At 44.2% G+C, this 72,089-nt stretch overlaps 2 protein-coding genes and 1 long non-coding RNA gene across 3 annotated transcripts; all 3 read right to left on the minus strand.

The window, feature by feature from the left end:
• Positions 1–7,180: 7,180 nt before the first annotated feature.
• Positions 7,181–27,151, minus strand: SHISAL2A (shisa like 2A; the record flags this gene model as incomplete). Its single annotated transcript, XM_082376274.1, is given in 5 exon segments — positions 7,181–9,511; positions 9,513–9,606; positions 19,575–19,714; positions 26,215–26,443; positions 27,109–27,151. Coding segments are annotated over 5 exon segments (771 nt in total). The 3' UTR covers positions 7,181–9,246.
• A 3,833-nt stretch (positions 27,152–30,984) lies between these two features.
• On the minus strand, positions 30,985–39,023 carry LOC309618473. Its single transcript, XR_014238505.1, has 2 exons — positions 34,384–39,023; positions 30,985–34,318 (listed from the first exon to the last, which is right to left on the minus strand). It is a non-coding gene; the product is annotated as an uncharacterized lncRNA (long non-coding RNA).
• Positions 39,024–41,600: 2,577 nt separating this feature from the next.
• Positions 41,601–48,721, minus strand: GPX7 (glutathione peroxidase 7). Its single transcript, XM_082371894.1, has 3 exons — positions 48,404–48,721; positions 43,842–44,103; positions 41,601–42,384 (listed from the first exon to the last, which is right to left on the minus strand). The coding sequence occupies exons 1-3, from the start codon at positions 48,704–48,706 to the stop codon at positions 42,221–42,223; spliced, it is 729 nt and encodes a 242-aa protein (XP_082228020.1). The 5' UTR covers positions 48,707–48,721; the 3' UTR covers positions 41,601–42,220.
• Between the last annotated feature and the right edge of the window lie 23,368 nt (positions 48,722–72,089).

Consider the following 72,089-nt stretch of genomic DNA (forward strand, 5'->3'; position numbering starts at 1 on the left):
TGCCAGAGATGGTTTCAACTGTTTGCAACTGAGAATCTTAACTGGTATGGAATAAATCATGTAACTTGCCAGACACAGTGCCTAGCATATAGTAAGCACTCTAAAAAACTACACACACACACACACACACACATGCACACAGAAACTAAGGTTCAGAAAAGTAAAATAAGAAAATTCCCTGGCGGTCCAGTGGTTAGGACTCCACGCTTCCACTGCAGAGGGGCACGGGTTCGATCCCTGGTTGGGGAACTAAGATCCCACAAGCCACATGGCGTGGCCAAAAAAAAAAAAACAGAAGTAAAGTAACCTGCCTGAGGTCACACAGCAAGGCTGCGGTGCTGGTATGGGACTGACCATGAACATCTTAGTAGTACAGTGTATTTATATATTACTTTCCATCACACATTATTGTTGAACAATTCATTGTTGATACGCTGGTTCAAAAGCCTCAAAACACCCCATGAGGCCCATAGGACCAGAATCCTTTCTTTAGATAGAGAGGAAGGTACTACCTCAAGGTAACCCTGTAAACAGTAGTGGCCTGGAACTCGGGTCTCAAGTGTGCAGCCCAGGACTGGTGCTCTGGTGATGTCCACGCATGTGGGGTCACATGTACATATGCTGCTGCATCCTGTGAAGCAGACCCATCTGAATACGTGGATCCCTGGTACATTAGAGACCTGGGGTGAGTCAGAAGCTGCCTGAGAGGCCAGCAGGGAGGGAACATCATGTACCAGACCTACAGAAAGGAATGCTCCTTAAGCCACTATGCTGATCTGGGGTGTGAGGGAATAAGGGTGTTTGGGGTACCGGATGGGGGTGGGGATGTGGGAGGTGGAGTCATCCTAAACTGGGGCCTCCTCTGCTGGGCCTCCTAATCAAGGGGTTTTGATTCCTGCAGTGTTGGCGAAATGGCTTAATTGGACCTAATGGGAGAAAATGTGTGATGGACATGGATAATACAGGAAATGAGGCCCCAACAAAAGCTGGCTGGAGGAAGGCTGATGAACTGAAGACAGGTCTGATGGGAATTAGGCTAAGGCTCCATGCGTGAACCCAGAAGGTGAACAGCAGGGACAGCTGCCCTGCCCCAGGGGCCTAGGACCATACTGCTCACCTGGGTCTCCATCCTGCCCTGGCCTTCAGACCTTGACTTCACACTTGTATGGAATCAGAACATGTCAGACTCACGGGGTTCTGGGATTAGAATCAGGCTCAGGATTCTAGAATCACAGACTTTAGCATCACATATGTTAGTCATAGAAAATTTTGGAACCTAATCGTTTGACAATTGGAGACCCTTGGGAAAAATTTAGGAGATCCTTCTCCAACCTTCTTTTAATAACAGTAAATAACATCTGTTGAACATATCCCAACTTCCAAAGTCCTTTCACATCACTGCATCACACTGGAGTGGGTGGTATTCTACCTTCAGATTAAGTAATGTGCAGAAGATCAAAATGAGCCAGTTGGGACTGGAACCCAGCTTTGCAGAATAAATTCTATTTTTCATATGCCAAAGTTTTGATACCCTTGTCTTCCAGAGTTGTGAAAACACTTTTAACTACTTGGTATAATGTGTCCAAATTTTTGGATGTTTGTTGTGTAAATTCTGCACGGTCATGTACCATTTTTCTTAATGCATTCTGGCATACTGCAGTGCTCTAAAATGTGATTATCCTTGTTGCATCAGCATAATCAGGGCTGGTACATTCTGCGATAGCTTTTTGGCAGCTTTTATCATCCAGCACTATTTTCAGTGAACAAAGGACTTAAACAACATATCCAAGAATAGATTTAAAGTCACTAATGTAAAGACTGAACTTCAAATCACTCTAGGTTTAGTCAGAACACGTTCTGATCTTCTTAGAATAAAAAGTTAAACTACGAAAAATGCAGAAAGAAGAAAAAAGGGAAAACAATCCTCCCTGATTAGGAGCACATACGGCCACACAGAGGGATGGTTGTGGTGAGGAAGGGGTGCCCCTCGTGGAGCAAAGCTGTGTTTATGATTCTGCCAGTAACAGGCTGCTGGTAACCTGCGGCAAATCCCTGCCCTTCTCTGGGTCTCAGTTTTCCTCGATTTCAAATGGGGATAATAATTCCTGTCTTGGGAAAGTTCGGGAGTTTATCAGCCCTGGGGGAGATGTGCAGCCACAGGAGAAACAGCTTAAAGAGAGGGTGAAGGGGGAGGGGTACGGAACAGCAGGGTGTTGCGCGGGGCTTACGGTCTCCATGGTAACGCACAGCAGCCAGGAGAGGAGGCGGGGCTTGAGAACCCGAAGCAGGAGGTTTTGAAAATGAAGGTTTGACAAAGAAAGCTCCCTCCTCCCTGGAGAAAGGCCTTCTCGGAGACAGAGCTCTGCACTCGAGCAGCCCTCTGTGCCGAGTGCACGTTGCTTCTTTGCTCATGTTACAGACAGGTCCAGAGAGAGGTCGAGTATCACCAGCAAGTCACTGGCAGGGCGGTCATTCGAACCCAGCTGTGCCGACCTCTGATCCTTGCTCTTCTCTGTACCAGAATGTTGTTTCTCTGAACCTTGGTCTCCCCGTCTATACAATGAGACAGTTGAAAGGGTAGGTTTCCAAGGGCCTTTTGAGCTCTGACAGTGTTTGATCAAACTATTAGTAAACACACCGGAGGTGGTGAATACTAAGAGGAGGATCATGCAGTCTGTGAGGCGTGGGCTGATTTGTCTTTGCGTCCTCCACCCCAATACATGCGGAGGCACAGAGGAGACATCTGGTATTTGTGGAATGAATGTTTATGCAAATGGACACATTCATTCTTTTGTTCCAGAAGGTTTAAAGAGCACCTACTATGTGCCAGGTACTGTGATAGTTCAGAGAAGGGCTCACTCACTGAGGGCTGAAGGCTTGCTGGAGAAGGAAGCCCTGGGTGAGGGAAAGGTGAGGAAAAGGGCGCCCAAGTGGGCGCAGGTGAGGGAGAGGACTCTGGTGCCTCGAGCTGCCCTACAAAATGCCCTGCATTCATGTCCTGGGGCTTCCCAGCCAAGCATGATTTCTCTCCATCTCCAGTCTCCAGAAGGATGATTTCATTCTCAAGGCTCCTGCTGGGCAGCGAGGCAGGCAGCGAGGCCAAGACCTTTTCTTGGAAAAGGTGAAAAAATTCTGTTGAAGAAGAGGGTGGGGCAGGTGGCCCCTGCTGGCTTCTCCCAGGAGGGCCCACTTTGTTTTTGTTTGCTTTCCCAGCTGGCTTATAGGACGGAAGGTGTGTTGAGGTCATGCCTCTTCCTCAGCTGGTATGGCAAAAACAGCACTGAACTGGGAGTCAGAGACCTGGATTCAAATTCTGACTCTACCTCCAGCTCAATGTGTGGCCTTGGGCAGGTTGTTTTTGGTTCCTTGGTCTTACTTTGCTAAAAAAAAATGGGGATAGTGATCTTCATAGTGGTGTAGTGAAAATCAAATGGGAAAATGGTTATGAAATCCTTCCTACCTCCTCACCAAAGTCATATTTATCATTTACTGTGATCCACAGATTTTACAAACATTATCAATACAATCTGAGCAACAATCCTGCAGTGTTGCTATTTGTTATTTAACATATGAGGAAACTGAGGCTCAGAGGAGTGAAGAAATTTGGCCGAGGCTACACAGCTAGGAAGCCACAGAGCCAAGATCCAGACCCAAGTCTTTCTGACCGAAGTATAACTCTAACAGCAGATCCCTTGGAATTTTTATTCCTTCACCAAATAACATTTATTGAGCATATACCATGAGAGAGCTGGCAGCTGGGATAGATTAATTAATACAACACTATCAATCAGGGTGTCAGGAGGAAATAGATGGCATTTCTCAAATTGGGTAATTTGAGAAGAGTTTAATAAAGGGATTATGTAATACAGGGACAAGGAATAGGGCAAGTAATGTTAGGGCACTAGTTACTACCCTTAGGCCTAAAGGAGCAAGGAGGTAGCAATTACAAGAATCTCTCTCAAAGAGAGCTGTGGTAAGGACAGTGTGACAGGAGCTATGTCCTTGGTATAGAGATGCAGCCAGCCCATGATGTAACTTCAGGGAGGAAGCTAGGGGAATTTATACTCTGCTGGGACTTTAGTTGACCAAACCCTAACAGAATCCAAAGGGCACAGTAGTGCCTTAATGTAAATCATGCAAATCATCCTTCTAAGATATGGAGAGTGGGTCTGGAGTGGCAAACAGAAGATGGCACAAAGACGTTTCTTTCCTCTAATGAGGGGCTTATCAAAAAATGGAGAAGACAGGTATATTCACAGTTGTAATGAAATATGAAAAAAGAATTATACCAGTAATCTGTTGCTGTGTAAAAAACTACCCCAAAACATATGGCTTAAAACAGTAACCACTTATTTGCTAATGAGTCTGTGGATTGGCACTTTGGGCTAGGCTTAGCTGGCGGTTCTTCTGCTGATCTCACCTGGGGTCACTCAGTAGTTGCAGTAATCTGGTAGCTCAGCTGGGAGCTGGTTGGCCTGGGGGCCTCAGTGGAGAGCTCACGTATATTCTACATGGTCTCATCTGCCAGCAGGCTAGCCCAGGCTTCCTTACATGGTGACACTGCATTCCAAGAGGGTGAGAGAGGAAGCTGCAAGGTCTTTTGAGGCCTAGACTCAAAATAGCACAGTGTCACTTCTGCCACTTGCTGTTTGTCAAAGCAAGTCACAAAGTCGGCACAGAAACAAAGGATGGAAAAATACATTCCACTACTGGATGGGAGGGGTGGCAAAGTTTCATTGCACTAATGCAACGCCATGTAGGCTTGTATAACCTATCTTAGTGGTAAGCCATCTTTCAAACGATGAATGAAGAAATCATAGCACTTTCCAAACTATTGTAATTGTGTATTAATCTATCAGTCTTTCCCCAATAGCCTGAGAACTCCCCAAGAGCAGGAATTATGACTGATTCATTTCTTTGTTCCTAGAGCTCAGGGCAAGGCACACAAAACATATTAAGTGTAGTTTATTGAATGACTATGGCTGGGGGTGGGGTGGTACATAGTCTACTCGTCCAAAGCCCTTGGAGCCACAAATGACCCTCTTTAAATATAAAGTTGACATTATAGAACACTTCCTCTACCTCACTGAGACCCTTCAAATATTGCCATGGTCCATCAAGGTCAAATTCAACCCCCTCTTCCTCCACAAAGGTGTCCAAACTACTTCTTTTCTCCTGTTTTAGAATCTCTGCAACTCTAATGGCCTTTTACCCCACAGCTTGGCATTTGCTTTTGAAATCTTATTACTCTCTAGGGATTTCATGGGTCAAACCTACTTTTCATCCCTAGTGAGTAATCCCCTAAGGGCAGGGCTGCATCCTCTATCCCTTAAGGCTTGTCACAGTGCTGGGCTCACAGTACATCCTCAATCAACACTCCCTGGGACTTCCCTGGTGGTCCAGTGGTTAAGACTCCATGCTTCCAATGCAGGGGGCTCAGGTTCGATCCCTGGTGGGGGAACTAAGATCCTACATGCTGCATGGTGCAGACAAAAAAACACAAAAATAACAACAACAAAAACCACTCCCTGAGTGGACCACCCACTCTGGATGGCCTTGATCCTGTGAGGTACGTAGAAGGTGTGCAGGGAGCCACTCACACCCTTGTGAGTGTTCCACACATGAAAGCATCCCAGGTCTCTGGGACAGAGCAAGGCATGTTGCTCCCCTGGGCTCTGGCCTGTGCCCTGGGCTTTGGTTGCCTACACTCTGGCCCCTGAGCTAACTGGACACAGACCAGGAGGAGCAGTGTCCCAAATGGCAGTGGCATGGCCTCCTCCTGACAAGAGGAGAGATGTCCAAGGCTTGAGCCATTTCTTGTGGGCACACGATCCATCACTGTCCATCAGACTTCTGACATTTCAGGAACCACAGGGGCAGCTGTTGAACAGGCCCTGAAAGCAGAGCTCCTGGTGGCAAATTTTACTTCAGTGTCATAAAGAACATAAAAAACTATCGCATAAAGTGCCAAGTTCCTTCCAATGCTTTAAACCCTTTCCTATGGCTCCTCCTTGCCAGGAGGATGAAGCCCAAGCCCCTTGATGTGGCAAAGACTTCAGGACTTGGCCCGTATATCCCTCCAGCTTTATATCTCACCATCCCTCACCTTGACTGTAGTGTTCACCAAACTCAACTACTTCTTGTTCCTTGAAATCATCATATGCTGTCTCTCAGCCCTGGGTCTTTGTGTATCAGTTCCCTCTGCCTTGAATGCTATTCTCCGTCTTGTACCACAAACTCCCGTTCCCCCATCAGTGGATCCTTCAAGCCTTAATTCGGGCATCACTTTCTCCAGGAAGCCTTCCCTGAAGCTTTTGGCTGGGATAGGGATCTCCCATAGATGCCATAGCCATGAACTCCTTGAGGATGGGGACTGGGATTTCATTTAGCCCAGATCCTGGCAGAGAATCACTGTCAATCAATGTTGAAGGAACAAACAAATGTGCATATTTGAGGAGAGGCTAGAAAACCACCTGACAGGAGTGCCATAAAGGTGAGTGGAAAGTTCTAATATTTCCAAGTTCTAAGATCCAAGAGTTCCCTAATTCTTGGCCGAAGATTGAGACTTGGGCTCCACTCCATCTAGAGCCCTCTCCGCAGTGAGCCACCTCCACCCCCTGCCCTCTGAGTGTTTGTTCTCAGGCAGGCACACGCACATGTTCTGAACATAACCAGGAAAGCAATTTACAAGAAATAATTGCCGGTCAATGTGTGCTTAGGAGCGGCAGTGAGCTCAGACTATTTCTGTCTGTGCGTCAGCCCACCCGGCTTCCTTCCTCCTTGGCTGCCTTGGGGGAGGGGGTTCCTGCACCACCGGTTGGGCAGTTTGTTTCCAACCTAGGACTGAGGCAAGCCAACCCCATTGTGACCCAGCTCTGGGGGCTGATTGAATTCAAACCAGAGAAGCTGAACAAGGGCAATGAGGAGGAGCACTGGAGGGGGGTGGGGGAGGAGTTTTACGGGGCCTGGGATGTGTAAGTCAGCAGAGGCAGCACAGAAATCTATTTTCCACCTATCCCCACCCCATCCACAGAGGCTCTGGCTGGGGAAAACCTACCAGGCCTTCAGCCCTGCTCAGTGTGAAGTCTCCTCCTAGCCTCTGCAGCTCCAATTCTCTTTATTCTTCCTGGCCGGTGGAGCTCAAAGGGTGGTCCCAGCCCAGCAGCAGCAGCACCTGGAACGAGTTAGAAATGCAAATTCTGAGGGCTTACTCCAGACCTACCCAATCAGACACTCCGAGGGCACGGTTGGGGCAGGGAGCAACAATCTGTGTTTTAAACAAGCCCTCCAGCTGATTCTGATGCAGGCTGAAGTTTGAGAACCATGGGCTTAGGCCACTGATGACCACTTGAGTTTTTAGAATTTACAGATCATCTCCCCCTAACAGACCATCAACAGCCTAAAAATAAGGTCTTTATAGGATTCTTCCTTGTAACCTGCCAGAAGGCCAGCACAGAAAGTGTTCTGAGAAAAACTGAATTTTCCTAATGGGGGTACCAAGGAGAGAGACAGGATCTGTGCTGTGAAAGGTCACGTAGAGCATCAGTGACTAAATCTCCCACCTATCACCCATTCCTGCCACACACACACACACACACACACACACACACACACACACACACACACACACACACACAGGTACCCTAAGCTCTCTCTACAACAAATAACTTGCAATTCCTGGGCTGTGCTAGGCTCTCTCTCACTGTTTTTGAACAGGCTGTACTCTGGCCATAATTTCTTCTGACTCTGTCTCACCTGGAAACTTTGACTCATCTTTGATGATTCAGCTCAGACATCACTTATTCCTCCCTCCAGCTGCATAAAGGGCCACCAGTGGGCCCACTGCCCTTTTGTGTGCCCACCTCACCCTCCATATGAACCCCTTGAGGGCAGGAGCTGTGGCTGATTCCCTGTTGTTTCTGGTAACCTGCACAGGTCCTGGCACAGGATAGACACCACGGAATGTACAATAAGGGGACAAAGGTGCTGGGTTTAGAGTGCTGAGAATAACACACACACACACACACACACACACACACACACACACACACACAAGACCACAAAAAAAGCAAGACCAGAACCAAAATCTCTTGATTTGTAGCCTAGGGCACTTCTGAGGTGACTCACCCTGCCTTGCTGCCCATCATATACCCTTGGCTGGTTCAGGCCCCATGCACAGATATCTAAGAGTGACCATTTCACTGTTGCCAAATCCAGTAGTGAGTCATATCACTGTCAGAAATGTCAAGAACTGCCTTCAGTGGCTACTGAGTCTCCCCATCTTTGCCTCGCGCCCCCAAGGCAAAGCCTAAAGCCATTGCCAAAATTAAAATAAGGAGAGCAGCTGGGAGAGAGGGGAGGCAGTCAGCATCCTGCCCTAAGATTCCTTTGCTATCAGACTAATAATATTTTAAAAACCCAATAATAATAGCTAACACAGTGCTTTCCGTTAGCCAACACTGTTCTAAGTGTGATGCTTTGCATGGACTAAGTAGTTTAATCCTCCCCCAAGCCTTACGAGGTAGATATTGCTGTTATCCCTGCTTGTACAGATGATTAGGCACAAATGTTATTTAGCAAGTAAGGGCAGGGACCAGATTTAAAGCAGGCATTTGGCCCCAGAGTCCCTGCTCTTAATTTCTAAGTTATATTGAAAAACACTCACCTGTAATTTTTGGAGTTTTTGTAGCACTTTCATGTTTAGGAAGAGAGTTCATATCCATCAACTCATTGAACACTCACCGTGACCCTGCAAGGGAACTGAGGCTCAGCTAGACTAAGGGACTTTATCTAGGCCACACTGTGGAGCCTATTAACCATTCGTTCCCTCCCTCACGTGATCATTCACTCTTTCATTCACCTGAGGAACTGAATGATATTAAATACGGCTGGGCCCTGTGTATGTACTCTACACTCCCTCTCCTTCTGTTCCTTGGCAAGGGACTCACTCCAGGAGCGACACAGAGCTGCTGGAGGGGCACGAGTCACCTGCCCCAGGGTCCTGGTCATCTTCCCTGGGCTTCCTAAGTACATCTGCTCTGTGGCAGGAAGACCAAGTCCGAATTCTCTGACTCCCCAGGTTAGGCGAGGGGCTCCTCTGAGTCTCCACAGGCCCCAGGCTTCTCCTTGATCGCCTGCAGCTGTTACGACCATTTTACCGGGGACCCATGTCTAAACTCCCTTCGGCCCACAGTGGGCCAGGCAGAGCACCATGGTTGGATCCACAGTGAGACCTGAGTGGGTTTGCTAGGAAAAGCCCTCATTTATGCCTCTAGGTTCCAAAGTCCCTTTGATTATCCCCAGCCCCACCTTTTTACCAAGAAGAGAGACTCCAGAAGAGGATGGTGCAGAGACATTTACTGGGTGTTTATGGAGCTGGTCTAGACTGGGGACAGGGTCCTCCTCTGGGCTGCCCGGAATGTCACCAGCCGTCACTGTAGCCATGAAGCAGTGCCGGAGGAGGCGTGTGGGGTCCATGGCCTGCTCTTCATTGCAGTGCGCCATGGGTTCAGGAAGGGTGACTCTGCCCGAGAGGGTTCACTCCTGGCACCTCCACTGAATTGCCCATGTTCCCACCTTGGCAGTCAGGCGGTACCTCGTCAGGGTCTGGAAAACAGCAAGCCGAGGGCGTGGGGCTTCCTCCTGCAGCCCTTCCTTTCCATCAGGATCATACACGCTGAACTTCCCTGAGTGCTTACCTTGGGCAGGACTGTGCTCAGAGTCTTAAATGCATCATTCATTTAACAAATATTCATTAACAATATACCACATCATGAACTAGGAACTGTCAATGTTTCTCATGAACTTAACGTTTGTTTAATGGGGGAGACAGACAATAAACAATTGTTAGGACATGTGAAGACTTCACCTTCACCATAAACCTGTGTGGTAGGTACTATTAAACTATTAAAAACCTGTGTGGTAGGTACTATTAAAAATTTTATAGGTGAAGATACAGGCTTACTACACAGCTAGCCTGCAGGGAAGTGCTGGAAATTTTAAAAACATACATTATTCTCTGCTTTAAGAACAGATTTCATGAGTCTCTTCACTGGCTGCTTAATCCTCTCCTCCTTTTATACCTGAGCTTGATAGGAAGCTCACTTGGCCTTATTATATCCCACTTCCCATTCATGACTTATTCTGCTGCAGCTTGCTTGGTTTCTGCCCTCAACAGAACTTGAAACTTTTTGTCACTAAATCCCATGGTTACTTATAAGTTATTGTCTCCCTTGGCTTATCGGGAGCATTTGACACAATTAAGCATTCCTGCCTTCTTGGATAAAAAAAAGTATATCAAGTGTTCAAGCCAGAAATGTGAGTCAACTCTCACACCTTCTCCCCCTACCCCTTTCCAAAGTCAAGCAATTCACCAGGTCCTGTTGATTCCACCAAATCACTATCTGCCATTTCCACCCATTCTCTCCATCCTCAAGGCCACCACACTAGGTCAGGCTTTCATTTTCTTCTGCCCAGGCAAAATAGCCTTCGGTTGGGTCCCCTCCAGTCCACCTTCCAGGCTATAGCCGGAGAGATCTTTTTATTTATTTTATTTTATTTTTTTGGCTGTGTTGGGTCTTTGTTGCTGCGCGTGGGCTTTCTCTAGTTGTGGCGAGCGGGGACTACTCTTTGTTGCAGTGCGTGGGCTTCTCATTGCGGTGGCTTCTCTTGTTGCCGAGCACGGACTCTAGGCACGTGGGCTTCAGTAGTTGTGGCACACGGGCTCAGTAGTTGTGGCACATGGGCTTTGCTGCTCCACGGCATGTGAGATCTTCCCGGACCAGGGCTCGAACCCATGTCCCCTGCATTGGCAGGCTGATTCTTAACCACTGCATCACTAGGGAAGTCCAAAGAGATCTTTCTAAGGTGAAGTGAGTTCATGTACTGCTCTTTCTCAAAAGCATTCAACATCTTCCCATTACCCGTGATCCTTGAGGTGCATTCAAGGTTCTTCATGTACTAGCCCCATCATCCCTTCTGTGGCTTTTTTACTACTACTCTTCCCTCAAGAACTCTATGCTTTATTATACCAAAATTTCATTGTTCCCTGAATGGGTCCATTCCTTCACATCTCTGGGTCTCTGCTTTTACTGTTTCTTCTGCCTGGAATGACATTTTATACCTTCTTTGTCTAGAAAACTCCTATGCTTTAAAACCCATTGATGGAAGAGACCAAGGATGAATGGTGCCTCTGAAACCAAGGGAAGAGTGAATTTCAAGAAGGAGGCTGTAGGGCTTCCCTGGTGGTGCAGTGGTTAAGAATCCGCCTGCCAATGCAGGGGACATGGGTTCGAGCCCTGGTTCGGGAAGATCCCACATGCCGCAGAGAAACTAAGCCCATGCGCCACAACTATTGAGCCTGTGCTCTAGAGCCCGTGAGCCACAACTACTGAGCCCACGTGCCACAACTACTGAAGCCCACGTGCCTAGAGCCTGTGCTCTGCAACAAGGCCACCGCAATGAGAAGCCTGTGCACTGCAATGAAGAGTAGCCCCCGCTCGCCACAACTAGAGAAAGGCCCTCATGCAGCAATGAAGACCCAGCACAGCCAAAAATAAATAAATAAACAAAATTTTAAAAAAAGAAAAAAAAGAAGGAGGCTGTATGGGACATTGGAGTTGGCTACACAACATCCATTCCACCTCTTCCCACCCAGTAATAGCAATTATGTTTGGGTAGGATTAGCCCCATCTCAGCTCCAGCAGGGGGGCCTGATTGATCCGAGCCCATCAAGTAATCCTGTTCCTTTGCTACAGGGATGAGAAATCAGTGCATAGCATTTCCCTGGGTTCAGTGATTGGTTTAGGGTGGGCACAGGACCTGAGGTAGTCCAATCAGGGTAGAGCTCAGGCCTTTTTTTTTCCCTCCTGGTTGAAGGAAGAGATAGCTCCCTCTTTCTCCTCCTGGCTAGACGGGAACAAAAAGCACACAGTCCCAGGGACTGCTGGCAGCCAACTTACTACCATGGGAAAAAATCAGTCTGAGGAGAAAGCCAACACAAGATAGAGGGCAGATCTGAGAGAATCTCAGAGGACAAAGCCACAAGCATGAGGACGTTGTGAACTTCTACTGAAACCATTCCTAAAGCTCATCCTACTTTTGGACTTCTCATCTACAGAGCCAAACAATTCCTTTTTTGTTTTGTTTTGTTTTGAACTTTCTATTTTTAATAATTTAAGGCTCACAAAAAGTTACAAAAATAGTGGAGAGTTCCATTGTACCCTTCACCTAGCTTTCCCCAATGATAACATCTTACATAACCATGGAGTAATTTCAAAACTAGGAGACTGCCATTGACATAGTACAATTGACTAAACTACAGATCCTATTCAATTTTACCCATTTTTATATGGACTTATTTTTTGGTGTATAGTACTATGGAAGCTTACCACATGTGTAGATTTATATAATCACTACCACAATCAGGATTAAGAACTGTTCCATCACCACCAAGAAACCTTCTCATGCTACCCCTTTATAGTCATACCTTCCTCCTAAACCTAACTCCGGTAACCACTAACCCCTTCTCCACACTATAATTTTGTCATTTAAGAAGTGTTATATAGATGAATTATGCAGTGTACAACTTTTGAGATTGGCTTTTTTCACTCTGTTTAATACCTTGCAATCCACTCAAGTTGTTATGTGTATTGACAGTTCATTCGTTATGAACAGTTGTATATAGGTTTTTGTGCAGACATACATTTTCATTTCTCTAGGACCACTTAGGAGTGTGATTGCTGTTTTGTATGGTATAGTGGATTGAATGGTGACCCCCAAAGATATCAGATCCCAACCTCTGGAATCTGTGAACGTTACCTTATATGGTTTTTGCAGATGTGATGAAATTAAGGCTTTTGAGATGAGATTATCCTCAATTATCTGGATGTACCCTAAATGCCACCACAAGTGCCCTTATAAGAGAAAGGCAGGGATTTCCCTGGTGGTGCAGTGGATAAGACTCCACACTCCCAATGCAGAGGGGCCTGGGTTTGATCCCTGGTCAGGGAACTAGATCCCACATGCATGCCGCAACTAAGGAGCCCACGAGCCACAACTAAGGAGCCTGTGAGCTGCATCTAAGACCCGGAGCAACCAAATAAATAAATAAATAAATAAATATTTTTTAAAAAGAGAGAGAAAGGCAGAGGGAGATAGACACTCACAGACAGTGATGTAAAGACAGAGGTAGAGATTGGAGTGATACAGCTACAAGCAAAGGAATGCTGGCAGTCACCAGAAACTGGAAGAGGTAAGGAACAGATTTGCCCATGGAGCCTTTGATTTCAGCCCAGCAAAACTGATTTTGAATTTCTGGCCCTCGGAACTGTGAGAGAATACATGTCTATTATGTTAAGCCACCAAGTTTGTGGTAATTTGTTACAGTGGCCATAGGAAACTAATACATATAGTAAGTATGTTTAACTTTATGAAAACACCAAACTGTCTTCTGAAGTGGCTATACCATTGTAATTCCCACTAGAAGTATATAAGAGATCCAGTTGTTCCATATCCTCACTTTGGATTGTCAATGTTTTTATTTTACGGTTCTGATAGATGAGAAGTGGTATCTCATTGTGGCTTTAATATGTGTTCTAGCTCCATTTATTTAAGTCTTCTTTGCTTTTCTTCATTAGCATTTTGTATTTTTTATCGTATAGCTCCTGTACATGTCTTGTTAGTTTTATACCAGAGTATTTCTTTTTTTTCGGAGTGACTAGAGATGATATTATATTTAAAATTTTGGTCTCCAGTTGTTTGTTGCTGGTATATATAAATACAATTGATGTTTGGGTCTGACCTTACATACTATGACCATGCTGAATGCACTTATTAGGTCTAGGAGGTTGTTTTGTGCATCTCTCTGTGTCTGTTTTGCAGATTCTTTGGGGTCCTTTGTTATTTAAGCTTGCATTTTAAGGCATTCCATTTGGTACAGGGATTTAGTTCAATCTTCTATTCAATGCAAAAATCTCTTTCACTGAATCCCACATTTAGCCTTTTCCTGGTTACCTTCCAGGCTTGGGGATGCTCTTTTTTTTTTAAACCAAGAGTTACAATTGATGAACTAAATATGACCCACGGTGATGAGGGTGCGCTTTACAAAAGTATTTCAGGTCTTATTCTAAGAAAGACCCAGCTTTATTGAATCAACATCTGCCTTCCTATGGCTTCCCCCACTGATCCCAACTCTGTTCTCTGGCTTCTCTCAAAATGTCTCTTCCTCGCGCCCCAGGGTAGCCTTGCAGAGACTGGAGGTCCTAGGCTGTGAACCCTGAGACTCCTTTGCTTGAGGCCAAATGGCCCCAGCTCTTCAACCGATACTCACATAATCTGGTTCTCAGACCAAGCTGGTCACCTGTCTCTGATCACCTTCTGATTGGTCAAAGTTCCTCTGAAATTGTGGGTCTCTGAGCAGCTGGCAGTCAGGGTTCAGGGGGAATCCTTGGGCTTCTAGGAGCTATAAAACCTTGGCTCAAATCCTCATTCTGATATTAAATCATTGTGCTACCTTGGGCTAACTTCTTCTCCTCTCTGGATCTCAGTTACTATTCTATAAAATGGGGTAGAAAGTAGGGCTGGTCTTGTTTTTCTCTTTCTTTTCCCTGGAATTCCAAATTGTAAAGGATTCTGTCTGTATAATAGACTGCCTTTATTAGGTACTAGCTGCCCCCCTCCCATTTTCTATTAAAGAGTTCTGATTAGCAGGAAAGAGTGCGTGCTAATTACCTTCCTTGGACTAATATAATTCTAGCTCAAAACAAAGAAACTTGGTCCCAGTAAAACCTTTGAAATATTGGAAATTGCTCAAGAATCCTCATTGCTATATTTGGGGACCCTTGGGTGATATATTTGGAACCCAAAGTTGGGAACCTGTGGAGTGGATGCTAAAATGTTACCTCTGAGCTGTGACTGCTGATGCATTCTATTCAACTGGGAGTAAAGAAGGACCATCATTCTCTTGCTTCCAGACTCTATAATTCTGTTAATGTAATCTGAGCTTCCACTCACACTTTTTTGGCAGATACATCACAATGCAGGTTCATACTGAACTTATGGACCCAGCATGTCTTTTTTATATGATTATCTTTCCCAGATCCCACGGATTCCCTCACATATGTGAGGGAATCCCAGGGTCTTCAGTTCCACAACACTTCAATTCCCTTCCAGGGAAACCAGAAGAATAGGCAATGGTCCAACTCTTGAGTACACATATATATTTCTGCCTCTTCCTCTGGCTAATATATAATGAAAGTTATTAAAGTCCCTCAGTGGTGCCTGAAGCCTGGGGGAGGGAGTTCTATCTTATAAAGGTGCTAGCCAAGAGGCACTTGGAGAGGAGGATGCCTAAAGGCAAATATAAAAAGTTCAATTTTCAAGTTACAATAAGATCCATGTTTGGCTAAAACACGCTGGTACAAAAATCTTATCTGATTCTCCTAACAACTCTCTGAGGTGGGTGTTTTTATTCCATGTTATAGATAAATAACTGAGGCCCAGACAGAGAAGGTTAGCACTGACACAGGTATTAAGTATTGGATCCAGGATACACTTTCCATTCTGCTTGATTCCAAAGCTTGGGCTCTTTGCACAGAGCAGGCATACCCTTAGTATAGGTTAGGAACTCTGTTAGGTGCTGGGGATACAAAGGCACTTAAGACATGGTTCCTATATTTGAGATATTAACAGACAGGTTGAGGAGACTAACATGTAAAAATCTAGTGCCTAATAATAACAAAAATGAGGGTTACTCATTGTTAAAAGTCTACCATGTATCGGAGACTAAGTAGCTCCTATGTAAGCATCACCTCTAGGTTTACAGCTTTCTTAGTGGGTATTATTGTACACATTTTACAGAGTAAGCTGAGGCCCAGAGAGAAGTGACTTGCCTAAGGCCACACAATGAGAGTGACAAAGCCAGGATTAGAGCCAGGTTCTCTGACACCCCAGCCCAGGGTTGTGCTTTCCCACCTTTCTCCAGGGACCTTTCAGCCAGTCCCCCCATTACCTGGGGTATTAGCCTGTAGTGACCAGCCAGGAAAGGAGTTCTCAGATTCTCTCCCTGCTTGGAGATGAGTCAAGACTGACCCATCACTGAGGCTTGTTTGGGTCATAGGTACTACCTCCCCAAGTGTGGTTAATTAAAAAGCAGTGGGCTCTGAGGAAGTGGAACCCTTCCTGGAAGGTAAGAGGGCCTGCTACGGGAAAAGATCTTTGGCCCAGGAGGCAAAGGCTTGGCCAGTTGCTTGGGTGACCTTGGGCACATGAATGTCCCTTTCTGGGCCTCAGCAACCCATTGATACAGTGAGAACATCAGACTTGATTTCTAGGAGCCCTATGAGCTAGTGAGAATGGCTGATGAATGATATCCCCACCAACACTTTTCAGAGGAGGATGAGAACTGAACTCTTGTCTTTCTTTTTTTTTCCCCCCACGTTTTGTCTCTTATTAAAGGTACCTAGGTTGGAATATCAATTCCACACTTACCTCACTCACCTCATCTGTAAAATAGGATTGATGATAACCACTTGGTAGAGTAGTTGAACGGGTTAAATGGGATGATATGTTTAAAGTCCTTGGGGCATAGTGCCTAGCACAAACGTAGAAGCTCGGTCAGCCTTCTGATCAAGCTAGTTCCTCACAAAGTACAAGAAGAAAGAAGTTTACAGTCTTTGTTGCATCCCAAGTTTGAGGGATGGAGTAGGGTGGGGGTAATGGGACAGTACAGAACATCTGGGCAGCAGAAGGAGCCTATTTTCAGAAGCTCTGTTCTATTTCCACTCTGCTCTTGCCAATGAACTCCCCATCCCGTCCTTGCCCCCAGACTCAGAGATCAGGACCCCAGGTACCATGTGCAATGAGTGTGGGCTTTAGAGTCGGGAGATCGGGGTTGCCATCCCAGCAATACATGCTCACCAGCTGTGTAGACTTGGCCATTCACTTCCCTTGGTTGAGCCTTGATTTCCTCTCCTGTAAAATGGGGCTAATGATCTCTCTACATGTCCTACTAGAGAAGGAGACGGAAAAAGATGAAAGTCTGTGTAAGGGGGCAAGCTCTGATGAGTGTAAGGTAGCGGCCTGTAAACGTCTCAGATGCAGGAGGGACAAGAGGCTCCTGGGTTGATGCTGTGGGTTCAGAGGAAGGAGAGGACAGCACTTAATGAAGAAGAAAGGGAGGAACTAAGAGCTGAGTTTGGGCAAAAGGCAGAGAGAGCCAAAAACTGTCATTTAGTGAACAGTCAGGAAATGCATTTTCCATCTGAAAAGTTAAGAAGCAAAAAGCAAGAACACAAGCTGTGTCAAACCCTGGTGACTGAATAATTGAATAATCCAGCTGGTGGCTGAGCAGTGAAAAGCAGGAGGGTGGTTTTCATTCACAGGACAGACGCACGGGTGAACTGTGTTCCCCTGAGTTAGAAAGGCTCCAGGGGATAGGGTGGGGGGAGATGAGGGGAGCAGGGCACAGCAGGAGCACCCCACACCCCTGGCCTGGTGAGGCAGAAAGAGTAGGACTTTGGAGGCAGAAAAACACACATATTTGAATTCCAGCTCCACAATTTACAAACTGTGACCCCTTGGGCAAGTCATCTGACCTCTCTGGAACCTGGTTTTCACATCTGTAACATGGGTGATAATAACACCTACCTCACTGGGGTAGTTTGGAAAATTGGACAAGATAGTGCATGTAAAGTTTCAAATGGTATCTGGTATAAAGTAGGGACTTCCCTTTCTCAGCACAGGGATAAGGAGAGTAAGGAAGGTGGAGATGGAGTTGGCTCTGTCACTCACTCACTAGGTGACCGAGGCCTCGGTTTCCTGATCTGTAAAATGGATAGTAATAAGTTCTGTACTCTGCCTGGTTATTGTGAAGAGCAAATGAGATGGTCTATTTAGAGCTAATTCATTCCTTTTAACTGCAGTATCATATTTTATTATTCCTCTACTGATGGACATTTAGTTTGTTTCCAGTGTGACAAGCTGTCATGGAATCCATCTTTACAAGTCCTCTCCTAGTGCAACTATATCTCTAAGGCAGATAATTAGAAAAGTGGAATTACTGAGTTATAGGGTATGTACATTTTTAGTTTAAATGGACAGTGCCAAATTGCTCTACAAAGTGGTTTTACCAATTTATTCTTATCAGTGGTATATGAGAGTATCCATTCCCCCCATGTAACCTTCTCACTATTAATGTGATCCATTTTTGGATTTTTGCCAATGTAATCGTTTTAAAAAAGGTATGTCATTCTTAAATTGCATTCTCCTGATTATTAGTAAGGTTGAGCATCTTTTCATGTGTGTTGGGCATTTGTATTTTTTAGTGGATTATGTTTTTCTCACTTGTTCAAAGATATGCTTATATATTCTGGATATCAATCCTGTCTCTATTTTAGATACAGTTGATTCTCATTAGTTGTTGTAGTTATGTTCTAAAAAGTCACCACAAACACTGAATTAGCGAATACTGAATTATTGCTCCTTGGGGAAATACAAAGTTAGGTTCCTGTGAGCCTCTGGTCACATTTTTGTCAGTCAATCAATATATAACTTTGTTTTGTGTGTGTTTCTGTTTAAAAACACCTTATTTAATATATATTGCTAATTCATTAACATTTAACTCATGGCCAACAGCACTATACCTCCTGTCTGAGCAAAGTGTACTGAACACATGTATTTTTTCCATAAGGCACATGACAGCCTTGTGCTGAGGAATACTAGACAGAACTTCAGCATTAATTTGGGGGTCATTTTCAACAGCGAAACCGCCAACAAAAATCATAAAAATGCAAAAATGTGGCACTAAATATACCACGAAAAGGACACTTGTTTACTGTATAAGAGCAGAAACAAGAAGGCAGAGCATGGCCTTCCTTGTTCAACCTCAGCTGAGAATGTGTGTGATAGGGCAACTCAAATTTTTTGTTGCTCTGTGCACATCCACATCTGCACATGACCTCAAAAACACTGAAAGTATTGATTTTTGAGGTTACAAATTAATTCTAGCAAGTAGGCAAATTCACAAGTATGGAAACTGCAAATAATTAGGATTGACCGTGTGTGTATTTATATCTTTGCAGTCCACTTGTTTTTTAACTTTATGTACAGTATCTTTTGTATTATTTGTATTTGATGTCTATTTGTATTTGATGTAGGCAAATTTGCCAATATTTCCCTTATTTTTAAAATTAAACATTTTATTCATGTTATTATATTCTTTAATTAGTCTGTTTCTGGAGTCTCTTTCTATTCTAGGGTTTCTCAACATCAGCACTATTGACATTCTGGGTCAGATAATTCTTTATTGTAGGGTGCTGTCCTATATATTGTAGGATGTTTAATAACATCTTCCTGTAACAAATAGGATGCTGACTATAATCAAATTATTTTGATTAACAAGGAGCACATGGAAGAGTTTGGGATGGAAATGTTCATATCATGAACCTCCTGAGAAATGTGCTGCTGCTTCAGAATCACTTATGAAGCAAATGTTCCAAACATCATTTCTAAATATCTCCCCTCTGAGAAGGTGCTAACCTGCTGAATACAAGGAAATCATGTGACCTCTTTCTTACCTGTAGTCTGTAAGCTTAATCCTGGGTCCAACTTTGTGTGGGGTTTTGAGCTGATGAACAGGTAACAAAGCACACAGGCGGTGACAATGAAGGCCAGGAGGACCACTGCTGCTATGGACAGGCCCACAAGAGCACCAATACTGGGGAGAGAAAACCATAAGGGAGCAGAGGGTCAGAAAAGGACTTGGGAAGCAGCATGTTATAAGAGAAGTATTGTAGGTGTTATAGGAATCAGCCGACTTTAACTTTTGTTCTGTCTCTCCTTGCCTTAAACAGGCTTTCTGGGCCTAAGCATGGGAAAGAGCATCAAGTATGTGGCAAGTACTCACCACATACATAACTTGACATGGCTCAGTGTCACCATGTAGTTGGGACTCAGTATGTGTTCCCTTTCTTCTCCTCTCCTTTCCTCAACCTGCTCCCACCCCAGGAAGCTAGAGATGATCTTAAAGAGCCCTCCCCACACTGCTGTTTCTTAAAAATCAAGGGACTTCCCTGGTGGCACAGTGGTTAAGAATCCGCCTGCCAATGAAGGGACACTGGTTCAAGCCCTGGTCCAGGAAGATCCCACATGCCACAGAGCACTTAAGCCCGTGCGCTACAACTACTGAGCCTGCGCTCTAGAGCCCACGAGCCACAACTACTGAGCCCATGTGCCACAACTACTGAAGCCCGCGTGCCTAGAGCCCATGCTCCACAACAAGAGAAGCCACCGCAATGAGAAGCCTGCATACTGCAACGAAGAGTAGCCCTTGCTCGCCGCAACTAGAGAAAGCCTGCACGCAGCAACAAAGACCCAACGCAGCCAAAAATAAATAAATTTATCAAAAATCAAGGCACATAGCAGGCCTTAGTTCAATACCCGCTGTCCTTCCAGCCTCAAGGTAATTTCTGACCCAGTCTCTAGTGGGTCATCGCACCAGTGTGGACTCCATGTCTAGAACACCTCCCTGCTGCTGGTCCCTCACCCCGCAACCTCACTGCTTCTGCCCCAAGTCAGGCCTTGGTCACCTGGTCTCCAGACAACTACCTTCTGGCTCATTTTGGGGGGGCCACTGTCTTTCCTGTTTCACATGATCTCTCCCATCATCTCCCCACATCAGAATTTTATCTGTCCTTGAAGGCCCATCTCAAATGTCTCCTCCTCAATGCTTTCCTTGGTCCTCTTTCTCTCTCCTTTCTTCTTCCAGGCCAGGCCCACCCAGCCAGGACACCTACTCTGGACCTTTAGCACTTCCTACTTGGTCAGGCAGCCCAGTGTGGTAGGGAAAGAACAAAGAGCTTTGGAACTCTTACAGACCCACCTGGTTTAGGACCCAGGTCTGTACCTAACTCGATGTGAGATCTTGATGAAATTACTTAGTCTTTTGAGCCTCAGCTTCTTTGAGAAGTGAGAATGATCAAAACACAGCACCTCACAGGTGGTAGTGAGGATGAATGATATACATAATATTCTTGGTGCATAGAAGTTCAACATATTCCTCATGTGTTCTTTGTAGGGAGACTGAGACCATGTTTAACTGGCTTTGTTCTCTCCTTGTACAAGCTCCAGCACATAGTAGGCACTTAGTAACTATTATTGAGTACCTACTTTGTGTCAAACACTGTGGGATGTTCTCCCAATAGTAAGGGATAGGTAGCACCAGGATTGTTTGTGTGCGCTTTCTGCCTGTGATTCCTGCAGCTTTTCTGCCCACACCCCCACCTCCAGCCCTGACCCCAGCCTCAGATTCCTGGCTTTGCCATTTCTGTTGGATTTCACTCCCAGGTAGCTGATGGCTAACTTCCACTAAACAGAAACACCTTAGAGCTTTGGAGAGTCTGTTTTCCCAAGGCTAAATAAATTATGGGATATCCCTGCAATGGACTAGTATAGAGCCATTAAAAACATGTTTTCAAATAATATTTAAGATAAAGGATAAATTCTGATGAGATAATGTTAAGTGAAAAAAGCAGGACCCACTACTAATTATATAGTGTAGTCCTAACTTAAATAAATAAACATAAACATAACATATACATGCATAACATAACATAGGTAAGTTTGGATGGAAATACACTAAAATGCTAACGGGCTGTCTCTGGGAGTAGCACAGGCTGTGATGTCCTGTCTGTGTCCCATTGGGTCTTACAGTTGTGGAATATTCTGGCCAGGGTTTCAAAAGCCCACAAATGTATCTCTTTGTCTGAGGGCTTTCTTGGGCCCAGAACAGTCTCTGTCTGCATGTTGAACAGGTCAAAAGTACAGGAAAATTAATGCCTCCCTTCTCCCACCAGCACACAGCCAATGACTGACAGAAATTGGTATGTAAATACCCAGCTTCCTGGCCCTCAGATGGGATGATTCTGAAAGTATGTTCTACACTGGCTGGCAGAGTTCAGTAGTTTAAGCTCTGGTGGCCCTTGGTGGTGACTTGCTTGGTAACACACCATTATTAGCTCCTTCCCTTTCCCATCTCACTTCCCCACCCTGTACCAGTATTTTCTAGGATTGCTTGTCATATAAACTACCTGCCCTCAAATCCTTGTCTCCAAGTGTTCTGGGGAGTCCAAGCTAAGACACTGGATCTCTCACGGTTGCTTTCCTTTTTTGTTTCTCCTGTCCTTTCCACATTTTCCACGTTGAGCATATAGTACTTTTTAGTTCTTTAGTACTAGTTTACTACTTTTTAGTTTAGTATTTAACTAAGTATTATTTCTATTCTTGAGATATACTCACTGTTTATAAGGCTGTTATCTGGAAGACTCGTGTTCAGGTTGGGACCACACCCTTTACAAGGGACATCCATGGGCACCTAGCTGGAAAAAGCCCTGTAAAAGTAGGATCCTTTGAGGAGTGGGTGAGCAAGCTGGGGGGATATATTCCAGATCAGCGGTCAGTCAGGTAGTGGGCACTGCTCTGATGGTCTGTCTGGGAACGGAGGAACCAGCTCCCAAGGACAGAGCTGGGAACAAGGGAGGGTCCAAGGGGGAAAATCTGTACTCAGTATAAGATGAACTTCAAATGATCAGAGTTGTCCCATGGTGAATGTACTGCCTCAAGAGGTGGTAAGTTTCCTATTGTCGGACAGGTTTGCGCAAGACCTGGATGAATCCACCTTTCAATGAAGTTAGAGATTCCTGCCTATGGTGGGAAATTGGATTGAAGAGCTGCTAGCCTTCTAGGATTTCACAGATCTATGACTCTGAAAGATAGGTAACCCACTGTGACTTCTAGGAAAGAACTGGAGGGATGGTCTAACATTTGTTAGGGTTTTTGAGTCAGAGAGTTCTAAGTGTGAATCCCGGTTCTCTCACATATAAGCTGAAAAATCCTTCACCTTTTGAGCTTCATTTTCTTCATTCATAAAAGTTACTATATCACCAAGTGTCCATAAAGATTAAATGAGATAGTGTATATACAGTGCCTGACCGCCAGTTCTGCCCTCCAGCAAGGCTGCTGCCTTTGGCTCACATCCTGATAAAAAACAGAACTACTGATAAAGGATGTTTGGAAAGTCAGCCAGACATGTGATAGCACCAGCTGCTTCTCCACAGGGAGTCTTCATTTCCTGAGACATGCTTTTTTTTTAAAATAAATTTATTTATTTTATTTATTTATTTTTGGCTGCGTTGGGTCTTCATTGCTGCACGTGGGCTTTCTCTGGTTGCGGTGAGCAAGGGCTACTCTTCGATGCAGTGCGTGGGCTTCTCATTGCAATGGCTTCTCTCGTTGCGGAGCATGGGCTCTAGGGGCACGGGCTTCAGTTGTTGTGGCATGTGGGCCCAGTAGTTGTGGCTCACGGGCTCTAGAGCGCAGGCTCAGTAGTTGTGGCGCACGTGCTTAGTTGCTCCGCAGCAGGTGGGATCTTCCTGGACCAGGGCTCGAACCCGTGTCCCCTGCATTGGCAGGCGGATTCCTAACCACTGTACCACCAGGGAAGTCCTGAGACATGCTTTTAAAGACAGCAATTCTCCTTGAGCACTATCCAAGGAAACAGTGTTTACCTGCTGATTTTCATGTTTTTAAGGGCCAGCTTTCATGAAAAGGGCCAAATGGAGTCCAGAACAAAACAAGGTCTCCACCCTGCAATGGCAGAGCTCTGACATCCCATGCCGGAAGGGTTGTTACAGGGTTTGGAGTACACTGATCACCTAATGTCCTGAGGACCCCAGTTCCCCTCCTCCACTTTGCAATTGTCAGTGATGTTTATGAACCATATTATAGCCATGCCTAGGAAGAGTCAGCCCTGCAGGCTAGAACCTTTCAGCTGCCCTTGGGGTCATAGAATGGAAGCACACAACATGCAATGTGACCTCAGAGATCACCCCATCCAACCCTCTAGCTCATTGTCTGAGCCACTAAAGCACTCTATGTCTCAGGAGGGTCCAAGGCAAGGAGAGGGACCACAAGGGGTGTATAGGAAAGGCGGTGGTAGTAGTGGGATGGGATCCTGGCTGGGTGCTGAGGGGTTTACTCATGTCTGTGTCTCCAAGTGCTACAACAGTGTCCAGAAGACAGCAGAGGGTCAGTGAGTATCTTTTCAAGTGATCTGAGTAGAGCAGGTTATGAGAGCCAGGCTAGATTTAGACATTTGTGCAGCAGGTAAAGCCTGGGCTTGGGACCAGACAGGCCTGAGTTTTCATCCCAGTTCTGCCACTTCCTCTCACTGGGGTACTCTAAGATAGTAACTTAACCTCTTTCAAGTTTTCTCATCTGTAAGATGGAGAGAAGATGTGCCAGGGTTGTGGATGTGTGAATGCATCTAGCCCTTGGATGGTGTTAGGTAATGTTCTTTAAATCTCAGTCTACCATGGCATTGCTGGAAGATCTTGGACAATTCACTTTCATATTCTGAGCTTCACTTTCCCCACCTATGAACCAGGGAAAGGGAACTCCCTTTTATTGAGCACCTGCTATATGCACTAGTCACTTTCACATGCATTATTGTACTTAATCCTCACAACAATTCCATGAGACAGGTATTACTATTGCCATTTTAAAGATGACAAAAGAGACTCGGAGATAATTTGCCCAAATTCACATAGCTAATAAGGGACAGAGCCAAAGTTTGGACCAGGATCTAACCAGCCCCAAAGCTCCACACTGCTTCCATACCTCAAAGGGAGGTCAGCGCTGTCATATTTCAATACTCAGCTCAGTACTAAGTACACAGTGGGTCTTCAACAAATACTCCATTGTTATACTATAGTTGCACGTCATATCTCTTTAAATGGACTGTGAGCGCTTCAGAGAGGGAATCATTGACTTCTGTGTCTCTAGTGCCTAGCCTAGCACCTGGCACAAAGCAAAGGCTGTAATGAATGAATGAAAATATGGATGAACAGAGAATATATGAATATAATTCCCCAGGTGACAGCAGCCAAATGTGCAGGATCTGAAAACCTGGCCATCTGAAAATCCTTTGGAATTACAGATTGAGCAGTCTAGAAAACCAATAATATCTGTAATTGTTAGTGGCATATGCCAAGTTGATTTTACCTCTTGATCTCATTTGGTCCTTGCCCTAGTCAGAAATCCTCGCCATCTGATAGATGAAAAGACAGAGGCTCAGAGAGGTTTTAGAGGCAGACTGTCCTTTCCCACCCAGCAGGCATACGGCCTCTGGTCACATACCTCCAGAGACAGGAATATCACTGTCTACTGAGGCAGCCCACTCCATTTTTGTTGATGCCTGTTTCCCAGAGCAGGCTCAGGGTCAGGTCCTATTCTCTGGGTGAGGCCTTTGGAGACCCACAGAGATGGTGACCTGTTGCCCTCTCAGTCCCACACTTAGGTTCCAGGAATGTCAGCACTGGCCTAACCACCTGCTTCTCTGAACTAGTGGGGAAACTGAGGTCCTGTGGTGGGGATTCACCCAAATTACACTAATCTGGCTTCTGCTGTGGCATTATGTCATTGTCTCATTATGAACTTGGAGGCAACTCTGAGTCTCTGGTCTTCTGCCTTAGCTCAGAACTCACCACAGGGTCTGGCATTGGTAAGGTCTCAGGAAGGGGTGGCTGAAAGAATGACTCAATATGAGGGGGAACAAAAGAATTGAGGTTGGGCTGAGGCTCGGGTTGAGTTGGGGTGTAGCATCAGGTGAGGTATTAAGGCTTGAGAGTGAGGTTTGAGTGTAGGTCTAGGTAATGTTTGGAGTGGGGTGGGGAAGGAGAGCTGAGGTGGGGTTGCAGGGAGGACTGAGGCGGAGGTCAGGGCTGCTGACAGAGTAAGTACTGGGGAGTGGGTAAGGTCAGGGGTGAGGCTGATGATGGCATTAGGGAGGGGACCCTGGTGGGTACTTGGATAAGGGAGGAGTTTGGGTATCCTGTGAAGGCTGCAAGATGGGAGTTTGCTGTTAGGCTGGGGCTTGTTATGTAATTTGAGGTTGGGTGGATGATGACGTCTGGAGTGGGAATGAAGTGAAGGTTTTTCAGGGTGGAGTTGGTGTGAGGTTCCAGGTTGGATCTAAATAATGGTTGGGTCAAAATGGGGGAATGGAGCAGAGAAGCGGCCGCAGGGGGAGCTGGGTTGGTGACAGGGCGAGAGCCTGAGGGGGTAACGACTGAGGCTTTAGCAGGCGGCTGGGCCGAGCATGGAGCAAGGGGGCTAAGACTGGAGTGGGGTTCTAGGTGGGGTTAGGGCCAGGGCCAGTACCTGAGCCACCACATGCAGCTATGCTCGCAGGGGAAGAAGCCGTGCGGGTCGTCGCAGCAGTACTTGTGGTCGCGGAAGCCGCAGCAGAAGACGGCCGCCGAGAGACGGACGGACGGAGACAGAACTGAGCCCGAGGAAGATACAAGGAGAGAGGCAGAGATAAGCAGAGAGACAGAGATTGACGCAGAGACGAGGAAGACACAGCGAGGGGCGCGGAGACGCAGCGGTTAGAGACCTAGAGTCCCCGAGGACGGAGGGAGGCGACCAGGTACGCCGACAGGGCTCGGCAGGAGGAGAGACGGAGGAGGGAGAGGGAGGGAGGAGGAGGGCGTGCAGAGCGGCGGGAAGGCGGCCGGGAGCCGGCGCTCGAGCGCGGGGCGGGGGGCGACCCGCGGAGCCGGGAGGAGGGAGCCGCCCGCGTCTCTGCCAGCGTCCCCCACCGGCCCCACTACGTTCCCAGTTTATGCACTAGGGCGCTGGGTGCTCAGAGAGACAGCCCATGTCCGGGGTGGCAGAGCGAGAATCGAAGCCACCGGCTCGGATTCCACACCTGCGCTGAGCACCCGCCCTTGTGCTAGGCGCTGTGCGGCGCAGTCCCAGGCTAGCGCAGGACACAAACAGGGGACCTGCCATCGACCACACAGTAGAGTCAGTATAGGGGTGATCAATACACGACCTCATTTAACCTTCACAACAACCCAGAGGACCAGGGATTTTCATACTTATTTTATAAATGAGAGCTTAGGGTCAAATAAAAGTCATTTTCCCGGGCTCTTAAGCCCACGGGATTTTAACGTGGGTCTGTCTTGTTCCCAAGCCCTTGCTCTTTCTGGGGTTCTCGCAGCGCCTCTTTTCCAGTGACTTTTATATGTTGTCATCCTCTGGCTTCCTTGCCTGCCACTTCCTTTCCCTGAGCAGCTAACTCATGCACTGACATGTTCACGCTCCCCTGTTCATACTCTCTGCCACACTGGCCTAGGACAAGGGGGGCTAGTGGATGTCCAGATGGTAACTCCACCCAGCAGGGAGCAAAGCCAACACACCTCTCCATTCTCACACCATTTCCAGATCACAGGGTCAGTGTTCTCACTAGGATCAGAGAACCACAGTCTGAAAGAACTGTATGAAGCCTTTGGAGACTGCCTGTCTGTCCTCTCAGGGTACACTGGGGAAACCCAGGCTCTGAGAAGTGCACAGTATGGCCCAATTACACTGAGCCAGGACTAGGGACTGCTGAACTTTAGTTGTCAATACTTCCCATTCAGCCAATCACAGAGTGTTGGGGCTGAAAAGGACCTATGGGTCATGTAATCAGTTGCTGAGTTACAGCTGGCATTAAAAAAAAAAAAATTTAATGGAATAGAAAATGTGTACTGCAAATAGCAAAGTTAAGTATTCCTTCATAAAATGTTTGTTTCATTTACATGTGTCTCTGTGTACTGTGGTCCAGATCACAATGTAAAATGCATTTCTTATTTTGAGTCAGGTCAAAAAGATTTGAAAGCCACTGAATCTGACACCTCCCATTGTACAGATGGGCAGGGACTCACTCAAGATTACAAAATACTTAGCTCTCCTCATTTCTCACAGCAGTGGGTAGAGTAGGAAATAGCTAATGTGATGCCTTGGGAGTCCCTATTCCTCCATCCCTTGCTTTCAGTGTGTATGGGATAAATCATGGGCATCAGGGGATCTGGGCTCAAGCCCTAGCTCTACCCCTTCTCTGCTTTTTCTCTCTGTGCTTCAGGTTCCTTTTCTTCATCCAGGTCAGCTCCTCAGATACTGATGTGTGCCATGCCTTGACCTGGGCTCTGGGGCCCCTGAGAGAGATCAGATCTGGGTCTGCCCTTGAGAAACACAGTATAGTGGGGGAGTTGGACAGATGATCACAGGACACGGCAGTGAAGGGGGAAATTCAGGGACCATGGCCACAGAGGGATCACCATCTGAAGGAGAAGGGAAGAGTTTTGAGGGGGTAGTGTCTTCAAGGGTCACTGTAAGGTCAAACATGAAAACTGGAAGGAATTGTTATTATCCTCCAGAAAATTCCTCCCCTCAGCTGTGAATCTCTGGAAACTGGGAACTGGATGACTACTCTAATGGAGGTGCACTTTGGCCTCTTTATCAGATGGAGAGCAAAGAGAAAGGGTGGAGTCCTGTGGAAGGATCGAGGTCTCCTGGAGACATGGGATTCAGCTATGAGGTGCAAAGCACTCTGCTCTGGCTTTTGGCAAAATTGGGAAGCTGTCAACAGTTTCCAAAGCCCTTTTCCAGCCAAGAATTAATTTGTTCCTCCAGCAACCCTGTGGAGTGAGCCAAGCAGGGATGATCGTGCCCCTGAGAGAAATAACAAGGCCAATGTCACAAAGCAGCCAGTGGCCCAGGCAGGACTAGTATCCATGTCTGTCTAGCCAAGGGTCCTCTCTGGCAGTCTGATGAAGACTATGGTCCCCTATTCAGAAGAATATTTTTAACTACAAAAAGTAAATTACTTAGGATTACAGAGGATATCAATTATGTAGAATCATTATCAAAATAGCTATTTTGTGAATTAGTTCTTTTTTAACATATTAAATAATGAGATAGAGAGGTTCATCTGTTAACTATTGTAACTTTGAGATGGTGAATGAGTGTAAACAGTATTTCAAGATATTGCTACTGTAATGCAATACAAAAATAACTGATTTCTATTGGTGACAAAGTCACAGGTTCTGCTAATAACACTGTGATTTGTTGCTTACATGCATGATAGAAGGAAATGCTAAATTTGACTTAGAGGTAGTGAAAACAAGGATGTAATCTTTTTCAATCCAAGTTCATGGACCTCTCCCATGCTGAACTCTATCAATGGAGCCCTTGGGCTCTTTGGAATCTATGCTAAAATCTTCTACCTTTTCTGGTCTAGAACCTACTCTAATGCTTGTTCCTTCATCATGTCCATCATGTTTCTTCCTACAGACACTTACTGCAGACCTACTATGTGTCAGGCAGTTTCCCATCTTGCATGTCATGTAGTCCTTGAAAACTTTCTTTGAGGTAGGTGTTTTTCTTCCCATTCTGCAGGGAAGGTAACTGAGACTCAGAGAGGTCAAGTGATTTATCCAAAGCCACACGGCTAGTAAATAGACCCTTCCTTCCTCCCAACCTGAGGTCTGGGGGCCAGAGTCTCCAACCAGAGGGGAAGGAAAGTGTAGGAGGGAAGAGTGAGCAGGGAGAACTCACATTTATGGAGAACACACTGTGAACTAGAAATTGTGCTCTGTGCTTTTCATAGTCTCCTTCAGTCCTCACAACTCTGTGCAGTGTTACTCTCTTAATAAAAATAAAAATAATTAAATATGTACATATTTATTATAAAACAACAAATTAGAAAATATAGATAAACCAAAAGAAAAAATATCACCCATTACCTCACCAGGTAGAAATATCTATTAATACTTTGGTATGGAGTCTTCCAGATACACACATACACACATAATTTTGCACCCACTCTACCCATAGGAAAACTGGACCCAGAGAGGTTAAGTAACTTGCTTAAGGATATGCAAGTAATAAGCTACAATCACCTGCGGTGTGACCTTAGGCAGGTCACTTTCCCTCTCTGCATTAGGGCAGTAGTGAAGATGGAAGAGCATGAAGCCTGGCACCCAGCGAGCCACAGTAACTGGAAGCCCCTTCTGCGTGGTTCTCAAAACAATGCGCTCTAGACCTGGCAGCCTTGCTCCGGAGCCCGGTCCTCAGGGGTCCGGAAAGAAACGCCCCTCGCTGTCGTGGGCCGCGCAGCTCGGTGACCGAAGTCCACGGAGGCTGAGAACCCGGGCACAACCCGCGGTGAGGGCTCGATTCGCTCACTGGGTGGTCTGCCCGGAGTCCTTGGACTCTGGACGCAGCGGAGCACCCCCCTCTCCCCTTGCCCTACTGCCTCCAGCTGTAACCGCCCGACGCCCCTCCCCGATGGCTCTCCCCATCCCCGACCCGGCTCGGCTCCGGTGCCAGCTTGCAGGTCACCGCAGCTGGAGAAGCAAAGAAAGGACGCTGACGTGCATTAAGCGCAAGTGCCAGTTCCTCGCACGACCACTCCCCTGTTGCCCAAGACTGATTCTTTCCCTTCTTTTCCAGAATGAGGCTCTTGCGTCTCATCCTGAGAGAAGTGGCTTTGCCACGTTGGAACATGAAATCCAGGGACAAACCGGACTGAGGCTCAGATCTCCTGATACCAGCTAGGCTCTCCCCCAACTCTAAGTGGTTACTCTTCGGGTTTAGGTTTTCGTTAGTTTGCTGTTTGTTTGTCTTCCTATGAAATCTTTAAAACACACAAACAACATAAAGAATAATACAAGAACCACCCATGTACTACTCAAATTTAAGAAATAAAAAATTGGATCAATCCTGTTTGAAGCCCCACTCCTGCCCTCCATGCTCCTCCTTCCCCACATAAGTATTCTCCTGAATTCAGTGTTTATCATCCCCATGCTCTTATTCATGCCTTTATCACATACATATGGATCTTTGAACAATGTATGAAATTGCTTTACATGTGATTACATCTTAAATAAATAGCATCACATTGCATGTATTCTTCTGGAGTCTGCTTTTTTTCACTCAGTCTTATGTTTTTGAGTTTTGTCTATATTGATGTGTATGCTCAATCTGGCTCATTCATTTTTACTGCTAGATAGTTTTCCACTTAGTGAATATATGATAATTTATTATCCATTTTCTTCAAAGTTCAGATTCCTTCCAATTTCTTTTATTACTAGATAATGCTGTTTCTCTTGTGATTTTTTATTTTTAAAATCAATTTTACTGAGGTATATTTTACAAACAGTAAAATAGACCCATTTTAAGTGTACAGCTTGGTGACTTTATACTCATGTAACTACCACCACAGTCAGGATACAGCACATTTCCATCACTTGTCACCATCCATTGTGCCACTTTGCAGTCAGCCCTCCCCCCAACCCCTAGCTTTGCCTTAGACAACCACTGCTCTGGTCTCCCTTCCTATAGATTAGTTCTGCCTGTTCTTGAATTTTTGTCTTAATGGAATCCGATAGTATGTCCTCTTTTGTGCCTGACCTATTTTGCTCACCACAGTGCCTTTGAGATACACAGAAATTGTTGCATGTAGGAGTAGTTCCTTCCTTTTATTGCCGAGTACCTGGAAATATACTCATTATATGAAATACTGCAATTAGTCCATTCAACTGTTCATAGGCATTAGAGTTGTTTCCGGCTGGGTACTATCATGAATAAAGTTGCTATAAAATTTTTTGCGTATATGCTTTTTTTGGGGGGGGGCTATGTTTTCATTTCCCTTGGGTGAATCCTAGAAGTGGAGTTTTGTGGTAATAGGGTGGATGTATGTTTAACTTTATAAGAAGTTGCCAAACTGTCTTCCAGAGTGTGGTTGGAACCATTTTGCATCCCCACCAGCAATGTATGAGAGAGAGTCAGGGCTCTACATCCTCACCAGAACTTGGTATTGTCAGTATTTTTTATTTTGGTTATTCTTGTAGACGTGAAGTAGCATCTCATCATGGGTTTAATTTGTTTTTTCCTAATGGCTAATGATGAATAAATTTTCGTGTGCTCATTAACCATTCATGTATCTTCTTTGGCAAAATGTATGTTTTGCCTCTTTTTTTTTTTTGCCTGTTTTTAAATTGGGTTATCTTCTTATTGAACTGTAACAGTTCTTATATATTCTGGATACAAATCCTTTATCAATATATTATTGTAAATATTCTTTCCCAATCTGTAGCTTGACTTCTCATTAAATTTTTCTTTTATTAAAGTATAGTTGATTTACAATGTTGTGTTCTTTCTCATTTTTCTTTTCTTTTTTTTTTTTTTAATTTCTTTAGTTTTTTATTTTTGGCTGAACCGGGGCTTCGTTGCTGCGCACGGGCTTTCTCTAGTTGTGGCAAGCGGGGGCTACTCTTCGTTGCTGTGTGTGGACTTCTCATTGCAGTGGCTTCTCTTGTTGCGGAGCACGGGCTCTAGGTGCACGGGATTCAGTAGTTGTGGCATGCGGCCCCAGTAGTTGTGGCCCACGGGCTCTAGAGCGCAGGCTCAGTAGTTGTGGCACACGGGCTTAGTTGCTCCGCGGCATGTGGGATCTTCCCGGACCAGGACATGAACCTGTGTCCCCTGCATTGGCAGGCAGATTCTTAACCACTGTGCCACCAGGGAAGCCCTCTCATTTTTCTTAATGGTGTTTTTTAGAAAAGCCAAAATTAAGAATTTTGATAGTTCAATTTATCACTTTTTTTTCTATTAAGATTAGTGCTTTCTGTGTTCTATCTAAAAAAGATCTTTGCCAGGACTTCCCTGGTGGTCTAGTGGTTAAGACTCCACACTTCCAATGCAGGGTGTGCAGGTTCAATCCCTGGTCAGAGAACTAAGATCCCACATGACGTGGGGGGTGGGGGGGGGCAAAAAAAAAAGATCTTTGCAGACCCCATGATAACAAAGATTTTCTCCTATGTTTTCTTCCAAAAGTTTTATAGCTTTAGCTTTTACATTTATGCCTCTGAATTTTTTGAGTTAATTTATGTGCCAAATATGAAGTAAAAGTAGTTTCAAAACCATCCTTTGAAAGGACTATCCTTTCTCTATTGAATTAATTTGACACCTTTGGCAAAACTCAATTAACCATGTATGTGTGGATTTATTTCTGAATTCTCTATTCTATTTCATTGACCTGATATGGATCTATCCTTATGCCAATTCCACTCTGTCTTAATTACTGTAGCTTTATAAGTGAGTCTTAAAATCAGGTAGTATAAGTCCTCTAACTTTGTCCTTATTTTTCAAAATTGTTTTCGTGATTCTGGGTCCTTTGCATTTCCATATAAATTTTAGAATCTGCTTGCCAATTTCTGCCCCCAAAAATCAGGCTTGAATTTTGTTTAGGATTGCATTGAATCAATAGATCAATTTGGAGAGAATTAACATCTTAATATTGAGTTTCCCAATCCATGAACATGGTATATATCTCTTCATTTATTTAGTTCTTAGTTTCTCTCAGCAATGTTTTATACTATTCCATGTACAGGTCTTGTATACATTTTATAAAATTTTTCCCTTTTTCTTATTTTTGATGCTATTGTAAATGACATTTTTAATGTGATATTCCAATTGTTTGTTGCCAATTTATAGAAATACAACTTATTTTTCTATATTCACCTTGTATTCTGAGATCTTGTTAAATTCAGTTATTAGTTCTAGTAGCTTTTTTATAGACTAAGGATTTTTTTATGTTAACATGAAAAAAATATGATTTCCTCACAGGCAACATATTATGTTGCTTGTGAATAAAGGCAGTTTTACTTTTCCTTTCCAGTTGATGCATTTTATTTTTTTCTTGTTTTGTTACACTGTCTAGGATTTCCAGTACAATGCTGAAGAGAATTCTTTTGACTTTTGAGGCAGAGTTATGTGATTCTTTTTTCTCTGCATTTGATTCTCTCCCATCACACACTTATCAACAGAGAGGTCCTCTGAAGGCTTGACCTGAGCTGTTGAAGTAGCCCCAGTGGTTCTAGTCTGACCTCTAAAATTTGAACTCTCCATACCTCTCCAACTATACCTGCCTCTTCTCTCCTACAGGAAGCCTCTGTTTCAGCCAATCTGACCTGGGAAGGGAGCCTCGTCTCCCAAGTTTTTGCCTATGTAGTTCCCTTCTTTTCTTATCTAAATCCTCTACACTCTCCAAGGTCCATCTTGAAGACTCGCCGCCCCCGAAAGCACCATTCTTTATTGCAGCATCTGCTGTTCTGTCTATGTGTACCATTCATTGAACACTTCCATGTGCCATCATCTCACTTAGGAACCACAGCTTCAGACTATGGGCTCCTCTAGGACAAAAGTTATACCTGCTTGGTGCTGGTTTCACCACACTTAGTCTAGGGCTGGTTCTCAAGCTGTTGCTTTGTGCCACCTTTGTTCTTTTGTGCGCTTTTGTGCAAATCAGAAAAAAGTGCCCCTTGGGACTTCCCTGGTGGTCCAGTGGGTAAGACTCCAAGCTCCCAATGCAGGGGGCACGGGTTTGATCCCTGGTCAGGGAACTAGATCCCGCATGCATGCCTCAACCATGAGCCTGCATGCTGCAAATAAGAAGCCTGCATGCCACAACTAAGAAGGCTGCATGCCACAACTATGAGCCTGCATGCTGCAACTAAAAGATCCCACATGCTACAACAAACGATCCCACATGTGTCAACAAAGATCCCAAGTGCCTCAACTAAGACCTGGTGCAGCCTAAATAAATAAGTAAATTTTTTTTTAAAAAAGTGTCCCTTCCTCTGGTTTTATATAGCTCTATGCCAAAGGCAAGGCTGGGTAAGTAGAGTTCAGGCTAGATTTCAACTCCTAATTGTCCTTTCTGCTGGTCACCTTCAAAATCTGCATAGCCATATAGGTTAAGGGAGGAGGAAGAACTAATAAATGAATGAAAGAATGGTTCTCATGAACCTAGGGGCAGGACAGGAATAAAGACACAGACGTAGAGAATGGACTTGAGGACACGGGGAGGGGGAAGGGGAAGCTGGGACGCAGTGAGAGAGTGGCATGGACATATATACACTACCAAATGTAAAATAGATAGCTAGTGGGAAGCAGCCGCATAGCACAGGGAGATCAGCTGGGTGCTTTGTGACCACCTAGAGGGGTGGGATAGGGAGGGTGGGAGGGTGACGCAAGAGGGAGGGGATATGGGGATGTACGTATGCATATAGCTGATTCACTTTGTTATACAGCAGAAACTAATACACCATTGTAAAGCAATTATACGCCAATAAAGATGTTAAAAAGATAAAATAAAATAAATGAATGAATGATTCTGAATGGGTATTTTATATATAAAGATATTGAGCTTCAAAGAGGTTAAGTTCTCACCCAAGGAAACAGCCAGGAATGGCAGAAACTAGGATTTGTCCTGGGTTTGCCAATCCCCAAAGTTCAAGGAAACAAACACTGCTTTTGTCTACCTCCTTCTTTGGTCTCAACATGAGTCCAGCACTTTATTTGTTATTAAGCATTTTTCATATTCACAGTTCTTTTTCAGCCTGAGATCAGCCACTTCTGCAATTTACTCCAAGACTGCTGCACCCTGGAGTGCATGGCCTTCTCCCAGAATCAAAATCTCCAAACCTAAACCCTCCCTGTCCCTGCTGGAGTGTTACCAGAGTCTAGGGAGCAGAGAACAGAGGGAGAGGCAGGGACTTTGGTAGTGGGTCAGCCTGGATATCAATTGCTACTTGGCAATTGACTTGCTGGGAGACTTTAGACTCCTCACTTAGTCATATCTGTAAAATGGAAATCATAATACCTACCTTAAGATATGAGATATAGGTTATGTGAGCACTCAGTAAAGGTTAGTTCTCCTTTTCCTTCCACTTTGCTGAGAGCAAGGATGGTGTCTCATGTTAGGTCCGCACACAAGAAAACTGCAGCCTTTGTCTACAGAAGATTCTTGGTGACGTTTGTCAACCCCATGACTAGAATTGCTTTTTCTCTTGACCTTGGTCAAGTCTGTTCCCCTCTCTGAGTCTCAATTTCCTATCTTTTAAGAGGGGACAGTAATACTTAAATAACTATAAGAAGAACTATCATTTACTGAATGTTTACTATGTATCAGGTACTCCAGTGCTTTATGGGTGTATTTTTATTTAATCATCAAAATAGGCCTATGAGGTAAGTGCTATTAATATCCCAGATGTCCCAGAAGAGGACACTGAGGCACAGAGAGGAAAAGTCCATGAGTCACCCAGCTGCTAAGTGGTAGAGCTGGGATATAAATTCTGCTTGGCAGTACTCTAGACCATGATTTCTCAACCTCCTGACATTTTAAGCCAGGTAATTCTTTGCTGTAGGGGACAGTCCTGAGTACTGTAGGATGTTTAGCAGCATCCCTGGCTTCTACCCTCTAGATGCCAGTAGTACCCATTACCCAGCTGTGACAATCAAAATGTCTCCAGACATTGCCAAATGTCCCCTGGTGAGCAAAATCACCCTTAGTTAAGAATCACTGCTCTAGACACTAGAGTCCTAGACAATGTTTTTCCCCTACAATATGACCAAACTAGGGAAACTTCTTTCCCCTGAAGGTTTCAGTAAAGGAAATCAGCTAGAGATAGGTGCTACACTAATGCTAATACTGTTTCACATTTGTTACAGCCCACTTCCACTTACAAATGGCCTTTTCACACATTAGTTTGTCTGAACATTCCAGCGGAGGCAGCACATAGAAGTGTCTAGCACAGTGCCCAGCATTTATTAGGTAAAATCTTGGTTTCCTTTTATTGGCTAGATGAAGCAATGGAGGTTGAGGTAGATTAAGTGACTGTCCCAATGTTACACATCTAGTAAGGGGATATTGTCATTTGTTATGTTGATTAGCCTATTAACTATGTTCTCAGCTCTTTGACTTTAATCCTGAGTTTCTGCTTTCATTGGGAGTTACAAGGTGAATCAGAAGAGTTAGAATCTTTGCTTCCTAGAGTTGAAAGGTTCCTAGAGGCTATCTAGTTCAACTTCCTACTGCATGGTATTCAACCCTGGATTAGTGTTGCCAGATAAGATGCAAGACGGCTGGTTAAATTTGAATGTCATATGAAAAACGAGTAACTTTTAAAATATAAGTTTTTCCCATGCAATCGTCACTAACACCAGGGACGATTGTGGCCCTGGGACACCCCCCCCTCTGGAGAATGACCAGCAGGGCATAATTGGTCATGTGCTCAGAGGGGAGCACTCATATTCCAAGAGATTAGAAGAAGGGGCCTTCTGACTGGGCTTTCCCATTTTACTGAGATTGGTCACCCCTTCCACGGGAGGATTTGAGCCTTTTAGGGGGAACCTAGCCAATGCAGGGGCTGAGACAGTCTCTAGCACACTTAGAAACAGACATAGATGATGACAATGAGGTAGTCAGTCAATATATGACTTTTGAACACCTACTATGGGCCAGGCATTTCTTATGTTCAAAGAATACAGCAGAGATAAGGTGCACAGCAGTATCAGGGAAAGGAAAAGAATTTCTACCTGTGCAATGGGAGGAAGAAATGAGAGAGAATATAGCAAGCAGTTTGGTGCTGTAGCAACACCAAAGGTTAGAAATTGAGGAAGATGAGGCACAAGGACTTTGAATGACAGTTTAAAGAACCAAGCCTTTATTCCAAGGATAAGGGTTGGGGGGCACACTGAAGCAGAGAGGTGATATGCTCAGGTCTGCTTTTTGGAACATCATTCAGCTTGTGACATGAAGGATGGATTGAAGGAGGGAATTGGGGCCAAGGATATGAGCCAGAAAGATGATAAATCCTGAGTTAGGATAGTCGTAGCAGGAAAAAGGAGAGGAGAGAGATTTGAAAAATGTTAAGATATAGCGCAGAGATGGCTATTTGTCCCTGACCCCTGCAACGTCTGTTCTCCCCTTCTTTTATGTTAATGGAACTCAATTTTCATATGGGCACATGGCCATACAGAATAAAAACTTTATTTCCTAGTGAAAATAAATTATGTCTGGGTCATGCGGCTGATGACAACGTCCTCGGGATGCCAGAGCCATAAGCCCAGACCCCTGACTAATTCATGGAGCAGGGTAAAGGTCCAATTTTTACATGGTATAGAAAAAACCTACTATTTTTGAGACTGTGTTTACTTTGGGTTCTTGTTGTAGCTGCCAAATCTCTATCCCGACACAAAGTGGTAAAAGTCACAGGTAAGGGCTAAGATGTAGGGACTGAAGGAGATGTGGGGAGGAGAGGAAGCTGCAGAGTTTTTTTTGTTATACCCAAGGCAGTGTTTCTTTCTTGAAACGTAGCCTATTGACAATCTGCAATGTAATCCCTCTGGGGCCCAGGAATCTATGCAAGAAGTTTGGTGATTTGTAGCGATCCAGGCCTCAGCAATTCCCTCCAGTAAACACCAGGCTGGCCCTGCTGGAGCTGGGAGGTTTCAGATCTGCCTGCCTTCCACAGGTGTCTCCATGCTGACTGGTGCTCTGGGTAGCCCCAGAGCCATCTACTTCTCCTATCTGTAGTTCAGTGTCTGCCTCTGCACCAAGGGTTTATTTCTGACCTTCAGGTTTGGGACTGAAGACAGACTCTGTGATGCTAAGTCAAGTCACTAACATTTCCTACCTGGATCCCACAAGACCTTGAATGATCTGGCCCCTGCCTACCTCTCTGACCCTTCTCCCTATCACTTCGCTCCAAGCAGCACTGGCTCCATTCTATTGAGCATCTTCCCTCATTAGGGTCTTTGCTCCAGCCACTCCTTCTGTTTACAAACCCTCCCCTCTACTTCTTTGCCCTAACTGTTATTAAAATTTCAGCTCTCAGCTTAAATGTCATTTCTCAGGGAAGCCTCCACTGAACTCCAGAATATGTCCAATGCCACTTTTATACATGCTCATGGTTCCTTGTACTTCTTCCTGCTGCTTATCATAATTGTAATTGTATAATAATTGGTGTAATTATTTGTTTAATGTTTGGCTTTCCCACTATTCTCTGAGCACCATGACAGCTGGGAACATGGGTGTTTTGCTCACTGATGTATCCCTAGAACCTAATGCAGAACTTGACACACAGGCAATGCTCAAGAAATATTTGTTGATGAATGAAAGTCCCTTCCAACCATAATTTTCCAGAGATTCCCCTCATAGTCACGCTCTCCTCCCTCCACACTCCAGCCCAGCTCAGAGAAATAAATAAGCAATTAGAATGGGTCCACCCTCTCTTTGAGGACCTGGGACCAGTTGATAGTGAATGAGAATCATCTGAGGGTGACAAGAGAGCTCAACAAAATGGTGAGTGAGCGAGTGAGTGGTGTGTGGAAGGAAAGGCTTGGGGGTTTGTGAAGGCTGGGGATAAGGGAGAGTGGGTGTGTCAGGGAGAGGTGATGAGTTTAGTTCTGGAGACACTGAATTGAGGTGTCTCTAGTCATGCCCAGTAGGCAAGTGGGTATAAGTCCAGCATAGATACAAGGTAGAGATTTAGGTATCATCAGGGTGTAGAGAAAAAATGAGATGGTTGCGGAAGAGCATACGAAGTGAGAAAAGGGACCCGCCTAGAAGCCTAAGGAAGACCAACAGGGAAGGAGTGGGCAGAGGAGGAAGAGTCATGGACAGACACTGAGAAGGAAGGAGCACTCAGAGAGACGGGGGAAAACCAAGAGAAGGCAGGGGCAGGGAAACTAAGAAGGGAAGAGAATGTGTCAGGGAGAAGAGTCGTACAATCAGCAATGTCAGAAGTGGCTGACAGGTCAAGTAGGGTGAGGTCAGAGAGATGTCCATTGAGAATGTGGTTCTGAGGTGTTCATCACAAAAATTTCTGTGATAGCTGGATTTCACTGTGTGTGTGTGTGTGTGTGTGTGTGTGTGTGTGTGCCTGCACACACGCGGAAACGACCATGTACAGAGACAGAGGTTGGAGGAGGGTGTGTAAGGACAGGCTGGAGGCCACCACAGGGTGGTGTGTGGTCAGCCCACAGAAAGCCTTCATTTACTCTTGCAGCTTCTGGGAAGGATCATTAAGGGAGGCTTTGAGCACAGTTCAACCCTTTCATTGTCCAGTGGGAAAGTAGAAGACAGCAGAGAGGGAACAATTTGCTCAGTCTGTGAGTCAAGGGCACAGCCAAGACTTGAATATGAGTTTCCTTCTTCTAGAAGAGTGACTTTGGGAGAAGTAGACATGAACTTCTCATTGGCCAATAAATTATCGATCAGTGACTCTGCTCATCACTTCTTTTCTATATTTATATAAAAGTGAAATACGTATTTTTACATACAAAATTCAAACATTACAAAAATACTTAACAAAGAAAGTGAATGACTCCTGTTATCCCGCTCCACGCCCTCACGGACAACCACCATTAACAGTTTGGTCTACATCCCTCCCTCCCTCCTTCCCTCCCTCTCTCTCTCACACTTAACATTGTAAATTTTTAATAAAAATATTATTCTTGTTTGTACTGGATATTTTTTTGTGTGTGCATGTGTTCATTACAACTTGCCATTTTTTCACTTTTGGACAACTTTCTATGGTAGCATAGAAATTAATTCATTCATTTGAATAACTGTATTAGTTATTATTATTTATATATATATTTTTTATTGTTATTTCCCTTTTAAAAAAATTTATTTATTTTATTTATTTATTTTTGGCTGTGTTGGGTCTTCGTTGCTGTGCACAGGCTTTCTCTAGTTGCGGCGAGCGGGGGCTACTCTTCGTTGTGGTGCGCGGGCTTCTCATTGTGGTGGCTTCTCTTGTTGCGGAGCACAGGCTGTAGGTGCACAGGCTTTGGTAGTTGTGGCACGCGGGCTCAGCAGTTGTGGCTCACGGGCTCTGGACTGCAGGCTTAGTAGTTGTGGCGCACGGGCTTAGTTGCTCCGTGGCATGTGGGATCTTCCCAGACCAGGGCTCGAACCTGTGTCCCCTGCATTGGCAGGCAGATTCTTAACCACTGCGCCACCAGGGAAGCCCTGTATTAGTTATTATTATCATTTGGATTTGTACCATAATTTGTTACCAAACCATACTGATGGACACAAGGATTGCATCAAATTTTCACCATTATGAACAATGTACACACATATTATTGTACACACATATTTGCACAGTTTGGGAGTCTTTTAAAAGGAGAAATGGTGGATCAAAGCATATAAACATTTTGTTTTAAAAGATATTGATGGGGCTTCCCTGGTGGCGCAGTGGTTGAGAATCTGCCTGCTAATGCAGGGGACACGGGTTCGAGCCCTGGTCTGGGAAGATCCCACATGCCGCGGAGCAACTAGGCCCGTGAGCCACAACTACTGAGCCTGCGCGTCTGGAGCCTGTACTCTGCAACAAGAGAGGCCATGATAGTGAGAGGCCCGCGCACCGCAATGAAGAGTGGCCCCCGCTTGCCGCAACTAGAGAAAGCCCTCGCACAGAAACGAAGACCCAAGACAGCCAAAAATAAAATAAATAAATAAATAAATTTAAAACAAAACAAAAAAACAGCACAGGGTGTTTTCTTAAAAAAAAAACAAAACGATATTGACAAGTCATCCTCTAAAAACTTGTGCCAGTTTGTTGTCCCACCAACAGCTTATGCGAATGCCCATTTCTCCACATCCTCACCAATGACAGGTATTATCATTTAACAAAATCTTTCCAACTTGAATGAGGCTGAACATCTTTTCATATCCTCATTATCCGTCTCTATTTTTCTGTGAATTATCTGTTCTTATCCTTTGCCTGTTTGCAATTGTAGTGTACTTTTGGTCAGTGAATTCTTATTGGGCAATAATGATAGGCTTGATAAAAAAAAGTCTGGGAAGACTTGGTACCAAACTGCTAACAGTGTTTACCTCCAGGGAGTGACCATATAGGAAATGAGGGGGACAGTTTCATTTTTATTTTGTAACGTCTTATTTTACAATGAATTTGTATCACTTTGGTAATTGAAAAAAATACATAGGAAAACAATAACAACAACAACAACAACAAATGTTTGGCCTGGATTCTCACGGCTGGAAATTCATGTTGGGTTCAAGTTTTTATTGATCACAACTTATTTTTTGGTTCATATGCAAAAAACATTTATTGAAAGCCTCCTAGTTAGCTGGCACTGCCCTAGGCACTTTCATAGGCCTTTCATCCTCATCCCCACAACAGCCCTGTGAGGTAGGAATTGGCCTCATTTTACAGAGTTCATAACAGGTAGGAGATTATTGCTTGTACCTCTATTTGCCACATGTTTTCATGGGCTAGAGGTTCTTATTGGTTGGTGAGTCATTGGTCAAGAGGTGTCACTGGTCAGGGGTTCTTACAGGTTGCTCTAAGTTTCAAATAATCAAACTACTAGAATTTTCCCCAGACAGGAGTGATGGGGTAGGTGGGATAAGAGTGGAGGAAGGAGAGTCAGTAGTCTCTCCCTTGTAGCACCATTTGAGTTCGCTTTGGTCACTCGTGAACAGTGAGGGGAGGGGACAGTGGGAGAGGAGGGAAAGTAGTTATAAGTCTTCTCGCTTCTTCAGGATGAGCTTCCTCACAAGCGCTGTAATCTGGGGCCTTATCTCCTCCACCGACACGGTTGGGTCCCAAGCCTCTATCACCTTTCCATCTGGGGCCACTAGGTACTTCCAGAAGTTCCAGGTGGGCTCCTTTCCAGAAGTCTCTAGAGCAAAGGAAGAAGGAGAGCAAAGTGTGCTTCCCTGTGTCCCATCTCCTGGAATTCCACTATTGGTGTCCATCTCTCCCTTGAAGTAGTGGTTCTATTAGTTAGAATGAACTGGAAAGCTTTTAAAAATCCTGATGCCCAGTCCATAACCCCATACCACTTAAGTAAGAATATCTGGGGGTGAGACTCAGGCATCAGTATTTTTCAAAAGCTTTCCAGGAGATTGCAATCTGGTGCCCAGGTTGAGAACTACTGCTTTATGATTCTGTGAAGTGCTGGGTAAGGCAATATCAGATCTTCCTTTATTAATGACCTCAAACTACTACACAGTCTATATCCTATTTTCTGATTAAATCTCAATGGTTTCCAAATGTTAGTCCATGGACTCTCTGCATCTGAATCATGGTGGTGGTGGTGGTGGAGGAGGGGGGCTTAATATAAACAGATTCTTGGGCTCTGCTTCAGTAGGTCTCAGGCTAATGCATTTTTAAGAGCTCCCCAGGTGCTTCTAAAGCACAGCCAGATTTGATCTATAACTATGGGAAGTGAGAAGGAACTAATAAAAACACACAGGGAAAAAAAAACAAATATTAGGATTGACCCACAAAGCAAAATTCAGATTGCCTCAGTAAGGGACCTTTTGTTTACTACACTGTTGTTTGTTATTTACTCTTCCAGGTGAATGGATTGGCTGGGGGTGGTAGTGAGGGATATGAAGGCAACCAGAAGCATGGAATAGGAGGTGGGAGAAGGCAAAAATGGAGCCCCCAAAGGAAGGGAAAGGCCTGAGAAAGGAAACAGGACTTAATGACAAGCTTGGCTAATGACCCCATTTTGTGGTTCTGAGGCTTCTGCAGAAGGAATCTATTTCTCAAATATTAAGATCTGTTTGGTTTTTTTATGGCTGCGCCACACAGCTTGCTCGGGATCTTAGTTTCCCAACCAGCGATTGAACCCAGGCCGGGTAGTGGAAGTGCCGAGTCCTAACTGCTGCAATGCCAGGGAATTCCCAAATCTGGTATTTTAGCTCAGAAGGTTTCTCTCCTGTGGCCTACACACTTTGCCTCTGACTCAGGACAGGAGATACGGTCCAGCCTTCTCCAGGCATGTGGCGTCCCCTGCCTGCAGCTAAGTCCATAAGCTCAACTAATTCACACTGACTAAAATCTGAGGGTCCAGTCTCCTTCTAGGAGCCCCTGCAGATGGAAACAGGCACCCAGAGAAGTCTGCAAGAGTGACTCTGAGGGAGAACTGCAAGGCAGCAGGGGCGGAGATATTCTTAGGCAGGAATACTGCTCAGCTCATCCTCAAAGATTAGCGCTAGAACAGACCGTCAACCCACCTGTGCGGGTCTAAGGGGCCCCAGGTCACCCAGCCAGCCAGTAGCTTCTGCTGCCCAGGGAGCCACAGCCTCAGCCAGCTGAGGGAAGGTGAGGGAAAGGCTCAGGACTCACGGATCAGGTACTTGAAGGCAGGGTGGGCACCAGTGCCGGTGACTGTGATCTTGCTAAACATGGGGAAAGAGACACTGTAGGTGCGGCGGGCAAAGCTCTCAATCTCCTTGTTGCTGTTGGGCTCCTGCTGGCCAAACTGGTTGCAGGGAAAGGCAAGCACGTTGAAGTGGTGAGGTCCCAGGTCCCGCTGTAGCTGTTGCAGGGCCCGGTAGTGCTGGTCTGTGAAGCCACACTCGCTAGCCACGTTCACCACCAGGGACACCTGGGTGGCAAAAGCAAAACCCAGACACATACACAAACCAGTGAAGAGGCACACACTTGTACATGGCCTGACATGCCCACGTATGTGATGCCCCCTCAACAATTAATGCTCTCTCATAAACATGCAGGGTCTTACAGACATGTGTGAAACACATACATAAACATTCATGAGAATAAGTACACAATACACATGAATGAGTATGCCTGTGCCCCACGACACAAAGATACATTAGCACACATCACACATGCCCACAAACACACAGAACACCATCACAGAGAGAGGCACACATACTGGTGAACTCACATCAGGAGGTGATACAGGAGAGAGAAAAGGCAGACCTGGGTTCAATTTCTGGCTCAGTCAACTAGCGCTCATCATTCTACACTGTAGTTGCCTATACATGTGTTGGTTTTCCTTCTAGAATGTGAACCCACTGAGGGCAGGAGCTATGTTCACTTCATTACTGGGCCTGACACATGGAAAAGTCTCAGAAAGTATGTGCTGAATGAATAAGTAAGTGTGCACATATATATGATCACCTGAATGGGTACATAGACAGGCATGGTTTTCTTGATAAAAGGATCCCAAGAACCTCAGGGCAATCCCTTTTTGCCCCTCTCCCTCCAGCAAAACAAATACCACTTTCTTCTATCACTAGACTAACCCTTAAATTTATGATTGCCTTATATTTATTTATTGCCGTTCGGTGATAAATATAAATCTGGCTGATGGAACTTGATTATATTACTGCAGTTACAATTTTGGCACCAATGCTATGTTTTTAGCTTCTAGTTATATATTAGTAAAGGATTTAAATTCTCACCCTGTGTTTAGGTAGCCAAGCCCTATCTCTCTGGCCACTTTTTATTTTATTATTAGTTTTAAAATTTTATTTATTGATTGATTGATTTTTGGCTGCGTTGGGTCTTTGTTGCTGTGCGTGGGCTTTCTCTAGTTGCGGCAAGTGGGGGCTACTCTTTGCTGCAGTGCATAGGCTTCTTATTGCTGTGGTTTCTCTTGTTGCGGAGCACAGGCTCTAGGCACGCAGGCTTCAGTAGTTGCAGCACGCAGGCTCAGTAGTTGTGGCTCACAGGCTCTAGAGCGGAGGCTCAGTATTTGTGGCACACAGGCTTAGTTACTACACGGCATGTGGGATCTTCCCGGACCAGGGATCGAACCCATGACCCCTGCATTGGCAGGCGGATTCTTAACCACTGCGCCACCAGGGAAGTCCTGGCCACTTTTTAGAAGAGGCAGGATTATACCAGCTGGCTCCATAAAGAGGGCCACCTTCCAGGGGCAGCCTGGGGCACTGGACATGCTCTGGCACAGACTGCTGAGGCTGGATAGGGTTTCTCAACCTCAGCACTACTGACACTTGGGGCTGGATAATCTTTGTTGTGATGAGGCTCTCCTGTTCATTGTAGAATGTTTAGCAGCGTCCCTGGCCTCCACCCACTAGATGCCTAGTCTTAACAATCAAAAATGTCTCCCAGACATTGCCGAATGTCCCCTGGGGAAAAAGATCGCCACCAGCTGAGAACCACTGAGCTAGGTGATGAGAACCACTGTGCTGTATCTCCCTCACCCATTCCTTGGGGCCACAGGCTGTTAGAACAACCTCCCCCATTTTGTCAGCATATGCCATATTGCGCCTGTGGTGGTGAGAAACCGGGACTCTTAGCTCCCTTCACTAGTCAGAGGTCTTCCTCTTTCTTCTCCTCTGGATCCTTGGGCATTGAGAGCATTAAAGGTTGTTTATGTCTAACCTGCATCTTGTGTGTCTGCCCATACTTTTGGAAGGAGGGAAATCCTATTTCTATTTCCGTGCCTGAATCCAAAAAGCTTATCTTTAAAGTGAACAAAACACAGACAGATACACCTAAATACACACAGTAAATTTACATATACGTATACAAACACAGATGCAGACTCAGATGAGTACACAGAAGCAAGCAAACAAATAAACCATTCACATACACACTACACACAGGCCTGTATGTACATAACCTCACAGTGTAGGCAAGGGCATTCCTGAGTGTCACCCATTTATCTACACTCAACACTGGTCTAAATGACTGTCTTCCCAGTTAGCGTGAGGGCACAAACCATACAATTTTGCTCATGGCTATGTCTTCAGGGCTGGACCCAGTGGCAGGCATGTAGTGCCTATAAAGAAGCCAGTGTTTTTTGCTTCCAATTTTTAAAAAACCCATGGTAGAATACACATAATGAGCCAGTAGCTATTTGCAGGTGAATGAATGACCATATTGCCCAAGTGGCAAACCAAGCTTGGGTTAACACACAGTTTCATTTACAGTTTCCCTGGACTGACTGACTGTTCCTGGTTTCCCTCTAAAGCTGGAAATAAGCTGGAAATTAAGACATGGGCTCTGGAACTGGACTGCCTGGGTTCAAATTCTAACTCTACCTCGTAGCAGGTGTGTGACTTCGTTTGTTGTTTTTTTTTTTCAGTTTCTTTCTGATTGATTTCTAGGCCTCTTGCTCCAGTGCTTTTTAGGATTTACCAATGACCTAAAGGATGAAAACACTCAGAAGTCTGGGACTACTTTCCAGGTAATTTTTCTCCAGGATTTCTGTTCCTCACATTCTGGATGCCTTATTACTTCTGAAAACAAATAGCCTTTGTCTGTTTTTGTCTTAGCACTTCTTACTATTAGGAATTACATTGTTCATTTCTCTGTTCCTTGTTTATTGCCTCTCTCCTCTCCACCTCATATAAACTCTGTTAAAGGGGAAACTTAGCTGTTTTGTTCACCGTTGTATCCCCAGGGCTGGCACAGTACTTAGTATACAGTAGGTGCTCAATAATAAATAATGAATTAATGAGTAGCAGAGCTGGTCAAGTGCTAAACCTGGGGCTCTCTGGTGAGCTGCACCAGAGGGAAGGGAAGGCCTGAATGGGAATGGGCCCTGCTCTTACTGGCCCTTTGCCCTGAGTCTTGGATGAGGTTCCTGCTGGGGCCCAACAAACAAACACAAGCACAGAGCACTCTACCAAGTGCTTCCACATTGTCACCTCATTTGAAACTCACAATACCTTGGGCGGGGGGGCAATCAGGACAAGGACTACTATCTCCAGCACTCCCAGGATAATTGAGAATTCCAAGGCTTAGAGAGTACTTTCTTCACTAAGGATGCCCTTGCTCCTGGGAGAAGAATGCTAACAGCCATGTGTGTGTGTGTGTGTGTGTGTGTGTGTGTGTGTGTGTGTGTGTGTTGTGGTCCGTCCAAATCTGGATGCTGGGTCTCCCTGTCCATTAGAAATCAACTCCCCACCCTTTCCACACCACAGCCTCAGGTCCACCTTGAGAAGTGAACTTGGAGGGCTCTTCATTACACACAGTGCAACATTTCGGTCTCTGAATGTAGCGTTCAAGGCCCCTCTTGGTCCCTCCCTACCCTCTTCAGCCTCATCTTTCACCCTCATGCTTTATACTCCTTCAAGCACAACTGCTTGAAGACCTCCCCACCCGCATCACCATTCTTGCTGTTTAGTTCTGAGTCTTGGCATTTGACAGTTGTCTTTGCCTGGAATGCTCTTCTTGGTCTTGCTAAAACTCACTCTTGTTTCAAAGACTCACCCAAACACACTTCCTCTCTCAAGTCCTCTCTGAGCTGAGATTCCCTCTCGGTAAGGAGGTAGCAGTTATACTGGATGACACTTAAATCTCAGCCTGAGCTGCCAGCTTAAAAGTTTGCCTAGAGTAGGCCACGGATGGATAAGCGGTTCTCCTCCAGGCTCCGTGCTTTCTAGCGCTGTGTGACCTTCCCTCTCTGGGCCTTAGTGTATGTACTACTCTCTAAAGGATGATCTGTGTAAGGTCCCCGTGTGTCTGAAATGATAACTCCCTCTGCACCGAGCTTTCATTTCCACAATGTTCTCACTGGACTTAATATCACCAGCTCCCTCTGTTCCGGACGTGGAAACTGGGGATGGGAGAGACAAAGGCCGTAGGATGCTAGGGTTACTTTTTAGACCAGTGCGTGAGAGGCTGGGCCCTGCTGCCCAAAATCGCTGGGAGGGAAATCGGCGGCAGCAGCGAGAGTTTCGGGTTTCACCGTGCGCCGGGCCATGCCACGTAGTCGAGGGACAGACCCGGCGCAGGATCCGGGGGCGCCGCGCCCGGGGGGATGCCTGGGTAGGGGTGGGGAGCCAGGGCGGGGTGGCCGGGCGGCCAGAGCCCCTCGGAGCCACACCCGGTAGGGTCCCGGGCCGCCGGGCGCCCCCGTCAGGCCCCGGCTGGGCGGCGCCGAGGCCCGGCGGGCGGACACTCACCGAGCCGCGGTACTTCTCCAGAGACACCAACTTGCCCCGGATGTTGACCGCCTTAAAGTCGTAGAAGTCCTGATCCCGCTGCGCGCAGGCCGTAGCCGCCAGCAGCAGCCACCCTGCCGCCAGTGCCGCCACCATGACTCGCTCCCGAGCAGGCGGCGTGGCAAGGGCAAAGGCAGGGCTGGGGTCACGGGCGCGGGGGGCGGGAGGAGGCGGCCCCGGCTCCAAGCGGCCAGCCGGGCAGGACGCGCCCCCTTCTTCTCCGCGGGCGGTGGACCGCCGGGCTCTGGACCTCAGTCTCCCCATCTGTACTGCGGGAGCGTTGGACTCCGCGCCCCTTCCCGGACCCTAGAGCCATGGTTTCAGGATTCTGCCCACTGAGACCGGAATTCGTTTCAATGAGGTTCCCTCTTGCTCCAGGATGCAGCGACTAGGTAGGGAAATGGAGGTGGAAAACTGCATCTGGGAGCTCAGCTAGTTTTTAATTAGTGCAGTGCCCTTATGCTGGTCGCTGCACCTCTCTGGGCCCCAGTTTCTCCATCTGTTGCCTTCCTGACGCCCTTAGACAGTACAGAATGAGACTAATAGAAAAATGGATGTGAAACTTTTTGTCAGCTGAATGGTGCCTACGAACTTTAGGTGAATGAATGGACGTCCCCTGAAAGGGATGAGAGAGGAGAAGAGAAGAGAGAGGGCCTATTTCAGTTTGGGTTCCTGGGAAGCAGATTCTGAGATGGAGATTGCAGTGCAGGGTGTTTATGAGGGAGTGCCCTTGGGATCCACACCTGTGGAAGGGAGGGGGAGGGAACAGGAGTGGGCAGAAGTCCAGAGGTCCACGCAGGCCCGAGGACAGTCATGGCTGACCCCACAGGGGCTCTGGAACTAGAATGGCCCATCAGAGTTGTCCCCAGATGAGCTAAGATGACCAGACCGGGCCTCTAATATCCCTGCCTTCATCTTTTATGGGATGTGGGGCCATCTGGGAAGGGCTATGACAGGAGCCAAGGGGGCCCTGTCCCTGGGGGGCTGACAGTTAAAGGCTCTTCACTGACAGAATTCCCAATAGCTGGTGTTACAAGTCTTCACTGATGGGGGATCTGGGCAGCACTTCACAGTGTCTCCCAAACTTGGAAAACCCTTATGGAGCCCCACTAAGTGCCAAGCACGGTGCTGGGTGCTGACACTGTACTAGTTCTCCAGGAGCTCACAGGCTGGCTTGAGAAAACTGGAGCTTTCATGTAATGCAGTACAGGCTAAGCACTTACACAGTCATTCAACAAACACTTCTTGAGCACCCATTCTACACCAGCTTCTGTTCTAGGTGTCCCTCATGCAGTGATAAACAAGACAGCATGGGGGAGACAGTTATCAAATCATTCATAAATAGCTCTAAAATTACTATTGTGGTAAGTGCCACCTAAACTAGCCTGGGGAGGGGGCACAAGGAGGGCTTTCCAGAGGAAAGAAGTTTTGAGGTGAGCTCTGAAGAATGAGTAGAAATTAGCCAGGGTAAAGCAAGTGCAAAGGTCCTGAGAGAGAAACATGGTGCATTGAGAAACAAAGACTAGTTTGGCTGGAGCAGAGAGAGCAAAGGGTGAGAAGAGAAAGGTGGAGAGGCAGCGCAGGGGTGAGGTCACACAGACCTGGCAGGCCACAGTGAAGATTATGGTCTTTAAGCCAAGAAATGAAACTTCTTTCCTTTTTTAAGCAGGGGAGAGGCAGTGAGTCCTATGTTGTAGAAAGATTCCTCTGGATGGTAAGGGGCAAGAGCAGATGTGCTCCACATGCTGGGATAGAGGAAGCTCTGGGGTTTTGTGGCCATTGCTAAACTAGCCGTCAGGAAAAGCCTCCTGGGGGTAGTAACACCAGAATCATGTCTTGAAAGAGGAATGGGAATTCTCCAGTTTGGGAAGGGGGAGGGGAAAGATGTCAGCTGAGGGAACAGTGTCTGTGAAGACACAAAGCCCAAGAGAAGTGCTTGGCTGTTGGCTGAGAAGGGGTTTGGGGTAGATGAGGCTGGAGGGATCATCAGGGGCCAGATGGAGAAGGGTCTTGAGAGCCAAGCCAAGGAGCTTGGACTTCACTCTCTAGACCAGCGGTCCTCAACCTTTTTGGCACCGGGGACTGGTTTCGTGGAAGACAATTTTTCCACGGACTGGGGGTGGGGCAGGGGATGGTTTCGGGATGATTCAAGTACATTACATTTATTGTGCACTTTATTTCTATTATTATTACATTGTAATATATAATGAAATAATTATACAACTCACCATAATGCAGAATCAGTGGGAACCCTGAGCTTGTTTTCACTTGCCACTCACTGATAGGGTTTTGATATGAGCCTGCAAGCAATTGATTTATTATAGTCTCTGTGCAGTCAAACCTCTCTGCTAATGTTAACCTGTATTTGCAGCCGCTCGCCAGTGCTGGCATCACTGCCTCAGCTCCACCTCAGATCATCAGGCATTAGATTCTCATAAGGAGCGCACAACCTAGATCCTTCGCATGCTCAGTTCACAATAGGGTTCGAGCTCCCATGGGAATCTAATGCCGCCGCTGATCTGATAGGAGGCGGAGCACGGGCGGTAATGCGAGGGATGGAGAGTGGCTGTAAATACAGATGAAGCTTCACTCACTCGACCGCCGCTCGCTCACCTCCTGCTGTGCGGCCCGGTTCCTGACAGGCCACAGACTGGTACCAGTCCGTGGCCCGGGCCTTGGGGACCCCTGCTCTAGACTGCGGCATGCAAAGATTTTGAAGCTGGGCACAAGATTATACAGTTAATAGGACTCAAACCCGGGACTTCAGATTCAGAACATGAGGTCTTTCTGTACTACTAAGGCAACCTCTCTCTTCAGAAGCAGGTAACATTATACGGAGAGGTGGAGAATAGGAAAAAGGGTACTCTAGACAAGGGCCAAGGCAGAAATAAAGTACTTCCGCCCTTCATACTCCTTCCTCACACCCTTCTTGTGCGAGTCTTGAGCCTCTCATGGGTCCTGTGGAGTTAAATGGTCCCCTCTTCTCTGCTTTGCCCTTGTGAACATTTTGGTCTCCTTCCCTTGGGTGTCCCAATAACCAGGAGTTCTCAAATTCTGCTCCACACAACTTGGAGTTTTGCAAGCTTGGCCAGGCTATTTCCTGTTAAAGTCCAGATAGGTAGGCATTTCTAGTAAGCAGAGGGGGAAAAAAATTATAATGAAATGTCTCTCACTTGTAAATTTCTCTCTGGGCTTTTCCCTCCTCCCTAATCATGCTTCAGAACCTAGCTCAGATATTATCCCCCTCTGCTACTACACGTAATCATTCTCTCCTCTCTGTCGCCTTTGTACTTAGGACATTTTCCCGTTAGTGGGTTGATGATAATATTGTATAGTTGTCTGTTTCCATGGCTTACCTTCCCCATCAGACTGTGAGCTCCTTGGGGGCAGGCAGGATTGTACCTAAATCATCTTTGTGCTCCCTGGCACGTGCTAGCTACTCGGTAAATACTCATTTTTCTTAAGCCTTCTGGTGACTTTTACTACTTGGCTATGTTGGAATCTAATATGAAATGTTGATTTTAGCCATCAGTGTATATTTTATCATTTTATTTTCAGTCCACTATGAATTTTTGGTGTTCCTGAAAGAGCACAGCTATTTCTAGGTGGTCCATCTATACAAACAGGAGACCTACAGGCACAGACAAATGCACACACAGTCTCAGCTGAGCACCTTGAGGAGTAGAGGACTCAATTGTGGATCCCCCCATATTCCTCTTTCCCATAATAAGCTCAAACAAGCTTTTTATGGGTATTCAGAATACCTATTAATGTTTTGTTTGTTCAACAAATTGTTGAGCACCTACTATGTACAAGACACTAATTTAAGGGCCAGGAATATAGTAGTTAATAAAACAGACAAAAAATTCTTGAACTTACATTCTAGTGGGAACAGGAAAGGATAATAACTAAAATTTATAATATGGAACATATAGTACATGAGATGGTGATAAGCAAGAGAGAGGGATAGAGAATGTGGTGGTGGGGTGGGAAGGGATTGCAACTTTAATTCAAGGGATCAGGGATCCTCACTGGGAAAGTGGCATTTGAGCAAAGATCAAAGAAAGAGAGCAAACAATGGGGAAAACTGGAAGAAAATTAACATACTAGGTAGAGGAAACAAGTAAAAGGCCCTGAGACAGGAAGTGATGTGTTTGGAGAACAGCAAGGAGGCTAGTGTAGCTGCAGTGGAGTGAGGGAGGGGAACCGTAGCAGGAGATGAGGTTAGAGAGGTAATGGGATAGGAGTGGGGGCAGAGACTTATAAGGCATTTTAAAGACATAGGCTTGGAATCTGAGTGAGGTGGGAAGCCATTGAAGAGTTTTAAGCAGGGGAATGACATTTCTATTTTAACAGAATCACTCTGACTGCAGTATTGAAATAAGGAGAGCAGTCAGAAGGCTATTGCAATCATCCACGTGGGGGAGCATGGAGGCTTAGATCAAAGTGATGGCAGTGGAAGTGGTGGGATGTAGTCAGATTCTGAATGTATTGTGAAAGTAGAGGCAAAAGGATTTCCTAATAGGTTGGATGTAGGGTATGAGAGAAACAGAAGAGTCATGGATCATTTCAAAGTTTTTGGTCAGAGCGACTGGAAGGATGAAGTTGCCATTAATTGAGATGAAGACACCATCTTCATTCAGCAGGGACAACTGGTTTGCAATGGGACATCAGGAGTTCAGTTTTGGACATGTTAAGTTTGAGTTGCCTATTAGCAGTGCTTTGCTGGTAAATGTTTAATGACTGGCTCCCTAGGGGAAAAAAGGTGTGTGTGTGTGTGTGTGTGTGCACGCGTGCACGTGTGTGTGTGTACCCATAGAAGTTTATTATAAAGTTTACTCATATAAATGATGCATAGCAAATAATTCACAAATAATAATAAAATATACAATACTCCTTACTGTGAATTCCACATGGCCAATTTATTCTCACAGAATGCTTTAATCGATTTTTGCCAAACTTGTATTGGCAGCCAACTAATGGCTGCAACTGCTGAACAAGGATAGTTCTAGGATGAACGTTTGTTGATATTTTCATTTGCATTAATCGTAAGATGAAAGTGAAACAATAAAGACATGTTGGAACTTCACTAGTCAATGACACAAGTGTCTTCTTTGCTGAATTGGATAGTAGTTTTCCAATACTAGAAGAATATTTCCTCAAGTTTTTAATGTTATTTACAGTGTAATAGCTATAGACACAATACACTGTAAATTTATTCTGCATTATTAATATTTTTCCATCACTTTCTTAAGTCTAAGCAGTCAACAAAACAATAAATCAAGCTCTCACGGGTAGCATTTGCCAATTTCCGTGGTGTAATACTCTCACCATGGTTGATTTCAAGCTGCCAACATGATGTCACTGAACACGGAGTTAGCAAGGCATGCAAGAGTAGCACACCGTTGTATAGTATTTCCATAATACAGACAGAATGATGTAAATAACCCCAAGAGTATAAAAATAACAAAATATAGTAAAATAATTAGAAAGTGATGTTTTTAATATTACTTTTGCTTTTAATATAATTTATTTTATCTTTAAAATTTACATAATTTAATTTTCAGTAGTGGCTGTGTTTAATACTCTGGTTCCTCTTCAGATTGTATGAGTCTTTCGCCCTTTTCAGTAATAGCTGTGTTTAACAAGAGGCTGAAAAAATTCCTGGAAATGTAACAGTTGGCTCTAGGAGTCAGCTCCAGACACCACGCTTATCTCTAGTTAGGTTGGATATATGAGTCTGGATTTGGAGGAGAGATCTAGGTCAAAGATAGAAATTTGGGAGTGGACAGCACTGAGTATTTAAAACCATGACACTGGATGATGATGGAGAGTTAGTGTAAAGACAGTCCTTGGGACTCCAACGTTCAGCTTCAGGGAGATGAAGACATCAGGAAAATGAGAGGGAACCAGCAGAGGACACTGAACAAGAGTAGCCAGAGGAAGAACAAGAACCAAAAGAGTGCAATGTCATGGAGGCCAAGTGACAAATTTGTCCCAAGAAGGAGAGAGCGATAAATTGGTTAAATGCTGCTGATAAATCCAGTAAGAATAGGACTGAGAACAGAGCATTGGATTTAGCAATTTGTCCTCCACCAGTAAAGGGAATTAAACAAACAAAAATACAGTATTTTCATGCCTCTTTGCCGTTATTCATGCTGCTCCCTCTGCCTGGGTTTGTTTTTTTTTTCCTTCCTTATCCTTAGCAAGCTCCCTTACTGCTTCTAGGCTTTATCAGTCAGAGTGTCAGAAGGAAACAGATGACACACTGAGATTGGAATAATTAGACAAAGGTTTATTTACAAGGAGACTAATTTCAAACTTGTGGTTGGGGTGTAGAGGAAGACAAGGGATAGTTCAGGAACCTATCTGGGCTGTTAACACCCCTTGACCTGAATGGGTGGGGAAGGGGGGAGAAATTACAGAATCTGGAAAGAGTCTTGTTCATCAAGCCATCTTGAAAGGGGCAATTACCTTCAGAGGAGGTTCACAGCCAGCCCAAGGCAAACTTACAGGGAGGTAGCCAGGGAATTACTACCTGGCCCTTCCTCCCCTCCCTCTCACCAATCTCCTGCAAGGGTGTGGGCCCATACCTAAGTGGAACCCAGGGAGCAAAGGAGCCCATTGACTTACTCTGTTCAGCTTCAGTGTACTGGGAAGACAGTGAGTGGACAGTGGATCTAAAGGACCAAACAGAAGGTATTCAGCACACAAACTCAGCTCAAAAAACAACTTCTCTTTGAGGCTTTTCTCAATACCTTTAGGTAGTTAGATGCCCCTATATTATGCTTCCCTTTAACGTAGCACTTATGCTGTATTGCAGTGATCCTCAGTCCCAAGTGCACCTTAGAGTCACCTGGGGAGCTTTTAAAAAATACCGATATCCAGGCCCCATCCCAGACCAATTGAATCAGGAAGTCGGGGAATAGAGCCTCAACATTAACTAGTGCTTTAAAAAAAAAAAAATCCTCCGGGTGATTCTAAGATGCAGTCAGAATTGAGAACTACTGCTGTGCTTTCATTCCCTATCTACCTGTGCTTCCTTAAGGAGTCTGTGAGTGCTTTGAGGGCAGGACTATGTCTGATTCAAGCCTGTGTCTTTAACATGCAGCACAGAACCTGATACAGGGCATTAAAGAGTATGATGACTTCACATTTTGTGTAATTTTATTAGGATTGTGGTATATACGTTGCCTAGGGCCTTGTTTTTCAAACTGTGTGCTGCAATCCATTAGTACGTCATAGAATCAATTTAGTGGCTTGGAGCAGCATTGAAAAAAAAAAAAAAGAATTGAATAGAAAATACTGAGTGGGTCCTGTATAGCAAGGATTAGTATAATATTGTGAAACAGGTATGTGTGATCCAAACTATAATGTAAACGATGTTTCTACTATGGGTTGCATTCAAAATGCTTGAAATCCACTGACCTAGGACAAGTAATATAACTCCCTTTGCTTCTGTTTTGTTATCTTTAAAATGGGGCTAATAATAGTACCTCCTACCTCATGGGATTGTAATGAAGATGAAATAAGCTAACATATATAAAGTGCTTGGTGTCTAGCACAGAGTAAATAATCAACAGCAGCTGTTTTATTGTTCAACAACAAAAACATTTTAAAAAAGCAGAATATAAAATTTTGTTTATCCTGTGATTACTGCTGTATAATATTAGGCATACAGATAGATAAGGGCTTCTTGTCTTACTATTTCAGATCAGTTATTGTTAGTAAATGCTATGGCAATAAATAACCTTTTACAAATAGGAAGCTGTGTACCCAAGCTCTTTCCTTTTCTTGAGGCCAGGAACGTTGTGGGGCCTGATTGGGGCAGTGGAGGTACTGCCTTAGATTCTATCTGAGGCTCTGTCCTATTAATATCTCCACCGCAAATGACCAGTGCCCACAGGCTATCTCTGCACCTGCTCTTGGAAAATTAACACAGCTCTGTTTAGAGGCCCCGGGAGGAGGGACTCAGCAGGGCTTACTTATTTAAGTACCCAAAGCACTTAGCAGCATGCCTGCCTGGCACTCAATAAATTTGGGCTAAATTGAATTGAACTATTGATAACTGTTGTGTGACCTTCATCAAGTCACTCCCACTCTCTGGCCCGGAGCTTCCTGTGTGTAAAGTAAGGGAGATTGCATGGAAGGTTAGAGGTAGAAGGCACCTCTGATTTTATAAGTGGGGAAGCTAAGACTCAACTAGGAAAAGGGACTTGCCCAAGTTCACACCACAAGTTAGTAGAGAGGCAGGGGCTATAGCTGAAGTCTCTCCACTCCATAGTAAGGCACTTTCTACGGCATTGTATTGTCAATCCAATTCTTTAATTCTAGGAAACAGAGACAACAAACTAAAGATACACATAGTAGCAGGGATAGATCTTAAAAAATATGTACACAAGTGTACAAAGTAAGTTACAGAATGAGAACCATAATCTGGCACCATTTACATAAATGTAAACTGTGTGTACACAATATGAAAACACACATTTACAAGAACAATATAAAGTTACACAATAAATACATTAAAGAGTTATCTGTAGGGGTCGGGAGAAGAAAGAGGGTAGAAGGGAATAAATAAGTAGATAAGATGGAAGACCAGAGAAGACAACTGAATAATATGTTTAACTCAACTCTCTGCACTTGAAGTCAAAAACTAAAATAAAATAAAATAACCTCTGCTTTCTCGTGGATTTTATTTCTAGCAGTATGTGTAAAATGCAAAGCACATAGGCTCCGTCATTGAATTCTAAAAATCTCCCTCCTCTCCCTGGCCTCTACCCTCATTTAGGCCTCAGCTTCTCTCACTGGGACTCCTGGAGCAGCTTTCCCCTTGATCTCCCTACCTCCACCCTTGCTCCATCCAATCCAATGCAATTTTCCATAGAGGAACCAGAATAATCTTTGTCACGCAAAAATCTGATCCTGGTTCTCCATGGTTTAAATACCTTCAGTGGCTTTGTAACAAAATGACCTAGGCAGCGTGGAGCAGTGATCGAGCACGCTGGAGTTGTCCGAGTGCGTGTGTAGCCCAGTTCTGCCATGTTCTGTGGGATTTTAAGCAAGTTAATTAACCCTACTGTGCCTCAATTTCCTCATCTATAGAATAGGAATAATAGGCACCTACTCATTTTGTGGTTGGCACGTTAAATAAATGTAAAGTATTTCAAACAATGCCTGTTACACCACAAACATTTAGATATCATGATTGTTATTCCCAGGCTCTTAACAGTTTGGGTCGCATGTAACCCTTCAGTCTCACGTCCTGCCTCTTACTTCTCGTTTCTGATGCCTGGAAGGCCTTGCTTCCTCTCCCTTGCCTGGTAGACTCCTACTTGATTAGAAGTCCCTTTCTCCGGGAAGTCATGCTTCAGTTCCCTTGCCTCAGATGGGGTGCAGTTGATGGGGAGTCCTTTCTCTGTGCTCCTCAGACCCCTGTGTATTTATCCCTGTCGTGTTGTAAATTTCTCTTCAAGTGTCTGTTTGCCAAACACGTAGAGCCTCGCACATTGTAGGTATTCAGTAAACATTTCTTTTTAAAAACTTTTTATTGATGAATAATATATGTACAGCAAAATTAATATATCTTAAGCATACAGCCTTAATAAATTTTTGAAAACTGCACACACCATATAACCTGCACCCACATCTATAAACAGAACATTTCCAGGACTCTGGAAGCCCTCCTCATGCCGCCTTCTAGTCACTACCTCCCAAGTCCCCAGTCCTGACTTTTGCAGCATAGATTACTTCTGCCTGTTTTTGTACTTTATCTAAGTGTAATCATGTAGAATGTACTCTTTTCTATCTAGGTTCTTTCACTCATCTTATGTTTCACTCAGTCTTCAATATTTCATATTTTTGTGTATAGTTGTAGATTGTTCATTCTCCTACTGTGTGTATACTATTAAGTTGTATGAATATGCTATAACTTTATCCATTCTACTGTTGATGGGCACTCAATAACTATTTCTTGAATAAATGAAGAAATCTGTCCATTCTGCTACATTTTGTATTTCTTGAGGAAAGAGACTGGATTTTATTAATCTTTAAGTCCCCAGGACCTAGCACAGGGCCTGGCACTTGGTGGGAGCCCAATGAGTATTTGAGGAATGAACTGATGCATAATTCCCCTGAGACTTTGTAATTAAACTGGTCACTTCCCCATCCTTGGTGGGGCCCCAGCTTCAGAGCCCTGGGTGATGCAGGTGAGTTGCTAGGCAACAGCATGAGGTTGGCTCCGGGGTCACAGTGGAGAGTATGCTGCGGAGGAGGCTGAGGCTGAGGTAATTGGAAACATTTCTATTCAGCAGCCTCTGAACTGCCTCTGGTTTCTCCCCTCCAGCCCATCCCCCACACAGCTGCAGGAGGGATCTTTCTAAAACAGGCATCGGACACAGCATGCTCTATTCCAAAACCTTTGAGCTCTCAGTTGAGGGAACTAAGGTTCTGAGATTTGAAATAACTTGTCCAATGTCCACAGAACAAGTCAAGTGCAGAGCTAAACCCAGGTTTGTCTGATTTTAAAGCCCAAGCCCTGGACTTCCCTGGTGGCGCAGTGGTTAAGAATCCGCCTGCCAATGCAGGGGACACGGGTTTGAGCCCTGCCCAGGAAGATCCCACATGCCGTGGAGCAACTAAGTCCGTGCGCCACAGTTACTGAGCCTGTACTCTAAAGCCTGCGAGCCGCAACTACTGAAGCCCGTGCGCCTAGAGCCCCTGCTCCGCAACAAGAGAAGCCACCACAATGAGAAGCCCACGCACCGCAACGAAGAGTAGCCCCCGCTCGCCGCAACTAGAGAAAGCCCGCGCGCAGCAACGAAGACCCAATGCAGCCAAAAATAAATAAATAAATTTAAAAAAAAAACAAAGGGCTTTAAAGCCCAAGCCCTTTCCAGTATTTTGATTTTGAACAAGTTGGATCTGGGGTGCCCACAGGTCATTAGGTGGAGTGATTCAGGAGTTCGTGGGTCACATTGATGCCCTCCCCATCAAAGTCTTCAATGGGGTAGGTACTTCAGCAATAAGCAAGAACGAGAAGGCTGGGAGACCAGTTCTGTGTGGGAGAAGGATGACCTTGATGGTTCCCTACAACTTGGTATCTGGGGTTCCAATTGGTGGGCTTTGATCCAGAGAACAGCAGCATCAGGACACCAGGGCCTCTCTGCCTAACCTCACTGACCCCAGAAAGGCATAACATAGTGGTAAGTACTTGACCCAGACTGGAAGAACAGAGTAGGGCTGCCAGGAAAGGATTCTAGGACAAAGGGATTAATTTTGAACAATGAGTAAGAGATCAGGTAGATACAAGGGGAATGTGATGAAGGCAGTTCAAATGTCTAGATGTATGAGTTTAGGAGAGATTTAATAATCTGGTTGAAGCCTACTTTCCTAGGTGAAGTTAAAGTTCTTTCAAGCATTCATTCATTCATCCATTCCACAAATATTTCTTGGTTGAGCCATGTACCCTATGCTTTAGTCATACTGAACTCACTGCTCCTAATACAATAAACAAAAGCTCTATGCCTCTCCAACCTTTGCATATGTACACAGTTCTATGGGAAACCATGGCAGTAAGTCAGTCTAGATGTGGGATGGAGAAAGGGCATGTGAAGGAAGGCTTCCAAGAGGAAGTGTCTTCCAAACTGTTACCAGAAAGATGTGTATTGTTAACCAGGTCAGGAAAGGGGAACAGGGAACTGGTTTAGATAGAGGAACAACATGTGCAAAGGTTCAAAGGCAAGACAGCATGGACAATCGGAAGAAGCTTCTCATGGCAAATTCTTACACATTCTTCAAGTTTCCACTCAAACATGTCCCTTCTCCTTGTGGAGCTGTTCCCAGTTATTCCAAGGAGACTTGCATCCTCTCCTGTTCCCTGAAGACTTACAATGTCTTTTCTTAGCGGATTCATTACATTATATTGTCATTTATCTGGATTGTAATATTTTGTACTTGTCTTTTCTCCTAAAGACCATACGTTCCCTGGAGGCAGGGAACTATGCCTGATTCTGCTTTGTGACAGCAACTAGTAAACAGTGGTACTATCCCTTTATATCCCCAAGTGAAAGGGGATTTTTTTCCACTCATCACTGGGAGAAGACTGGAGTGCTGTCCCTCCTACTCAGGGACCCCAGATTCCAATTTACAACCTACTGACTCAGTGTTACATGCTCAGTTTCCCTTAGACCTTCCCATTTTCCCCATCCTTTTGCTCACTGCCTTGTACCATCTGTACCTGTCCATCTCCTCCTCAGGCTGGAAGTCCTTGGAGAGTAAGGATCAGGGTGGATTAATACCTTGGCTCCTCAGTGCCTAGTACAATGCCTGGCACACAGGGAGTGCTTCTCGTTAATCACATGTGAAGGAGAAATATAAAGAACAATGAGTTGAATAATACATTCAGGGTGATTACAGACTCTAATTTAACTCAAAGACATCCCATTAAAAAAAATTCTTCTTTCCTGGTAGCAATTTTCTATTTGGGGCCAGTGACTTGGTTTATTGAGAGACCTTAAAGTGCTGTCGATGTGAGCCAAAGAAGGTTCAGAAAGCCTTTTCTTGGCAGGGACTCAGTCCTTTCTATTATGTCAGTTTCTTTAAACAAAAAAGGATTTAAAAAACCTTTTTTAATTGATTCTCTTCTAAACACTCAAAGAAAGAATGTCTGTCCTGTGGCTGGACTGTGATTGACTCTAAAGAATAAAGTGGAGGTCTCTTAATTGTAAGAACGTGGAATGTCTGAACCTCCCCTACTACATATTGAGTGTAATTGGCAATAATTTCCCCTTCCCCCACTCCCTGATTGAGAGACAGCTCACTTCGCATTAGAAGAAAACCAGACCACTAACCTGGGAACCTGAGTCTCGGAAAGAGTTTATTTTACCAGAGCAGGCTTCCAGAGGGAGCGGAAAGCAGGAAGCCTGCATTTTCTCTCTGCTTCAGTCCACCTGGTACCTGGACTTATCACCACGCTTATGATTGGCCTCAGCTTTCCCTCCTCCCTCTTGGGACACTTTGCAGCCTTCGAAATATTTGGGCAGATGTTTCCTGTGGAAAATATTCTACAGGGCTGCCCTCTGTTATATGAGTTTCTGGTAGAAGTATCAAAGGTCTGAAGCTGGGCCGCATATAGAGATCCTAGGAGGTATATTGTGCTTGTAAGTGATCTGTTGTAATATTAGAAAATTCCTTCTTAGAAATTTCTTCACATTACCAACAATTTAAAATCTCTTCTTCAGCAGGCAAACTTTGAAATATGTCAGACTCCTGGCCCTACCACTTATTGACTGTATAGTTTTAGACAAGTTGCCTAACCATCTCTGAAACTCAATTTCTTTTGAGGAAATAAATTTTTTTTTGAAATAACAGTTTCCACCTCCAAGGATTGTTATGAGGTAGAGAGAATAGGCATGTGAAAGAACCTGGCACATAGTAATCACTAATAAATTATAACCATTATTAGTGTTATACCTTGGAACCAGAGGCTCAGTTGGTTTCCATATAAACACTTGCACTGGAGCTAGGGAATTCCTCTAGGCTTCCCTTCCTACCTGCTGCTTTGCACCACCTAGTCCACTCTTTCCTGGGGTCCTGCTTGGCTTCACATCTTGACTCTTCCTTCTCATCTTGCTCTGTCTGCCTATAGTAATTTTGTTCCAATGCCTGGTTTGTAACTGACCAGGAAATATTTGATCAATCACTAAATGCAATCAGGGTTTGTATTAGTTTGCTAGGGCTGTCATAACAAACCACCACAGACTGGGTGGCTTCAAGAATAGAAATTTATTTTCTCTCAGTTCTGGAGGCTAGAAGTCTGAGATCAAGGTGTCTTCAGGTTTGGTTTCTCCTGAGGCCTCTCTCCTTGGCTTACATGTGGCCACCTTCTCACTGTATCCTTACATGGTCATCCCTCTGTCCACATATGCCCCCAGTGACTGTGTGTCCAAATTTCCTCCTTTCATAAGGACACTAGTTAGATTGAATTAGGCCCATCCTAATGGCCTCATTTTAACTTAATCACCTCCTTAAAGGCCCCATATCCGAATATAGTCACATTCTGAGGCACTGGGGGTTCGGGCTTCAACGTATGGATTTTGATGGAAGGAGACACAATTCAGCCCATAACAGGGTTCTAAGTAGTAAGCAACAGAAATTGACTCATTGATTTTAGCAGGAAAAAAAAATATTAAAAGGGCACTGAGGATTTCACAGAATCACAGAGAAGCCTTGGAAAATAGGCAGGAATGAGAGAGGTGAGGCAGTGAGTAACTAGACCACAACTCAAATCACATCACCAAACCAGTCTGGTGAGGGCATTGCTGCTGTGACCAGTGGAACTGCTGTCTCTGGATCCTGCATGCCGCCACTGCCCCGCTGGCAACTCAGCGTGCCTGCTGCTGCTCCCACTTTGCCACTAGAATGCATTCTCTATGGCCCCTACTCCTCTGGGTCACCAGCTCCTGATTCAAATTTGGGGTGGCTGTATCTGATGAGGACACATGCCCTTGCTTACTTGCAGGGGAGGCTGGAAAAGCAGTCATCTTTTGTTTCCTGCTTCTCTATAAGGCTCTGCCTTCCACCAAGACTCAAGAAGTCTCTCAACATAAGAAGATTCAGAGCTGGGGCACTCAGAATTACAAGTGTCCACTACACTTAACAAACATTTATTGAACTTCTAATATCATGCCTTGGGAATACAAAGGTGACCAGCATCTGCCTTCAAGAGTTCCAAGTCTAGTATGGTGGGAGACAGAGGAGTAAATGGGCAATTTGAATACACTGCGATAATGGTCATGATGGAGGAAAGCAGGAGGGGGCTGTTGAATTACAGAGAAGAGGAAATGACTCACATCAGGAGAAATCAGGGAAGATATTCTGGGAAAGATGATGGCATCTGAGACCTGAAGGACAAAGGAGTGCTAGCTAGCTAAGAAGTACATCTCCCTCCTACTATTCCAGGTGCCTGTTTTCAAAGCCTCTGATATGAGACACTGCTTGGCATTAGCATCCAATCTAGAGCTGTAGACACTATTGGCCAGGTACCCCAGCCTCCTGATCTAAGGACAGAGATTGGACACAAGTTTCCACAATACAGAGACATACCCCCATATGCACTGAATTCATTCATTCCTTCATTAATATTCTCAATCTCTTTTGGAAGTTTCTAGAACTGTCCAGCCCTGTACTAGGCAGAGGTAGGAGATGAAAAAAGAGAAGCCATGGTCTGCTAGGCAGAGGTAGGAGATGAAAAAAGAGAAACCATGGCTGTGGAGAAAAACAGGCCTGCAGTGGGGCTAAGGATGTGGTCCTGGGGAAGGTCTGCTGGTCACTCGGACTCATTCCCACAGACTGGTACATTACCATGGTCCAGCATCCTGACAGGCTCAGAATTTTGATTTTTGTGGCACATGAAAAGTGGCTGCATCTCTCTGATTAGAGACATATCCTCAGACTCACATTAACAAAGATCACTGTGACTGATGCATAAACCAGAAGTCCATTTATTAATTTGCAAAAAAGAAGCACTATTTGCAAGGCCAGTTTAATTCCCAAAGCAGACCAGAACACACATCAGAAGATCTGTGCATTTTCTCATGGGAAGCCAAGTATCTGGGGGTAGCCTGGTAGGCCTGGAGTCAGAGCAAGGGGTGTGAGTCAATCTCAAGAGAGACCTCTCCATCAGTGAACTTAGACACTCTACTCACTTCAGCTGTTTCTCAACCCTGATTGCACATTAGAAGCATCTGGGGAGATTTCTTAAGCGCTCATGCTTGGGCTCTCTCTTCGAGGTTCTGATTTAGTTGGTCACAGCAAAGCCCAAATGGGAATCTTACTTTAAAAGTAGCTGAGACTGGGACTTCCCTGGTGGTCCAGTGGTTAAGACTTCATGCTCCCTATGCAGGGGGCCCGGGTTCGAACCCTGGTCAGGGAACTAGATTCCATATGCTGCAACTAAGAGCCCACATGCTACAACTAAAAGATGCCGCATGCCGCAACAAAGACCCAGCGCAGCCAAATTAATTCATTAATTAATTTAAAAAAAAGTAGCTGAGGCAAGTCTAACATGAAGCAAAGGGCTACTTTCTAGGTCTTGTCAAGGAAATCATGATGTTAATGTTACTTAGCTAAGACTTCTCATCCCAGGGCAGTGTCTGGAGAGATACCTATGACTTTCCCTTTTCAAGTTTCCATGGTTGACCATCCTCCTTTTTATATTCACACAGATGTTCTCCAAACAGAATATGTTACAACTGATATGCTTTCTACTCATTAAATCACAGTCAGTTTCTAGGTCTGCAGCTTTGAGAGTACTTCCAGATCACCTTGGCCACTTGGTGAGAGTTTTGAGTGTTCCCAAACTTCTCTGACAGTTTTACACAGGGGCTCTTAGCTTCCTACAGATGGTTAATTTCATTTATGGAGAGTGGATTTTATTTCAGGGGCAACCTTATTCTCAGTCTTTTTGAGGATGTCCCACTGTTTGCCATCAAGCATCCAGAGATTAATCTGAGGCTGTGGAAATTCAAAGAGAAAGTTTAATTACGAGTTAACTCTGACTATTATGGACATAGTGGTGGCTCAATTGAGCCACCACTATGTCCATAATAGAGAGGTTTTGACCTTTTCGGGGTATGTGACCTTGGGCAAAGGCTTTATTACCCCGAGCTTCATTTGTAACCTGTGGATTATCATGCCTAGGCTTTTATTTTATTTTTATATATTTTGGCTGCGTTGGGTCTTCGTTGCTGTGTGCGGGCTTTCTCTAGTTGTGGTGAGTGGGGGCTACTCTTCGCTGCGGTGCACGGGCTTCTCACTGCAGTGGCTTCTCTTGTTGTGGAGCACGGGCTCTAGGCGTGTCAGCTTCAGTAATTGTGGCACGCGGGCTCTAGAGCGCAGGCTCAGTAGTTGTGGCACACAGGCTTAGTTGTTCTGCGGCATGTGGGATCTTCCCGGACCAGGGCTCGAACCTGTGTCCCCTGCATTGGCAGGCGGATTCTTAACCACTGCTCCACCAGGGAAGTCCTATCATGCCTAGGCTTTAGAGTTGTGGTGAGCAGTAAAGATACCGTATGAAAAATCCTTGGCATGATGTAAGCACTCAATGAAAATAACTTTTAATATTGATATTATTGAAGGAATCTGTTTTTCAAAAGTTAGGGAGTATTTTCTCAGAACCAAACTCCTTCTCTCTTTAGTTTTTTAGAATAGTAATTTTATCATGCTTTAAAAATAGTAATACATGCTCATAAAAAATTCAAGCAGTACAGAAAAACACAAGGAAGAAAGTAACAGATCACTCTTAATTCTAACACTCAAAATAACATCTTTAACATATGGTGAAAATCATTCTGAACATCTCTATATGTATTTATACAGGATAACTGACACAGAGAAGTAATTTTAAAGGGCTCACACTGAGCAAGATGTTTCAAATAAAATATTTAATTAAAAAGCCTTATTGAAGTTAATTTAACAAATAAAAAATGATGAAAGGATTGATGAATGATAAGTTATGAAAAAGATTATGAAAATAATTGGAGTTGTCATTTTTTTTTAAACTACACATTTTAATGTTAGACGATATTGACTATTGTCTATCATAAGGATGATTAATACTCTATACTTCTCCCATCTCCTCTCCTACTGTCTAATTTTTGTTATTATTTTTACTTTGCCAATATTCATAATGTTTACACTAATTCCTCAAGTTGTTTAGGCTAAGTTCTAGATTTAAATAGATGCAATCTTTGGGACTTCCCTGGTGACACAGTGGTTAAGAATCCACCTGCTAAAGAAGGGGACACGGGTTCGAGCTTTGATTCAGGAAGATCCCACATGCCGCGGAGGAACTAAGCCCGTGCGCCACAACTACTGAGCCTGCGCTCTGGAGCCTGCGAGCCACAACTACTGAAGCCCACACGCCTAGAGCCTGTGCTCTGCAACAAGAGAAGCCACCCCAATGAGAAGCCCGCGCACTGCAACGAAGAGCAGCTCCCGCTCGCCACAACTAGAGAAAGCCTGCGAGCAGAAATGAAGACCCAACGCAGCCAAAAATAAATAAATAAATCTATTTTAAAAAGTATTAAAAAAAAATAGGTGCAATCTTCATCACCAGTGCTTCATGATAGTTTCTTTTCTTTATTTACATTCGTGTCTTGATTAGCTAGATTTCAGAATCAAGAAATTTTTTTCAAGAAGGATGCTGGATTCTTTCAATTTTTTTAATTTTAATAATAGTTTTAACAATTTTAAATTGTTAAAGCACCTGTTGCTTTTTAATTTAACTGACAACATAGTTGGGTAAAATATTCATAGGTTACACTTTCCCTCAGAATGACGTAAACTTTTGCTGTGGAGAAGTCTGATGTGAATCTGATTTTATTCCTTTTTATAGATAACTTGCTTTTTCTGTTTGAAAAAAGAATTCTTTCTTCATCTGTGAAATTCAACAATTTGACCAGGATTAATCTCTCTTTTGATAGTATCACTAGAGAATTTATTATTTGCCTGTAATTTGCTGAGTGACCTTAGGTTAAGACCCTGTCACTCTCTGGGCCTCATTTTCCCCAAATGTACAATGAGGGAGATATTGAGTCCTTTCAGCTTTGTCAGTCTATGCTCCTCTGATTGGATTCATGAATGAGCAAGCAGGTAGTTTTCCTTTTATGGGTTGTTAGCAAAAAATATGTAAGAACTGAGTTTGAAGAGCTGCTTATGGAGGTTATTGCAGGACTTCAAGTTCTTGTGGGAAAGTGGACTAGAGCAGCCATGTACAAGGTCCTTTTCCATCCCTAGAGTGAATCTTGAATAACGATGCTTTGATATGTTTCTGTGATTGGGGGCCCAGTTGGCTAAAGTCTGATGTTTCATAGAAGTTTAGAATAGGAATGTATCTTTCAGCCCTTCTAACCCAATGTTTATCATTGTACACATTAGCAACTGGATGCTCAGAGAGGGGGTATGGCTTGTACAAGGTCACACAGTGAGTTAGTGGCACAGCAAGGACTGGAATTCAGACTTTATAATTCTCAACCTACACTTTCTCCTCTGCAGTGCAGTATGATGATGAGACTTAGAACAGATCTAGACCCCAGATGAGCCCATTAGCTTGACTCTGCCTTGCCATTGTTAACTGACACCAATGGGTCATCTATCTTTTTAGTGGGAACCTCTGGACATTTCAAGTGGTGGTGAGGAGAAAGGATGAAAGTAGACAGATGCCCTCTGTCTACTTAATGAAAGATCATTAATTCCTTTCAAGTCCTACCCATCCTTATAATGGCAGTTTCCATGTCCTCTATGAAGCCTTCTGATGCCAGAGTTTGAGGAGATCTTGCCTACCTCTCCATCCATCCATTCATCCAACCATCCAACCAGTCATCCATTTACTTGACAACTACTCACTGAACATCTTCTTTGTGCAAGGCTATTAGCTGGGGACTCATCAATGAATCAGTCATGTCTACACTTTCATGGAGCTACCAGGGCAGGAATAAAGGCAAATATGATGCAGTGCGATAAACAGGCCCTCAAGGCTCCCAAAGCAACCTGGCCAGTTTTTCACTTTGAAGCTTCTCACAGCTGCTCTCATCCTCACTTATGGTGATGGATTTTAGTTAGAATTGGGGGTAAATTTTTGAATAAACAGTAAAGTGACAAATCATAAAATGGTTATGAATAGAAAAAATGTTAAACTGTAGCACTTAAATTTCTACAATGTTTACTAGACTTATTGTTTTACCTAAATTATTTCCTGAATAGGTCTAAATTTAGAAAATTCAGAGTGAATTTGAAAAATAGCAAATGACAAATAAATCTGTAGGGATATTAAGAGATTACAAAATGACCTTGAAAGTAAGTAGCTACAGGGAATTCCCTGGCATTCCGGTGGTTAGGACTCGGCGCTTTCACTGCTGGGGCCCAGGTTCAATCCCTGATCTGGAAACTAATATCCCACAAGCTGCATGGAGTGGCAAAAAACAAACAAACAAACAAAAACACCCACATAAAAATACATACAGTGGAAATGAAACTATAAAGAAAGTAAGTAACTGCAAAGGACAATTATTATGAAGCAGACTAGAAATTAAGAAACATAAAACTGGAACAAAGAAACTAAAAGAAGACAACTTACCATGTTGATGCAGCTATACAATATGCAGGAATAATTCACAAAGAACTGCTAATAGAGGAATTGAGTGGTTGGCTGTTCAATAATACTCTCCTACAGTTACAGTGTCCCTAAAGTATGAGCTGGGCAACCAACTTTGCTTTTTGTAGGGAAACTGCCTGCAACCTATAAATAACTAGAGTGACTAACAATAATCTTTACAGTTGGCAGCTCTATGACTCGTAGAAAAAAATACAGAGGATTTATCACACAAAAGGCTACTAGTAAGATAACTGTTAAAGTGAACAAACCAGAACTATATGTATCAATATGGTTACATCACAAAAATAAATGCTGAACAAAAAAACTCAAGTTGTAAAAATATATTTACATACGAAACCATTTATATAAAGTTTAAAAAATGCAAGTTATCAGCATCAACTCTTGTTTTGAAAAATCTCTATCAAATACATGTAGAAATAAATATAGATGTGTAAGTATATGTGGGTTAGTATACGTATAAATATTTCCTAGCTCTGTCTGCCTAGAGCACCTAGAAGCAGTAATACCCCAGTAGCAATGATCACATCTAGTACCCAGATCTTGGTTTCTAATTACCTGTTTTCAATAAAAAGAATCAGTGCTCCTTGGAGAAGTGATTGATTCCAGGGCTGGGAAAATACAAGATGAGCCTGGAGCATCTTGTGGTGCTAGGATAGAGACATGTCAAAAAGACACAGAAGCCAACCAAAAGAGTTCCCAATGGCCAAAACTTGAATAATTTGAGCAACAAAATAAATAATCATAGTTTGGATTATAACCCAAAGAATGAAATAAAATCACTAAGTCCTTACTGATATAAATAAATGATTGAATAAATAAACAAATGAGGGAGAAGGAAAAAGTCTCCCTTACAGAAGAATTTCGATAAATAAAAGTAGAAGGAATTAGGGAATTAGAAAATCACATTAGAACATCAAAGTATTAACTGCATCAAGCAAGGTCCACTAATAAATACTGTAATTAGTGGGTTAAAATTTAAGATGAAACAAGGTAACTGCATAACTTCAAATTATATCTCCCCAAATATTTTTTTAGAAAAGGAAAAATAGTAAGTTTACAATGGAGAAACCTGGCAGCCCCATGTTAACCAAGTGGTCAAGATAAATATCACAAGTAATAAGATGTATCAGTATTGTGTATGCCTGATTGGATGCATTGAAAAGGGCACATAGCTTTTGTGATACTCTTCCCCAAAATCCATAGCCTTAATTGAATCATGAGAAAACCTTAGACAAACCCAAATTGAGGGACATTCTACCAAGACAAGTACTCTTCATTATTCTCAGAGTCATGATAGAAGAGGAAAGACTAAGGAACTGTTACAGATTGAAGGAGACTAAGGAGACATGATGATAACTAAATGCCTGTAGGGTCCTAGATTGGATTCTAGAATAGAAAAAGGACATTAGTGGAAAACCTGATAAAGTCTGAATAAAGACTTTAGTTTAATTAATAGTATGGCATTTATGTTAATTTCTTAGTTTTGATAATGATACCATGATTGTGTAGTATGTTAATATTATGGAAATTTGGGTATATTATTTTGTATAATTTTTTGTATATTTGAAATATTTCATTAAAAATGGAATATATAGTTCAATGCCAAAATGAACATTTGTGATAAGGCCTTACCCTCTTCCCTTGCACTGAACAATAGCCAAAACTTGAGCTACCCTTCCCTTGCTCCTGCCTTTGATTTAAGGGCAGAAATGTGAGTTGGGGGCAGATCGTAAAGGACCTTTAATGCTTGCACTTTATCCTGGAGTAAAGAGAAGCTGTTAAAAGGTTTTCAGCAGGAGAGAGATGTGGTCACATGTGTTTTATGAATACAACTCTGATGTGATACACAACATTAACAAATTAAAGAATAAAAACCATATGATCATCTCAATAGATGCTGAAAAAGCTTTTGACAAAATTCAACATCCATTTATGATAAAAACTCTCCAGGAAGTGGGCATAGAGGGAATATACCTCAACATAATAAAGGCCATATATGACAAACCCACAGCTAACATCATACTCAATGCTGAAAAGCTGAAATCATTTCCTCTAAGATCAGGAACAAGACAAGGATGCCCACTCATGCCACTTTTATTCAATATCATATTGGAAGTCCTAGCCACCACAATCAGATGATAAAAAGAATCCATAGTAAAAAAGGAATAAAAGGAATCCAAATTGGAAAGGAAGAATTAAAATTGTCACTGTTTGCAGGTGACATGATACTATACAGAGAAAATCCTAAAGATGCCACCAGAAAACTACTAGAGCTCATCAATGAATTCAGTAAAGTTGCAGGATGCAAAATTAATATACAGAAATCTGTTTCATTTCTATACACTAACAGTCAACTATCAGAAAAAGAAATTAAGGAAACAATCCCATTTACCATTGCATCAAAAAGAATAAAATACTTAGAAATAAACCTACCTGAGGAGGTAAGAGGCACGTACTCAGAAAACTGTAAGACACTGATGAAAGAAATTGAAGGTGATATAAACAGATGGAAAGATATACTGTGTTCTTGGATTGGAAAAATGAATATTGTTAAAATGGCCATACTACACAAGGCAATTTACAGATTCAATGCAATCCCTATCAAAATACCAATAGCGGGGACTTCCCTGGTGGTCCAGTGGTAAAGAATACACCTTACAATGCAGGGGACATGGGTTCGATCCCTGGTGAGGGAACTAAGATCCCACATGCCGCGGGGCAACTAAGCCTGTGTGCCACAACTACTGAGCTTGCGCACTTCACCTAGAGCCTGCGGGCCACAAACTACAGAGTCCATGTGCCCTGGAGCCTGCATGCCACAACTAGAGAGAAGCCCACACACCACAACAAGAGCCTGCATGCCACAATGAAAGATCCCGCATGCCTCAATGAAGATCCTGCATGCCACAACTAAGACCTGATGCAGCCAAAAATAAATTAAATAAATAAATAATAAATCTTAAAAAAAATACCAATAGCATTTTTACAGAACTAGAACAAATAATTAAAAAATTTGTATGGAAACACAAAAGGCCCTGAATAGCCAAAAGCAATCTTGAGAAAGAAGAACAGAGCTGGAGGAATTATGGTCCCTAACTTCAGACTATACCACAAAGCTACGGTAATCAAAACAGTATGGTACTGGCACAAGACAGACATATAGATCAATGGAACAGAATAGAGAACCCAGAAATAAACTCACGCACTTATGATCAATTCATCTATGACAAAGGAGGCAAGAATATGCAATGGAGAAAAGAAAGTCTCTTCAATAAGTAGTTCTGGGAAAACTGGACAACTACATGTAAAAGAATGAAGTAAGAACATTCTCTAACACCATACACAAAAATAAACCCAAAATGCAGTAAAGACCTAAATGTAAGACTGGAAACCATAAAAGTTCTAGAGGAAAACATAGGCAGAACACTCTGACACAGATTGTAGCAGTATTTTTTTTGATTGGTCTCCTAA

Source organism: Balaenoptera borealis (genome assembly GCF_965194805.1).
Source record: "Balaenoptera borealis genome assembly, chromosome: 1".
Classification (NCBI taxonomy): Eukaryota; Metazoa; Chordata; class Mammalia; order Artiodactyla; family Balaenopteridae; genus Balaenoptera; species Balaenoptera borealis.

Bases quoted from the DNA above. Each gene is read 5' to 3' on its own strand.
- GPX7 (XM_082371894.1), bottom strand. From the start codon at position 48,706: ATGGGGAGACTGAGGTCCAGAGCCCGGCGGTCCACCGCCCGCGGAGAA. The intron at 44,104-48,403 runs GTGAGTGTCCGC...TTTGCCACCCAG, and splicing joins TGGAGAAGTACCGCGGCTCG to GTGTCCCTGGTGGTGAACGT. The intron at 42,385-43,841 runs GTGAGTCCTGAG...CCTTTGCTCTAG, and splicing joins TGCCTTCAAGTACCTGATCC to AGACTTCTGGAAAGGAGCCC.